The sequence below is a fragment of the Gavia stellata genome, chromosome 24 (assembly GCF_030936135.1).
Source record: "Gavia stellata isolate bGavSte3 chromosome 24, bGavSte3.hap2, whole genome shotgun sequence".
Taxonomy (NCBI): domain Eukaryota; kingdom Metazoa; phylum Chordata; class Aves; order Gaviiformes; family Gaviidae; genus Gavia; species Gavia stellata.
Window position 1 is genome coordinate 2,776,359 of NC_082617.1, and position 68,542 is coordinate 2,844,900.

General features: G+C 48.6%; 4 protein-coding genes across 8 annotated transcripts; 2 read left to right on the plus strand and 2 right to left on the minus strand.

Moving 5' to 3' along the window:
• Window positions 1-953: 953 nt before the first annotated feature.
• CIMIP2A (ciliary microtubule inner protein 2A) lies at window positions 954-16,008 on the plus strand. The gene is made up of 7 exons (XM_059828851.1): window positions 954-1,009; window positions 4,650-4,843; window positions 8,404-8,717; window positions 9,706-9,823; window positions 10,988-11,082; window positions 13,213-13,327; window positions 15,907-16,008. Exons 1-7 carry the CDS (start codon window positions 954-956, stop codon window positions 15,993-15,995), a joined length of 981 nt encoding a protein of 326 aa, XP_059684834.1. The 3' UTR covers window positions 15,996-16,008.
• Window positions 16,009-16,127: 119 nt separating this feature from the next.
• Window positions 16,128-18,170, minus strand: TUBB4B (tubulin beta 4B class IVb). Of its 5 annotated transcripts, XM_059828850.1 has the most exons (5): window positions 18,077-18,170; window positions 17,874-17,982; window positions 17,686-17,796; window positions 17,104-17,195; window positions 16,128-16,497 (listed from the first exon to the last, which is right to left on the minus strand). In XM_059828850.1, exons 1-5 carry the CDS (start codon window positions 18,131-18,133, stop codon window positions 16,135-16,137), a joined length of 732 nt encoding a protein of 243 aa, XP_059684833.1. In that variant the 5' UTR covers window positions 18,134-18,170; the 3' UTR covers window positions 16,128-16,134. The 5 variants fall into 5 exon arrangements, with proteins under 5 accessions (XP_059684833.1, XP_059684829.1, XP_059684830.1 ...); XM_059828846.1 differs by having other exon boundaries at window positions 16,128-17,195; XM_059828847.1 differs by having other exon boundaries at window positions 16,128-17,195; window positions 17,686-17,801; window positions 17,870-17,982.
• A 10,145-nt stretch (window positions 18,171-28,315) lies between these two features.
• Window positions 28,316-39,757, minus strand: LOC104257834 (ectonucleoside triphosphate diphosphohydrolase 2). Its single transcript, XM_009812742.2, has 9 exons — window positions 39,644-39,757; window positions 37,278-37,395; window positions 35,424-35,574; window positions 34,529-34,688; window positions 32,982-33,209; window positions 31,611-31,883; window positions 30,678-30,773; window positions 29,600-29,734; window positions 28,316-28,546 (listed from the first exon to the last, which is right to left on the minus strand). Exons 1-9 carry the CDS (start codon window positions 39,755-39,757, stop codon window positions 28,316-28,318), a joined length of 1,506 nt encoding a protein of 501 aa, XP_009811044.2.
• Window positions 39,758-44,265: 4,508 nt separating this feature from the next.
• On the plus strand, window positions 44,266-57,047 carry NELFB (negative elongation factor complex member B). The gene is made up of 13 exons (XM_059828852.1): window positions 44,266-44,368; window positions 44,607-44,770; window positions 44,963-45,062; window positions 45,842-46,072; window positions 48,156-48,341; window positions 49,757-49,869; window positions 50,548-50,650; window positions 51,634-51,729; window positions 53,094-53,236; window positions 54,230-54,336; window positions 55,291-55,432; window positions 56,251-56,359; window positions 56,615-57,047. The coding sequence occupies exons 1-13, from the start codon at window positions 44,267-44,269 to the stop codon at window positions 56,750-56,752; spliced, it is 1,734 nt and encodes a 577-aa protein (XP_059684835.1). The 5' UTR covers window position 44,266; the 3' UTR covers window positions 56,753-57,047.
• Window positions 57,048-68,542: the final 11,495 nt, after the last annotated feature.

Consider the following 68,542-nt stretch of genomic DNA (forward strand, 5'->3'; position numbering starts at 1 on the left):
AAATTCCAGATCTCCCAAAGTGTTTAGGTACCAAGGGCAAGAGTCAAAGCAGCATTTTTATCTCCTCAGATAGAATTTTGGGTGCAGTATAGGCACCTAAACAGATGAGAACAACCCTCAAATACTCTATGATTTTTGGTTAGTAGCTTTGAAACCTTAAAAAGATTCTGCCAGTCACGTGGCCGAGCTCTTCAACGCCATAGAGGGGCTTTGGCAGTGAAGCAAGCTTGCTGCTGGTATTGTAGTTGGTGGAAATGATGCTGGTCCTAACAGGCGTAGTGGTCCTTGACTTGAGGACCTACTGGCCACAGTGGCTGTTCAGCAAACAGGAGACCCGTGTCCTGGGCCTGCCTTCAGCTGGAGGGGGGTGAAACCCACCGCACACAAAACAACGCGTGTGAAGCAAGGTGGCGAAGTATTGCATCCTCAAACAGCCAGACTGGGAGGGCAACGAGGAGCAGGGAGAGGAGGGTTGAGCCTTCAACCGCAGCGCAGTGAGTCCCCGAACCTCTGCCTTGGGGTTTCCTCAACAGAAAGGTGTGCACGTGGCCCGGTGTGTGCAGACAGCGCTGGCCTGGCCTTGCGTGTGCTGCACCGGTGACTGGGGCATGCGCAGCCAGGCTCTCCCGCATTGCACGTGTTGGACGTGAACCACACCGTGAACAGGTATTTGTGCTAGAGCCGCTTATGGGGAACCGGTGGCGCTACTGTCCCAAGGGCTATGAGCCATCAGGAAACCTGACAAATGCTGTAAAATCTCAGTGCTCATCCAAAATTTCCAGGTGGGGGAAAAAAAGATGCATCCAGAAAAACCTGACGAGCTGTATGCTGCAGCTGGAAGCACTGTCGGGTACTGACATCACTCCCGGCAGCATCACAGAGGTTTCCCAGGCGACCGCATCGCGCTGCATCTCCTTCCTCCCACGCCCACCACCGAGAGCTGCCGCATTGCCATGGCAGCCCCGAAGGAAAATAGCCTCTTGCCTCCCAATCCTTACTATATCCCCGGGTAAGTTCTGAAGTTCATCCAAAATGTCTGTTCATTTCCAATGCAGATAGCTCCAGTTGGGATCACGTAGTATTTATGATTCGTGACACTTTGGTTTTTTTAAAGACACTACTAAATATTTTCTGTAACAGTGCATTGAAGGAGACAGGGCTCCAGGATAAGAAGCACCACCTTATAGCAGGGTATAATTAAAGACCACACCATAGCGCACTGAGGGTAGAGTCAAAATTGTTCTTTTTGCCCCCTTTTTTTCATTTGTGTTGAGCTGCCAAATGTTACCAGGGCTGCTGTGCAGGGTTTGGCTTCCAAACTGTCGTAACTTTTTGCATCAAGGATGTTTGAAGATCTCCTTTGAAAAATATTTGCATAGACATCATACGCTCTTGTCAAATTGGTTGGAGTGCAGTCCTGCCGCCAGATCTGAGCTCCTTGAAGTCGGTAATTCTGTGGATGTTGGTGGTCTAGTTGATACGTAGTTAGGGGTTTTTTTCCAAAGCTTTTTGCAACATCCTCCTCTAAAGGCTTGCAAAGAAGAAACCAAGCTGTCATGGGTAAGAGGTAATGAATTATTGGTTAAAAGGTAAGACATCAACAGCAGAAATAAGTGGATAGGCTTTGTGGTGAAGTAGAGAAGTTGTGCGTGGGGTCCCCTGGTGACCTGTGCTGGAAGACGTGGTCCATGACACATGTAAACGGGCTGGGAAGGGCTGGACGGCCACTGAGGGAAAACTCTTGGTCCAAAATCACTGGGATTAGTCCAGCCTGAGGGTAAATCCGCAGGGCATCAGGATGACCTCCCAGGGTGGAGGGGCTGGTGACAGCCCAGGCCGCAAACCTCAGCGCAGAGAAATCCAGCTGCATCCCGCACGGCCGCGGGTGCAGCACAGGTCCGGGCAGGAGACAGGCAGATCCCAAGCTGCAAATAAAGGGTGGAGCGTGCTTCCTTCCTTAACGATGCTCCTGTGGTGACGATCACATCGGTCCTTCCCATTAAAGCAGCGTGCAGGATTTTTCCATTACTGATCTCTGTATCTTCCAAACTTACATAAGCTCTGGGGTTGGGGCTTTTTAACATGCTTTTGCATTGCTGCGGTTGTCCGAACGATGTGATGTGTTATTCCGTGCGTGCTGTCACCCTGTCAAAGCTGTGCGCTGACAGCGGCTTGGGAAAGACAAGTAGCAGCAAGGAGGGAGCTGCGGCTGGGCTTGCACCTCCAGAAGCCTCAAACCCTTCCCTTGCTCGCTCCTGCCTGCAGACACCCCCCCCAGAAGCAGCTTCGAGCCCTAATACCGACACAGCAGCCAGGGCTGCTCCTCGCCGGGCTGGTGCTTCAGCCCCTGAAGGCAGGAGGGGGAGGAACCACGTTCTGCCACTGCTTTCGGCAGCGCCGTGCAGGCTTGTAGCGTCACCCCAAGCCCGAGAGGAAGCCCCCATGGGTGGTGAGGGTGCTGCTTTGGGTGGCTGAGCGCAAGGAGGAGCTGCCTGAAGGGCATTGTTGGAGCCTGGGTTCTGCTGCTGGCAGATGGTGCACCCTGTGCCGGGGTGCCGGCAGGAGGAAGAGGAAGGTGCTGCGTCGCAGCGTATCACCAGTTGTTCCATGTGCCGTACCCGGCCCTCCCGGTGAACCCGCATACACAACGAGGCCATCAAAACAGGTTGCTGCCACTCAGGTCGGGCAATGGTCACAGTCAGGGCTTTAATAAATGCCACCACAGTGCTCAAGAGCATTGAGAAGCCAAACCCAACGTAAGGGGTGGTTTGGGAAGGACTTGGCGCTCAGAGAAGGGGTAAATCCATGAATCCCAGGTACCGGGCACAGCCCTGCCCACCCTGTCCCAGCTCTGCGGAGCTGGTGAAGGGCGCGGAGCCGGGTGAGGATGGGCCCAGGGCCAAGGCTCTTCCCTGGCGATCCAGAAGGCAGAGCAGGTTTAGGTGACGCAGTCTGGGGAGTGGCGATCGAAGAGATAAGGCTGAGTAAGAGAAAAGTGAAATAGGGCTCAGCCTTGGGAAAGCAGGTTACTCGCTGCTCGCCAACGAGGTTTGAGATCAGCGGCTGCAGCGCTTCAGTGTGGACTGTGGAAACCGGGGATCTCTCTGGTTTCTTAATCAAAATACCAAGCAGGAGAAGGACAAACAGCCCTGCTGAGACCAGTCTCTTCCCCAAGCGCCACGGCTTTTATCAGCAGCACTTGTAATTCACTCTGTGGCAGATCCCTTTCCCATAAACCCAGACTGACTCGCCTGAGCTGTTTGGATTACCTCGCTTTCAATTGCTTATGAATTGAATCCTTTCTCAGCCCTACCATTATTTTGTTCATGATCAAAATCCCTCTGGCCTTCCTGTAATTATTCAGGCTACGCCATTTGTGCTCTTGCTCATCTTTATCGTCCTGGCGTAGCTTCCCCGTGTTGCAAGACTCATTGAAAATCAATGGGGACGAGCCACCGAGCTCCTCCGGCAGCTGCTGGTGAGAGATCCTGCATGCAAAGTGGGAAAACCTGCCAAGTGTAAATGCACAGCTCTGCTCGCTGTTGTTCAAAGTATTTGGAAGAGGAAGTACTTACTCATCATCTTATGATGCTCATGCATCATCCGGCTTTATCCCCAGATACGCAGCAGGCTCATTGATTGAATATTTCTGTCTGTACATTGCGACTAGCAGCTCTACCTTTCTTCTTCAGTGATGGAATAACATCACTATTAGGAAATTAGATACTGGGAACAGCTAAAGTTTCTGATCCGTACTGGTAGACTTGGGAGCGGAGCCAGAGCTCCAGCACCTGCCCTACCCTGAGCCACCAAAAAGTCAAACTGCCCGTCCCAGGCCCCGGGGAGCGGAGAAGCAGCGTGTCGCTACACACCCCGTGCAAAGGTCCCAAAAACATCGAGCGATGTTTGTCACTGGGGCTGAGCAGCCGCCTGCCCGCCCGCGCCTCTTCCATGGAATGCAGTGCCTGGGTGGGTTTGTGAGCGCAGTCCCGCTCCTCGCTACAAGGGTACGGAGCTGAGAGGTTTGGAGAGTACAAGCAAGCAATTTTTCTGATGTTTGAGTTTCAATAGTGACCAAGGGAGAATGAGAAATTCCCAGTAACTCACTGTGTTTTAGAGCAGAGGGAGGGATTGCAAAATTGAAAACTGAAGCATGTTTAACTGGAAATAATATTTTAACTGGGGAGCTGTCAATGTCAATGCTGTCAAAGAGCCCACAGCCTGTGCTGTGCTCCCACTGTAAGTTTTGCCATCTGCAGGTGTTGCTTCAGCCTCGCTCCCTGCCCTCGTCCTGTCTTCCTCAGTGAACCGAAGCACAAGCCTGTGCCTATACACACTTGTAAACCTGTGAGCCGGTTTTCATGCTCATGTGTAAAACCATGCATGTGCACGTACACCCGCCCAGCTTCATGCGTAACCACACGCATCATCTCTGTCTCCCCTTGCGCTGCTGCTCCAGCGGCATAAACGCATTCATGCTCGCAGGCACATCCCCGTGCAATCACCTTCCCTGCACTTGTGTTCTCCCAGCCACGTGCGCTCCTGGCCGTGGCCTTCCCAGTGTACAAACGCTCTAAAGGCGGTTATCCTACCCGTGCGCACCTTCCAATGCCGTCTTGGTGACTGCTCTTCTTTGGTTTCCCCCTCAGCTACGAGGGGTTTGTCCCTCAGTACAACTATCGGTTTGGAGAAACCTTTGGCAAAACCACGTACCGCCTGCTGACGGATCCTGGGGTTCGGAAGAGCCCTCGCCCCTTGCTGGCGCCGCTGCACAAGCAGAAGTTCATCGAAGACTTCAGTGGGACGAAGCCCGGTGTCCAGGGTTATCTCCCTGGGCGTCCAGGTGAGCAGACCCCGGATCTTGTCCCTTCACCAGAATGGGCTCTGCTTACGAGCACAGGGTCAATCACGAGCAGCAGGCTCTGTGCCCATCCTCTGTGCTCCTGGGGGGAAATGGGATATTTTCCATGGAGCAACCATTGCTCTGGTGTAGGAGCACGGACACCCGGAGAGCAGTACCGGTGTGGAGTTGGAGCACTTGGCCTCAGCTGATGAGCACGGGGCTTCTCACATTGGCGTCTGGTGGAGCGGAGAGGAGAATTTTAGTTCCCAGGTTGTCTTCAGTTAGATAAAGATAAATTATTTTATGGCATGTCGCTCGCTTACTGCCCCCCCCAGGGGGATGGGGGAGAGAATCGGAACGGTAAAAGTGAGAAAACTCGTGGGTTGAGATAAAGACAGTTTAATAGTTGAAATAACATAAAATAATAATAATAGTAATAAATAGTAATGAAAAGGAGAATAACAAAAAGAAAGAAATAAAACCCAAGAAAGATAAGTGATGCAAATGCAGTAACCAACCGATGCTCAGTCAGTCCCTGGGCAGTGACCCCCCCCCCGCCAGCCTCCCCCCCGGTTTTATTGCTGTGTGACATCATACGGTCTGGAATATCCCTTCCATCACTTGGGGTCGGCTGTCCCGGCTGTGTCCCCTCCCAACCTCTTGTGCACCCCCAGCCTACTCGCTGGCGGGGCGGTGTGGGGAGCAGCGAAGGCCTTGGTGCTGTGTGAGAGATAATACAGTAATCCCTGTGTTATCAACACTGTTTTCAGCACAAATCTGAAACCTGGCCCCATACTAGCTACTGTGAAGAAAATGAACTCCGTTCCAGTCAAACCCCAGGCTAAAATCCATCTCTCTGGAGAAGGTCGGCTCTGCCACCTCCGACCCTTTCCCGGCTGAGCTGCCGGTGCAGAGCTCGTTCAGCTCAGAGCTCTTTCCTGCAGCTTGGGGTTTATTTTGCACCTTGCTGCTCTTCCCTCAGCTCAGCAGAAGGGCTCGTGTGCCCTTCCCTTCCCACCTTCCCCACTTCTCCTAACGGGCCCCATCTCTCCATCAGACACTGAGATATGCTCGTGTAGATTCCCAACGCTGGGAATTTGCAGGAGTCTCCTACCAAGTCCCAGCCCTTCTGGGCAAAGTGCCTGCTCCCCGTTGAGCAGACCCAAATCAGGCCACAGCGGCAGTTGCACCATGATCCCGATCAGCCCCTCTCGGGGACGTGCCATCCTTTGGAGCCACATTTGCCATGTACCATATCACGTGTCTAAGCCGTAGCTGTTGTGGATGCCCTGTTCAGTGGGAGCGAGTCCTCTCCCGGCTGAACGCAGGGGTTATGTGCCTGAGCTGGATCTGGGTCTTCATTTTCCTGGGGATGGCCACACCAAAGTGATGCTTTCCCATTTCACACTGGGAATTCGTGCTGTGTAGCTTTTTGCAAACTTCTGGCATTTCTCTCTTCCTAGCTGTGTTTTCCAGGCTCCAGGTCTCCACTACACGGGTGGTGTTTACCAGCTTCATTCCTGGACATTTAAATTTGCATTTCCTTGGACTAAAATGTAGTTTGGATGGACCCAACTAACCAGTTGACCTAGTTGCGCTCTCTCATTATCCTGTCCTCATTCTTGTTCTCTCCTCACCAACCTTTACGTCACCCACCAACGTTTGCAGCTGGGAGCTCACGTTTGCTGCTCGTTGGTGAAATGCCGAAGGACGTGGGCACAGGGAGCACCTTGCTGTGCTGGTAACTCTTCATCGACAGCTCCTGCTGTCAGCGAGCGATCCCTTAAACGCTTCACTGCAAACTGTATTAGTAGTGCCCGGCATCCGTCTGGGTATTTTACATGCTGGAGATCAAAGAGCTCCCGGCAATGTTGGAACTGTGTGGTTGCCTTTAGCAAACTCAGTCTGAAGAATGTTCTCAAGGTCTGTTTTTGATGAAGCCTTGGTGATGGGCACTGAGTATTTTGCTGGTTTCTATCAGTTGAATCCCATGTCGTTTCCTTGCTGGAAGTGAGGTCAGGCTGTGTTGGTTGGGGATATCGGCCAGGGTTATGCTGGATCTCCAGGGGTGACCATGTTGGCATTGAGGCATTATGGCACAGGCCAAGCGTGCAGGCACCCTCTCCCCAGGAACCTGGACCAAAAACATATGGATATTCACTCAGATCAAACACACAGTGCTCTCCGGGCTTTTAATTTAGTGCCTTACTGTGCAAACTTTCTGAATCAATAAGTGGAAAACCCAGGGTCATAAAAAAGAGCTAATATGCATTTCTCAAGTACAAAACAACTTCATTTTTCCTTTTCCTTGGGTTTGTGGGCTAAAAAGAAAAGAGTAGATGCAATATTTTAATTAATAATGAGGGAAATAAATACTAAAGACAAACCAGCTTTAAAATTTACACATGGGATTGAAAAATCGCTTTCATCAAGGATTCATCTTAATTTATTGCTGGCCTGGACAATGCTTGATAATACAGTTATATAGAATATATACACTTTACAAAGTTTTATACAGTATATATACTTTATAATACAATTATAAGCAGGTTACAAACCTAAATGCCCATCAGAAGTCTTACACTCTTGCAGAAAGGGGTAAATTTTGCTCCATGCTCTTTGAGCCAGTTCCCTGGGACTCTCTGCAGATGAAGCCTTTGCTGGAAGATGATGTCTCGTCCGTGGGGCTTTGTGCTGGGATACAGATGTCCGTGAAACATGAGGAGGTTGGGGAAAGGCAGTAATGACCAGAGGGCTGAAAAAAAAATGACCTATGAGAACAAAAATGGAAGGAATTTGGTTTGTTTAAAAAAAGACAAGACTGACATAGTAACAGTTTTCCAATAAAGAAAAGGTTGTTGCGGGGTGTAAGAGCGATCGTCCTCCGTAACCACCGAGGAGGGAGAAATTGGCTTCAGTCCTGGCACAGAGCACGAGGAAGCACCCGGGCTGGAGGTGTCGTACGGGGCCGGGGCAGCCTGGGGAGCCACATCACAGGATATTTCTAAGGCAAAGTCAGACAGAAGTTGCCAAGCTTGGCTGTCTCTGCGGAGTCTCAAGCCGCAGGGCTCCGTCCCTGGTTCACAGTGGAGATAGTTAGCATACATTGCAAGTAAGATAGTTTTTTTTCCAGCCAGCGTTGCAGCAGACCCTTTCCCCGATAAGCAGCAATGAAGCAGTGCAAGGATTCCTCATTGGATGCAGGGGGGTGTCCGTGTTTGGGGTGTGCTGACGCAGCCACATGGAGAAAGGGATATGGGGTGGGTTTTTTCCCCCTTAATCTTTATAGCTTGGCTGATGATATTTTACATTTTAGGCATCGCTTAGAATAAATTTTAAGTTACCGAACTTACATTGTGCAGTTTTTCTGTGCAGGCCAGTTTATTGGATGGGGCTGATGGCACTTGCGGGATGCGTTCCCAGCCCGTGGGATGCTGTTGACCTGCAGGTTCCTTTCCTTCATTCCGGAGGAGCGTGTGGGGGGCTGCGGTCCAGCGCGATGGGAATCCCTCGTCCTTGTTGAGCCACTCCTTTCCCTTACCTCAGTGTCTGTCCCACAGGGTACTTTCCCTATGAGAAACCTGGGGCTGCAACAAGCTTTCCTGAACCAGCCCTTGGGCCAAAACTTCCCCCGCTGGGGCCAGGGCCAGCAGAGGAAGAGATGATGATGATGCACGCGGACCCCGTGCCCCGGCACTACCCCAGCGAGTACGTCCCAAGGACACGACTGCCACATGAGTACCCACGGAGGATTTCACACCATCCTGCCTCTGAGGGACAAGAGTGGCAATTGCCCGAGCTAACCCCAGCCTGTGGACAGGGAAAAAGGTGCGGACCCAGCCGGCTCAGCGGTGCCTTGGCTGGAAGCAAACCGGTAAGTGGTTTTGGGCGGAAGAGGCATGTGGTATGGGATGCTGCTGCAGAGGGATGGGCGTTTTGGGGACTGTGGGGTGTGGAAGGGCTCTCCTCGGTCCATGGGTGCGAAGAGGGAATTTCATACAGGTGTGGATGGCAAGAGCGAAGTTTAGAGGGTCGCGTAGAGAAATACCAAACTCACAGAAACGTTTCTAGTGGTCATTAATCCACCACATCTTCAGGAAACTGTTGTAATGATTAATTGCTCTTAATCAAAAAGATTTAACGTCTTATTTGGTTGAATTCTAGCTTCAAATCCTAGTCATTAGGTCTTGTGTTACACTGTGATATGCAACTGGGCTTGTGTTTCCTTCGTATCAACTGAGAGTCCTGCTGCTGTCCTCCTCCCGAGAACAGAGCAGTCCTGGCACTTTTGGTTACGTGCCGGGTTTGTGACCCCTTAACTGCTCCCACCTGAATTTCCCACCATCGTTATCCCTTGTTGAAACACAGGCATTGGGATTTGCCTATGGAGTTGGATGCTGTTTGGCACGGCACAGCCCTTATCACTTGGGACCAACGTGTTTGAGCCCCTTATTTCTTCCGGAGCCGGAGACAGCGTTTGTCACGTTCCAGCCAGCCGGGACTCTGCAAATCCCCTGAAGGCAGAGATTAGAGATTTGATGTATCGAGTCAAAAGCTGGCTTGGACATAAATCCCAAGAAGGGGCATTCCTGCTCCTTGCTCTGAGAAACAGATTTGCGAAGGAGCTCAGCGCCCAAAGCTCCCCTTGTTCTCCCTGGGGGTTTTGCAAATCCTCTGCCTACAGAGAGCTTGTCTAGTAATTTGACTTTACCAGAAGTTCTTGGAGTAGCTCTTAGTGTAAAGCTGGGAAGAAATGGAAATGGCAGTTGCCATTCACAGGTTCTGGCAGTGATTTAAGCAATGCGGCCAAAAGAGGAAGTAGGTTTTACTGGAGTTGAGTTTATTTCTGCTTTTATTTTGAGCCCGTAAAAACTGAAGGTGTGACTCTGCCAGGAGCGGCTGAAACCGCAGATGTGGAGCAAGACAATCGGTTACCAAAACTGGATGTACCAAATGCGATCCAACAGAAAGTCATTCCAGGTAAAAAAGAGGGAGGTCATGCGCAGCACGAGTCCACCTCAGAAGAAATCCTGTCACCCTTCTCCCCTGGGGAAACCTCAGAGACGTTGGCCGGTCGCTCGTTCGAACACTTTGCGATGGAAAATGCCCCTGCTCCTCTCCATGTAGGGGTATTTCCTTGGGATGCTGCCACCCCCGTGGATCTCACGCTGAGGGACACGTGCCCACGGGCAGGTGGAAGGGATGCAGGAGCCACCTCAGTTCCCAAAGCTGCGGGGCCAGGCTAGAAAATGCTCCAGAGAGTACGGGGAGATGGGTCATGGGCTCTGCACCAACTCCAGCAGCTTGATGAGTATCTGTTCCCGCTGAGGTTGTTACTGCTCTCCTAGAAATAAGATGCTTTTCTGAATCATCAAATCACCAGGCAGTGGTGTAGTGTACCATCATCAATGTATAAAACTCTGTCTTACAAGAAGTTACACTCTGTAACTTCTCCCCTTGCACTGGAAGAGTGTTCCTCTGCGAGCAGCAGAACTACGAAGGCCGATGCGCTGGACTCCCCCCTAAAGGGTAGGATGCCAGCGGGAGGGATACTGCGCTCTGTGGCGGACCACAGAGAATACGGGGGTACCATGTCAAGGTATTTCGGACTCAGTGAAAGAGCATCGATGTTTTAGGATGCAGAAAACAAATTTTGCTCTCTCCGAAGCACCGCTTTGGGAAGAGGGAGTTCCGGCTGCTTTTGGGTTGTACCTCTCTCTCTATTCTATGTAGTTTTAGACTTTATGTAGTTTCTGTCCTATAATTAGTGAAAAATTGTTGGATGGACAGCGCAAATGAGAAAGAAAGATTGGACAGCCTGTTGTTAGCCCCCGAATGTGTATTAAACTGAGAGAGAACATGACAGAGCTGTTGGCTTAAAGACTGTAAGAAAATGAAATATTTCTTCCGTACCTCATGGAAACCAACAAAGATCAATTCAACCCAATGAGTTTTCCTTGAGAATCATAAAAAAGGTTCTCTCAGAAAAGATACTTCACATCTAAGAGTTAATTTTACAATTTAAATGGATGAATTTTTCCTTCCTGTGCTCTGCCAAGGTTTTATATTTATCCCAGCCTCTTCCACTTCCAGACTGGTTGATCCTTACACGATATGTATGTTCTCTCTTGTCCTCATCCAAAGGGTACACTGGATTCATCCCCCGCCTCACCTGGATTAATGGTGTGAACTACATCCAGGGTGTGAAGGAAGCCATGAACGAATTTGACCGACATCAGGTAGATTATATCCACAAATCTCATTTCAAGAATATAATGTTGGTATTGATTCATCTGCAACACCAAAAGCGGTTTCATTTACAGTAATAGTATTAGAACCGGGGTCATAAGTACAAGCAAAATAAAATGCTATTAGGTAACATGTTGAAAAAATCATGAGCAATTAAATTCTGTAACTTGTTTCCTTGGGACATTAAGGGAGGATAAATGAGTTCATAAAAGGATTAAGCAAATCAATTGAGGGTTGGTTCAAGGGTGGCTATTAAAAATGTTGCTCTGAGTGCAGAAGCGCAGGATGCAACCATCTGCGCTTCCCTTACGCAATGTATCTTCTCTACCTGGATGGCAGTGCTGGATGGCTTCCTGGGCTGCTTGGGTGGATACTTCTCCCTTTTAACTGGTTGTAAGGCTTTTTCCTTTAACATAATTTGTCTTAAAGGGATCTAAATCTTCTTTCTCCTTCTTTTGGGAAGGATGCAGAAATATCCCTGCTGAAAAACTATTTTGTCCCCTTGCTCTAAGACCTCCCCTACAATGCCGTGTAATCCTCCTGCACGGGGCAATGAGATCCCTCCCACGGTAGTTAAGAGTGTGCAAAGCTACACCTTTCTTCCTGCTACCGGGATGGAGGGAGATCCCGGGGATGCAGCAGCCTCACCGGCCCAGTGCCCCCGAGGGCTGATCAGCTCCGTGAAAGCGGGTTACAACGTTTTCCAGCCCTTTCTGGTCACTGGGATTCCGTGCGGTGCCTTCGTCCCAGAGCGTACGGGTCTGATGGAGAAAGACCCCGGGACTGAGGATCCCCAGCTCCGAGGAACTCGGCTGGGAAGAAATGACTCGGCAGGGACAGCAGCAGAGCTGACAGCGCTCCTCGCAGTTCTATGCTTTGGCTGAAACATATTTCCCTGTGCCGCCTTCCTTATCCTTTCCTTCTGCCGTTAATAGGAATTGAAATGAAGCAAACAGAACAAAAGCCAGGCATTATCAAAACTAAATGTGCTCTTTGCAAAGCCTTTCTGCCCCTGATTTCTTACTGCCATGCAGTAAATCGGCGAGGGAGGTGTTTCTCCACCGCGGGATTCGGCAGAACCCGGGCTCGCAGGGGTTAGCTGCAGCACGCCAGGCACTGAAGGGCTATAAGCATGCTAAAAAAAAAAAAAAACAAGCGTACCACATTTCTAAGATGGCTTCTGACTTCAAGCCACTAATCTTCTGCCCTAAATCTCTGTTGCCCTGGGTTACATACTGGGATGTGCCGTGGATCATTGCTTACTGCCTGCATCAGGCAAAATAACGCAATCCTCTCCCTTCAGTGCTGCGCTCCAGGAATTGCAGCGATCGCTCCATCATCAGGCACAAAAGGGTTCGATGGCCCCACGGTTTGCTCGGCTCCATGAACCCGGTCCCTTCACCACGGAGCAGGGTGTGCGCCGAGGAGGGCGGCGCAGTTTTAGTGACACCTTTAGGGGTTTTGCCGCTGCAGTGGCGCAGAGCTGCAATATCCCTCCTCCAGCGCAGCCCCTTATCTGGGCCTGACCTCGGAGCGCAGGGACAGAGCCGGGAGATGATTTACACTCTCCCTTCAGTTAACGCTCCCTAAGCCTTCCTGTTCCGCCTAGCCTGGGAATTACTGGCTAATCACTGTCGGTGGGACTCGTGGGAAAACAAAACCACTTGAAGGGGTCAAACCAAAACACAGATGTGCAGAGTCATAGCGCAGGAGCAGCCGCGGCACGGACCCAGCTCCAGCAGACACTGCTGGCTCACAGTGCATCAAGTGTAGGAGCACGAGGCGTTTGGGACTTGCGGATGATGCCTGAAGGTGATGAACGCAGTCCAGTCCGTAGAGATCCTGGTGATGACGCCTCGGCTGGGAGCTGCTCTGTGTACCTCGGGGTACGAGCTAGCAGAGGCAGCGCTGCTGCCACGAGAAAAACTTAGAGTGGAAAAAGGGGAAGATGCAATGTAGCTCCTAATTAAAAGAAAACAGAACTGGGAAGAGATGTGCTGTACATTAGCTTAACTATTTTCTCTAATATGGAGTCAAAGCACACGACCTGGGTAACAACAATATGGTTTAAAATTAACCGTACTGTGGTGTTGGGGTTTTTTTGTTTGTTTGTTTTCCAGTTTTTGCTGAGAAACCCAGCTTGCAGCTTTGGCAAGAGATTTCCCCAAACATACTGGCCTAACAGAATTTACACCAGTGCTGGACTGATACCTTCCTACACGGGCTTCGTACCAGGTAAGTTTATCAGCTGAGTGAAAATGAAAGTCACTAATACTAATTACTGTCATTAAGTAGTGCTGTTCCTAGCTGTAGTGTGGTAGTCGTGAACAATTACTGAAATGTTCCACATGGGTAGTAGATTTTCTTCCAGCCTGTGCCAAGGTGCTGGAGCTGTGCCATCCCCTGCCTTTCTGCAGGAACAGAAAAGGAGCAGCCCATGGTCCTCGCTGCCAGCCGGGACTTGTGCAGAACGTTCCTCTGGTCTCCAGCCACCAACCCCCTGCTAAAGCAGAGGAGGATTGGTAACAGCGCACCGGTTACATGGGTGCGTTACCGTTTCTTTGTCAGGAAAGTGATTCTGTTCTAAAAAGCTTAAAGGCTGATAAAAAGCGAAAGGTAGATGATAAAAGCGGGTGAGAAAGCACAAAAAAAGCCGTGAAAGGGTATTAGCCATCAAGACAGGTGGTGGCTACCCCGTAGTGCCTGCCTGATCCTTGTCAGATAATGGCATTGCTTGAAGAAAGAGGTCTAAAGAAAGTACTTTTGTGTGCGTTAAGGGGAAGCTCTGCTCATGCAGAGCGTTAAGGTATCAGGCTAAAATTTCAACAAATCAGCAATTAATATTGCTACCTCTGGCCACAGCAAAGTCAAGAGCCCACAGATCAGTAAAATGGGAAATCATGGAGATAGATAAGCTAGAAACAAACAAATAGCTTGTACTTAATGCAATAGAGGAGGAAAATGGTAGAAGCCACAAAATATGGCAGAAATGAAAGCAAAGAGTGGGAAAATATCTTGGCAGTGTTGGACTGTAGCTGGTATCGAGACTGTATCTGTTGAGCTCCAAGGGGAGACGGTTGAGGCAGTGAATGTGGCTCTAACAAGACTTGTACCAGGGGTGGGGGAAAGCCATGCAGAAAAAGCAATGGTTAACACACGGCCAGACAGCAGGAGCTTGAGGGATGGCCTAGGGGAAAGGGTGGAACCATCTTACAGGCTGATGGAGAAAGGTGAGGCCGGATGGGCCTTCTGATGAAGAGAAATAGGTTCGTTTCGGCCTCTGTCACCACACTGCTGCTCGGGGAGAGGACAAGCGCAGCAGCTGCCGCCCCCAGCACAGGACACTCACCTGTGCCCTTCCTTGGTGCGGCAGCTCTGGGGCGTCTCACAGCAAAGCCCTGACTGCGCCGGGTGCCCGTTTCCTCCGGGAGGGCTTTGGCTGTCCCCCGCCAGCTCAAGCCCCCCCAAGAAAGGCTGTAGGCTGTTACGAACCTAAGGGTAAACTGGACTCTGGTGTTAATACTTACCCAGGTGTTTTGTCCTCGCTCCACAAGCCTGCAGAAAGCAGGGGGAGAGCAGCCGGGAGAGCTCTTCAGGGGAGGGTGACTAACGTCGTTCTCCCCAAAAGGGTGCTGGGGGGGGGAAACATCACCATCCTGCCCTCGGTGATGGGCAAGCTAGGGAACACACCAGCTTCAGCGTAATGAAAAGAAGGAAGAAAAACCCCACCCCTAAAATCAAGGAGAAAAATCAACTGCTTAAAGCGTTACCTCAAGCTTTAAAAAGCTGTTGCCATCTTTTCACCTACAGAAGTATTCTCTGGTGCAGGTTTGAGACCGGCCCCGTTTCTGTAGACGGCCTGATTGCCCCTGCCCCACAGGCCACCACAGCCCGTGCACTTCTAGCTACTCCAACCAGTTCAACTCTGGAAGGAGAAACTGACTTTTAAGACAAAAACTTAACAGAAGATCAGATTAAGAACACTGAATAGAATTTCTTCAGCAGGAAAGCAGCCTGTTATCTCCTGTCCAGCTATGCAGAGTGACAGGTTTGTCATTTCAGGTAGCACTGAACATAGTAACTTTTTCCACAGTAAAAATCTGCTTTGCTGATGTGGGGTTTTCATGAGACAAAACCGTGTCATGCGGTAGCAGGTGTTGAGCTCGCTTCAAGAGCAGAGGCTGCAGTAACACCTGCTTGATTTAGCTTTAAAACCCCTACACACCAATTTTAAAGAAGTGACTCCAGCAAGGCTGCATACATGGGAGCGCTTCAGTGTCACTTGTCCCAGCTGTCCCCAACGCTCTTGTGACAGGCCACAGCTCCCTGCTGGGGTCAGACGGCCGGGTAGCTGTGGAGGGTCAGCCCCACTCACCTTCTGCCACCCACCTACCTCTATCAGAGAGGCAACTTGCCCACACCATTTTGTTGCCCAGGCAGCTGGGGTAAGCTGTAGCTTATGGCTGCCTGCACTTGACCCTACACTTCCATTACAGTCAGGATAGCTGCCCAGCTCCCCCCCCTCCCCGAGAGCAAAGCCTGTAACAGGAGTCCCTATGCAGGTACCTAAATTTAGACACAGCTTGGAGCAGAATTCCATCCTCCTTGTGAAGTGTATCCCCTCCACCAGTATCCTTGATTATAAAGGAATACCAGCGAATTCGATTCCCACACCACCAGGAGCAAGTAGGACCGCCACTGCATCCAGTGACACAAGCAACAGGCATCCACCTCGTCACAAGGCAGGGCGAGAAGCGTGGTTGCCTTGGGCGAGGTGGCAGGGCTCACGCCATGTCCGTATTTTTCCTTTCCAGACCTCCGCCACACCTACGCGCTTACTTTTGGAAACGGCACCCGAAAAGCTTACCAAAAGGAACAAAGGAGACGAGCTTGTGCACTGTGAAAAATGCTTTAATGGTGCCTGTACAGCATTTGAAGTGACTTTGAGACAGGAAGAGGAACACAACACAGACAGAGAAGTTTTGAATGAAAGAGTTCATACAGCTTTAAACAAAATTTACAGGTGTTCATCTGCATAGCTCTTACTCTGCCTCTTCCTCAGCCTCCTCCTCAAACTCCCCCTCCTCCTCAGCTGTAGCATCCTGGTACTGCTGATACTCAGACACCAGGTCATTCATGTTGCTCTCAGCTTCTGTGAACTCCATCTCGTCCATGCCCTCGCCCGTGTACCAGTGCAGGAAAGCCTTTCGGCGGAACATGGCCGTGAACTGCTCAGAAATGCGTTTGAACAGCTCCTGGATGGCTGTGCTGTTCCCAATGAAGGTGGCAGACATTTTCAGGCCACGAGGTGGAATGTCACAGACCGCTGTTTTAACGTTATTAGGAATCCACTCAACAAAATAGCTGCTATTTTTGTTCTGAACGTTCAGCATTTGCTCATCGACCTCTTTCATTGACATACGGCCTCTAAAAACAGCCGCTACGGTCAGATAGCGGCCGTGACGTGGGTCACACGCAGCCATCATGTTCTTTGCATCAAACATCTGCTGCGTTAGCTCTGGCACAGTTAAAGCACGATACTGCTGGCTCCCACGGCTCGTGAGCGGGGCAAAACCAGGCATGAAAAAGTGCAAACGGGGGAAGGGAACCATGTTCACTGCCAGCTTCCGCAGGTCAGCATTAAGCTGGCCTGGGAATCGCAGGCAGGTGGTAACACCGCTCATGGTTGCCGACACTAAATGGTTCAGATCACCGTATGTCGGAGTAGTTAACTTCAGTGTTCTGAAGCATATGTCGTAGAGGGCTTCGTTATCAATACAGTATGTTTCATCTGTGTTCTCCACAAGCTGGTGCACCGAGAGCGTGGCATTGTAGGGCTCTACTACAGTATCTGATACTTTAGGGGAAGGTACAACACTGAAAGTATTCATAATTCGGTCTGGGTACTCTTCACGAATTTTGCTGATGAGGAGGGTACCCATGCCAGAGCCTGTACCACCACCGAGTGAGTGAGTAAGCTGAAAGCCCTGGAGACAATCACAGCTTTCTGCCTCCTTTCTTACAACATCTAACACGGAATCAACTAATTCAGCACCTTCCGTATAATGGCCCTTTGCCCAGTTGTTTCCTGCTCCGCTCTGACCTGGAAGAGAGCCATTTTCATATTAGATTACGGTCACTGCTTCCTGCTTATTGCTTGCAAGCAAAGCTTAGGAGCATCGGGCTGCAGAGAAACCCCACAAAAGCTTTCATTTGATCCAGCCTAAGTGCTGTGGTTTCACACAAGCACCTCTGAAATGGCTCAGTAGATACATGGAAAACATTCATTATCAATGATACAGCAGCCATTTAGCTTCTCCTGGTATTATGGAGGAGGTAATGAGAATCGGAAGAGCAACGACCTCCTGCGCCTTCTCGGACCTGCTCTCCCAGCAGCTGCCATCACGCACCATCCGCAGATCCCCGGTATTTCGTGCCCGTCAGGAAGCGCCAGGATTAACCCCCCTCCCGGGGCCGCGCTCGCCTCAGGAGCATGTGCGGCGGGGAAGCCCGCAGTGCAGCGTCCCTGCCCTGCCCACCCCACCCCGAGCCGGTTCCCCGACAGGTCCCTCCCCCGCTCCCGGCGCACTCACCGAACACGAAGTTGTCCGGCCTGAATATCTGCCCGAAGGGCCCGGAGCGCACCGAGTCCATGGTGCCGGGCTCCAGGTCCACCAGCACGGCGCGGGGCACGTACTTGCCACCTGCAAAACAGGGAGAAGCCGTGACTGCGGCGCCGGGGGCGGCCCGGGGAGGGGGCGGGCGGGGCGCCGGGCCCTACCTGTGGCCTCGTTGTAGTAGACGTTAATGCGCTCCAGCTGCAGGTCGCTGTCTCCATGGTAGGTACCGGTTGGGTCGATGCCGTGTTCGTCGCTGATCACCTCCCAAAACTGCCGGAGATAAATCGCGTCAGGGGCGGCTGGGCCGGGCGTGCCCCCGGCCCTCCCATCTCCCCCCCCGCCGCCCCCTGCCCACCGCCCGGACCTTGGCCCCGATCTGGTTTCCGCACTGCCCGGCCTGCAGGTGCACGATCTCCCTCATGATGGCGGCGGCACAGCACACTCCCAGCCAACGCCACTCTTCCCCCAACCGACTCTGGCTTCGTGAGGCGACCGCCAAGCTTTATATAGCAGCGGAATGCGCGCGCAGCCTTCTTTTCCCCTCCCAGGCGACCATCCATAGCAGGTACTGGCTACTCATAACGAGGCTCTACAAATGAGGAAATCTGGTTGGTTGCAACGCTGTCATTCAACTCATTGGCTCCTATTTGCTCCGCCTGTCTGTCTGTTGATTTTACTGTTAGGCAACCGGGGCCCACGAATGCCCGCCCTCCTCGCTCAGGACACTCCCGATTGGCTTAATTGAATGATTGATGTCGAGCATGATTGGCTGTCGGCCTCCGGGATGAGCTAACGTCATTTGATTGGATGAAAACAAAGTGTCCTAGTAACCGTCGCAATGACTCCGCAGCAGGCTCTGGGCGGTGGCTCGCGCAGCCGCCTATTCCCGAAGCGGTGTGCGCACTTTGCGCAGCGTAGGCGGCAGCTCCTCCTTACTGCGGGAGAGGGGGTGGGAGGTTTCCGGGGAAACCTGGCCGGGCCGTTTCCCCCGCGGGTCCCGAGCAGCCCCCCTGCCTCCTGCCTCTCGCCTCCGCTCCTCCGGCAGGGCCTCCGTCGCCCGTCCCCGCTGCCACCCCCTTCCCCCGCCCTCCGTTGGCCCCGGGGCGCTGCAGCGGCGCCGTGGGGGCAGGGAGCCCATCTGCGCAGGCGCGGGCTGCGGCGCCTTTCTAGCACTTTCTGGCGCGCAGCCGCCTGAGGCAGCGGGGCCGGGCGGCCGTTGTTATGGCAACCGCGCGCTGGGTGGCGGGAAGGGGCTAGGCCATGGCGCGGCCTGCGGCAGCAGCGAGCAGTGGGGCTGGCCTGTCCTCTGCTTCGGGCTGCGGGGAGCCTGCGTGGGCTCTGGGGGGCTGGCAGCCGGGGAGGGCCGCTTAGTGGCAGGCCGTTTGCGGGAAGGCCCTGGGCTGCGAGGGGAGCGTTTGCGTGAGGTGGTGTCTGCCTGGAAGCGAGCCTGTGTGAGGTGGCGTCCTCTCACAGGCCTCGCGGTGGGCGGCTGGCTCGCCGAGTCTTTCCTAGGGTGGGCAGAGCAGCACTATACTACATGGCACCTCTGCCCTGGGCTGGGTGTGCGTGTTGCAGCCCTTTCATGAGGCAACCGAGCATCCCATGCTGGCTAAATGTCTCCCTCACTTACCTTTTCTCTGCCTCTTACTCTGCTGTACTGTTCACTTTCTACCATCCAACTTTGTTAGCACATTCTTGCGTAGATAGTTCATCTGTTGGTCACAGCTTCTACTGAGCATACTCTGATTGCTGTTTTAGCAGAGCCTTTTTATGATTGTATTCATTAGGATGCCACCAAGGTCTACAAGTCCTAGCATCTCTTCTTGTTTCATACTGTAGCTAAAACTTGAAAGAGGCTTCTAATTGGGTTCTCCAAACCTAGCTAGCCTCAAACTGCTGCCTTGATGTGGGGGTGGACTGAGGCAAAAGCAGCAGGTGACCTCAATTCTTTCTACACAAACAGAGCACATCTGGCTGGTGCTCTGTGTCATTCAGGCATTCATATGAGGCAGAGGTACATTATAGCTTATATACACATGACCTATGCTTGGATAACAATAATCCAACTGTTTCTGTGACTGGGTCAGGGGAGGAGGTAGGCAGGAGAATAATAGCACTGTGAAGACTTTTGCTGGAGATCAAATAGCCTCTGGTAGTTGGCTTAATACAAGGGTTATAGTGATTGATACTTCTGGCATGTAAACAACATATTCCCCCAGAGATGCTGGAATGAGCCCACGAGCACTCAGAGCAGCCCCAGAGCATCTGGAAGTGACCTGAGAGGATCCTGGGCAGCTCTAGGAGGCCCTGGGAGAGACCTTCATCAGCCCCAGAAGTGCCCAGACAGGACTAGGAAGACACACATATGGTTGGTTCATCCTCCACATTCGATGCCAGAATGCAGGAGGTTTATGCAGTTTACTTTGAGACAGCTGAGTAATGCAAAGGCATTAGGGTCTAGATTTATCCCACGTAATTATAGACGATGATTTGAATAGCTAACTCGGCTGCGTTCACACCAGAGTTGGTGGAAGGGGATGGCTCGGCCCACTCCAGCTCTGAATAGCCCTCTGACGACACATTTCTGTTCTCTGTAAAGGTGTTTGAGGTGACCAAATCGAAAATCTCAGTATCATTTAAGTATCAAAGGCAGCCAGGATGAAGCCGAATCAGACTTGCTCAAGATTTCATACAAAGCTGTAATAATCAGTAAAGACAGCTTTTCCTCCAGGATGTGATGCCATCTCTTCAGAGCAACATAAAAAAGGAATATTGTCATCTTTCTGATTAAAAAGAGAGAATGTAGAATGTCTTGCCTATGTTCCGCTGTCCAGGAAAGTACCTTCAGCATAAATTCTCATCGAGACATACTCAGAACAGCATTAGCAAGCTTCTGCGCTCATGAAGCCGTAGAAAACTATCCCTAAAATGGAGCAGGAGGAGCCACTGCAGGGCTAGTAGGAGGTTTGCTGGTACAAGTGCTGCTGTATTTAAAGCAGATACGGGGTTTTTTTCAGCCAGGGCCAGAAGCGAAGGACTGCGCATTAGTGACAAGGATCAATTTCCTCGCTTTGTTAGCCTTTGTAGCCAGTGCTTCTCGCAGCTTGTGCTTATGCTTCAGCCTGCGCTGCCTTTAATGTTTGGGAAGCTGTTCTGCAATGTGTAGAGTGAGAAATGGTTGCCACCCCCAGCGTTCCCAGGGGTAGCAAAAAAGTGGAAATACTCTGCTGAGTTAAGACTTCCAATATCTATCTCCAAAATGCTAGTGGGGTTGCTCTCAGCAGAGCAGGGGATAGTACCCTATGGGGTAGCTAAAACTTTGCTCCTGTGATTGAGCGTCCAGAGGTTTCCCTGGGTGATTCAGCCACCTAAAGATCTATGGGTTAGGAGGCCTTTCAAATTATTCATGCAACATTTATTTTGCTAATTCTATCCCAGTCAGCCAGTACTTCTGTTCTTAGCTACATGCAGATCCACAGGAAATGACAATTCTATTTTAAATATTTTTGCATTTTTTTAAAATTAAAGTAAAATGTCAGTATTTCTAAGCTCTCTGTGAGGAGGAACACAGCCAAGCTGCCAGGAATCTCCATGGAGAGCTGCTGGAGCTGCCGACCATCTTAGCCCTGCGACTTCTAATGCTGTGGCAGCCCAGCAAGCTAATTAACACGTATACCAGAAGGTGAGCTGGCAAGTAACGAGGCAGGTTTCTGCCAGAACCTTGTCTCACACGAAGCATTCCTTCAAAGGCAAACCATCTGTACGGAACACTGCCAATTGGGCAAATTCTGGGAGAAAAAAATTGCCCATTCTGTGGTCCTGCCTGAGCAAAATGCTTAAGCGCGTTTTTAAATGTCGTTGGTTTAGTGGACAGCCTGCGCAGAGATGCTGCTGCAGATTCCCGGGGCAGGGGAGCGGGGCGCAGTTGGAAAGCAACTGGGATAGCAGAGAAGGGAACAGCTCGAGCAAGGTGGGGAGGAACGTGGCTCCCACATCATGCTTTCACTGAAGACATCTGTTTTATCTGGTATTTGATTTCTTTGAAAGCTCTCCTCGAACCCTGCTGCAAGTGACAAGCAGGGAGGTTTCACCTCATTTAGGTGCTTCTAAATTTCCCATCTGTAAGTTTGCTGTATCAAATAATGGCTGTAACAGGGATACTAGAAAACATTAGGGACTGCTATTAGCAGGCCAAAGTCCCTGGGTATAATCCAAAGAAAGACATGGTGGTAAAGTTAGAACTAAGTTGTAAATTGCATTTCTGTTTTGTTGAACTAAATATTAGTTATTTTTTAACTTTTTATTTTAATTGTTTTGTGGTTTTTTTAACTATCTGTACTGCTTTCAGCATGGGAATAGATTTTACTGTGAATACAATTGGTTTGAGCAGAGTGGGGAGATACTTTCTTTAACTTTTGAGTATCGCATTCCCCTTTTACAGGGTTCTTTGTGTGCTGTGGGGTATATGGAGACAATCCCTCCCCTTGGCAGGCAGGCAGACAGCGGCTATAATTCTTCTCTTGATACTTAACCAGCAAGATAGCAGTCTGTGTCTCTGAAATAGCATCCTAGTCTAAACTGAGCCTAGTACCTGGGGCTGGGATGATGTTGGGGCTGGCAGGAGCCCAAACAGAAATCGCAGAACTAATTCTGTTTATATAGGTAAAAATCTGAAGCCCTGAGTTCAAGAGAGGGACACTGCAGAACGAATGTGGGTGGAAGCCTGCTTCCAGAACTGAAAAGCTTTTGCTGTTGGGGTCGTTCCGGGGTTAGGGTAACACTGAAGTATGACGTGGGTATGTGCAGACCTTTTGTCATTCCAGTCTTTCTGATTGTTACTTCTAAGGATAAACAATACTTTGTTTTCTAGAAATTATTGCTCCTGAGAGATGGAAGTTATTGAAGGTGAGGGGCTGCTTCCAGAGACTGGTGAATGAGAGGTGCAGTTGTGGGATTCCTGTTTGAGAGGAATAGGAGCAGCTGAATGGGATCAAGCCACAGGTCCATCCAGTATCTCGTCTCTAATGATCAGCAGCAGTTGCCAAAGAAGAACAGGGCAATACACGGATGTAGCAGGTGGTTCAGGCAATTCTTTAGCCACAAGCAAGAAACTTTTTGTTTAATAGCCCCAATGGATTATTTTGAATTTATCTAATCACCTTTTGCAGCCATGTAAACTTTTGGCATAAACAACATCCTGTCATGATGAGTCCCAGGGTTTAACCACAAGCTGTGTGGAAGAAGAGCTCCTTCCATTTGGTTTGATGATTTCCACTAAGCTCCTCAGTTCAGAAGGCAGCCGTGAGCCTGTCACTTCAAAGCTTGCACTCAAGAGAGCCTTAAACATTGTCGGTGATCACAATGAAATGGAAGGTAATGCTAAACGAGCTTTTACTTGACCTAAGGTTCAGCATTAACTGGCAGTTTACATCTCCCTCATGTTTAAAACCAGTGAACTTCGAACACTGTTCCTGTAAAGTTTCCCTCATTCAGTTCCACAGCTCCACTGCTGTACATTGTCCAGCGATAGGCCCTATAGCTATCGCCTTCTTTCACTCAGGAGATCTGCTTCTCTGGAGAATTTCCACCAAGAAGTGGTGACTAATTCGATCATGAGGTGTGCATATGGTGACACCCCCTGCTGTGAACAAAAATAAGCTTTCCTTCACACAAAAGTTGATTTTATCATTTCTCTGTCTCACTCAACCTCCTCGTCTTAATTTCCCATGCAGCCCTCTTCCTATTAGGGATTATTCTTTCTCCTTGTTTCCAAAAAAGCCTTCATCCATATTCTGTGCTAGTGCCCGTCTCCCTGCGTAGAGGCCTTCTTCCACTAATGCCACGGCTTCTTAAATCACTGATTAGAGCTGCTTTCACATCCCACACATAGAGAGCTTCCATACTGCAGTGTGACTTTCATCTGTGTCCACATCAGGAGTCTCCTTGACAAGTTTCCAGACAAGCCTGCTTGCTAATTTATTGGATTTGTCGTGGGACCAGCTACTAGCCGTTGGAGATTTCCTAAGGCTTAAGGCGCTGTCCTGCCAGCCTCCCTCTTGTGACTAATCCCTGTCATTGCACACTCAGGGGAGCAACAGCGCACGTTCTGTGTTTATCTGACTTGAACAGGGGATCTGAAAGCACCCCACTGCCAGAAGGCTCTGAATGTCTCATATGGAGGGTATGGTGGAAACCAGGTCACCGGCACCTCTTCTGCCTGGTCTCCACTGTGTAAGAGTACACAGTGATGTCTGCACTTGCAAAACATCGAAACACTTTGACTTGCCTGGGTTTGATGGCATTGTGAAAAGACTTTTATATGAAGAGAGCTGTGGTAAAAATTGGGGTTTTACTGATCCCAGTATTCATTTGGGCTTGTCCTTCTGATAGCATTTCCATCTACTTCAGTGTGTTCTGAATTAGCTCTTGAAGTAGGAGTGACTAGCATATAAACATCATATGGCTTCCTACTTCTCTGGAAAATATTCAGATACATGATCATAGGCATGGTGTAAGAACAAAATAAAAACATACTAATTGGTCTCTAAGTCCAGCCATCCTAAAAGGCATTCCTCTAATGTTCTGCTGGATTTGCTCCACCAGTGGCTGTGGATTTTAAGTTATTTCATTATAGTTTATTGTAACAGCCCCAAACAACTGAAATGACTGCAAGTACTGCAGTGCCTGGTGCTGTACATTGTTTCTACACTTGCTGTTCCAGAGGTCTTCCCTTAACCAGCGAACTGGGTATCTCCACAGGCAGGACAGTATCTCAAGGAGAGGAGGAGTTACAATCGCTGCATTACCAATGGGGAGCTGCTCAGCCATCACAAAAAGTTTTGCAAAGTCCTTGAAGCACACATGACCTTCTCACGACTTGCCAAGTGCAAGGAAATCTGTGACAGCACCCGATAGAGAGTCCAGCTCTGTGAAATCCCAGTGAACTAATTCATCCATAAGCGTCCTGTGAAATACCTGTATCTGAAAAAGCAGCAGTTCTCTACAGCCCTGCCTCAGGTACAGCCAGGTACCGAAAGGGAGGTTGGGACTCAGCTTAGGTCTCTCTCTTACAACCGCAGGGAGCTTGGGTGCATCAGAACGGGAAGAAGGAAACAACTGTCGTCCTGTCGTGGTGAACTTTGTACTGCAGAATGGGACTGTAGGCAATAAACCGTTATTTCTCTCAATTTTTGCAGGAATTCATTGGTACAACCCAGATGGGATGTACTGGTTGGGAATCATGATGCTTTGGAAATGGTATGTACTGGAAGAAAGACAGGAGCCAATATACTCCTGCTGAAATGAAATTTAGGCCACTCTAGCCAGCTGCAGGTCAGCTAACCTATTGTGTTTCTGGTGCTAAAATAAAGAAAGTACATTTTGGTGTCAATTTTTATATCTAATGCTTTTGATTTCCTTCTTACTGATACTTGCTGACAGCAGCAGAACTGCAATTACATGTGAGCAGACATTATCTGCCAGCAGAGCTCTGTCATGGTTCAGCCCGAGTGAGAAGCAAGGGAGCTATGCATAAACATAAAGAATTTATGGACAGGTAGAAAATCCTCATATTAATCATTTCCACAATTGCATTGTAACCAAAGGGCTGCAAGTGTCTTCGTTTCAAAGTGAGTGAGTTAATCTAGAATCTCCTTTTAAGTAGATTTCTGCTGTCCAGGTAATCTGGGGGTTAATTCTGCAAATTTATGTAGTGCTGACATGAAGGAGCTGCTTCTATAGAGAGCTGAGAGAAAGGAATATGTTACTTTTATTAGTTTCCATTCTTCTCAGAGGTTCCCAATTTTGTTATTTTTTGCCTTTTTTATGACTAAAAACACACTTCAGGGCTTTTAAAATACCAATCTAGCTCATCATCTAGTAAATACATCTATAAGTGGGGGTGTTTTTTCTGCCAGACAGAAAGAGAAAGACGCGCACTGTCAATGCTGCCCGTTCCAAGCCCAGCTCGCCTGGTCACCCTAGCTGCTGGGGGCTGCAGCTGGGGATGGGCAGCACAGTTGTATGAGAACAAATACGCCTGCCCCTGCCTTTCCCCGCGACCCGCCTGCAGGAGAAGATGGCAGTGGCAGTCTTTGGAAGGAGTGATGGGAAAGGAGGGAGCGGAGGAGCTGCCTGCAGTGTGTGGACTGCTGGGGAAAGAACTTCAGCCATCGAAATGTCTCACTGTGCCTTTGATGAGAATGGCAGCTTTTCGCTCAAGAGTTTAGGATCTGCTTTAAATCAAGTGGTTGTGGGTTGCCTTCCCATAGCAGAGGGGTGGCTTGATGTTAAACGGTGGTTCAAGTGTCATGGATTTAATGGGGCAAGTTAGGGCATCTGTACGTGCCATCACTCACTACAGCTCAGTGGCATGTGTGAGGCAAAAGTAAAGTGTCAGGAGGACGTGCTGAGCTTCTTGCCCAATTGCTCACTTATCTGCATGGAAGCCCCAAAGCTTCTAAACAAGAGCTTGGGGAAGTTGCAGCCAACGGCCTTTTCTCTTGGACCTTGTGATCTAGTATTCAAAACCAAGGAGGTGTAATGACTGAGCAGGCCAGAACACCTGGAGTCCTGGGGCTCCTGGCATCTCACTGGCTTATTTCCATTTCTGACAGCGGTAGGATTCTTCTTGGGCAGTTTGCAAATCTCATCCAGGAATCCTACAGATCTTCTATGTGCTGACAGGTCACAGTGCCAGAGCTCTGTTTAATGATTGCATTTCCAGATGCAGGAGGAATGAAGTCTCAGGAATTTCCCCGATATCGCTGGCTCCCTGATAACCTCTTTTTTTTTTTTTTTTTCCTATGCAGGCTTGCCTGAATCCCTCCTACCTTCTTCAGATGGTTTGAGCAAAGAACACATCAAAGATGTAGACACGTCTCTCATCAACTAAATACCAGCAGCCAGGTTATCTGAAGTAATTTTCTGCTTGCCTGCCACTGGGAAGAAAGTGCCTTCAGGGGTTCTCATTGTGTACCCCGAAAGTACAGAGCATAATAGCTCTTGAGCAAACAGAGGCAAAATCAGCATCCCCCATCCTCCTCGCTGAAACACTCTGTATTCACAATAAAACCCCCGCTTTGATCTCTTGCCAAGAATAACACAGACAGTCTATTAAAACACCTTTATTAACATGATATAATTAAAAATATCTAATGTGCAACTCAAAGAAATTAATATGAAGCTTGTTTAAATCTGTTTCCACACCCCTCCAAACTTGACTGACAGGTTCCAAACCTTCATTAATTGGTCTGAAAGTTGATGAATACCCCAATATTACGGGGGAGAGGGGTGTCCTATATATGAGTTGGGAGCACAAGGGATTAATAATCAGATTTGAAAGGATTTGGGTGCCATGGTAGCTTTAAAAATCCTGCAAGGCACATCACTGCATCTGTGAGCATTTAAATTTCTGTTTAAAGTGGTCTGAAATGAGTTGGAGACACTCCTCCCTTAGGCTTTTAACAGCCTGTGTGTTTAAGCCTCTGAAGTGAACTCTAAATGCTTTAGTCAAAGGACAGCATTAGTCTGAATCCATCCCTTTTCTTCACAGGGAATTTGTACAGCACCTCACCTTTTAGACGAGCAGAACAGACCAGACCAGAGGAGCTCGAACGACTGCCAAGTCCAGGAGGAATCCTGAGTATTGGATTATGAAGTAACTCTGGTCACAGTCTAATATGAAAGTCATTGGACTGACAATCAGGAAAGCTTCTGTTCCTGGGTCTGCTCTATTGTCCTGTCTAATGGACAATATTAAATGAGATACTCCATTTTCAGAGTCAGTGAGACAAGCAGTTCAGTGCAAATGAATGAACTGGTGAACTTCAGCACAGCGTGCACCTGATTTTAGTAGATGTGAAATGAAATGTGTTAATTTAGGTCCTGGTTAAAGAGTTTAAATTGGCAATTTTAACCCTGTGTTGCCATGACTCAGCTGCGAGACAGGAACTCAGCTGCGTGTCTGTGCCCTTTGTTTTGCCTTTGATGCTCTGCACATTTTGTAGAGACCAAGACCAAAAACTGTTGCTTTTGAAAGATTCTTGGTCAGCAGGAGCATTCGCTGGATGGGATGCATGGATACCATCGCTGAGGTGGAAGAACAGACAGGTCAGTAGTAGAAGGCAGAAAATACTTGCTTTCTTCCCCAGAACATGGAAGCAAGTTGGCTGTTATATTATGATTAATTTTTAATCCTTCCAGAAGGGGACAGAGCACCTTTTTCAGACACCACCTCTCCTGATTAGGCAGGATTATTCAATATTAACTTTACAATAGCTCAGGGCCTGCCTGCTCAGAGGCATCGTTTCATTAGGTTGGCACTAGTAAACTCAGCTGCAGCCCAAGCAAGATCTGTGCAGGCTGCTCTCATTTGGAGAACGAATAGCTTGCTATCCACCGGGAATCACAGGCTTCCTGTAGAGCAGGATCAGTTTTCTCAAAGTACAGTAGTGCAAGTGCTAGAAAGTTGAAATAAGTCACTGAGGCTCTGGGAGTCCTGCAGGAAAATCACTTGCATCCTTCAGTGACTTACACCTGTGTGATTTCTGTATGTACCCTGTTAGCTGCCTTCTGCCAAGAGTATCGAGTTGCAGGATAACTGTCAGTTGTCATCAAAAACACTGCTGTTCCTGTTACTGAAGCTGTTTTCCTTGACCATCACTCGGTATGAGATGCGCATGAAGGAGCCAGTGAGCAGCACGACAAAGAGGATAAGGAGCAAAGACCAGACCCCCGGTTCAATCCCCTTGAGGAAGCCTGGGCTGTCCTGGGGGATGGTGTTGGTCAGACTCAGCAGGTACCCAAGACTCCAGCCAGATGATGTATCACCCATCTATTGAAATAAAAAAGAGGAGAGGTCAGAAGAGAAGGAGACAGTCTGGACCCCAGCTGTGTTTCTGTGCACAGGCCCAAGGCCTTGCATACTTTATTTGAGACTGATCCAAGGATTAGGCTTGAAATGAGCTCTCCCACCCTCAGTGCCCCAAGTGCGCTAATAGGCCTTAATTGCCCTGACTAGCCTCACCCGGGGCTTCCACCCACCCCCTCTGCCCGTGGGCCTGGGACCTCCATTTAAGCTCTGGCCTGGGCAGCCGCCTCTCTTCTGAGCTCTGGTGTAGGTGTGTGCTGTTCTTTCTCCTGCTTACTGACTGGTTTTCCCAGGTGGACCTTAGGTCTACATTGTGAGTAGTTCTGTCTCTGGCCCTGCTGCCTGGCTGAACCTTAGCCCTTTGTTGTTGGTAGCTTGTCTCTGGCTTTCCGGGCTGGGCTCCCTGGATGGACCCTCGACCTACCTTGTTACCTTGCCTTGGTCTGATGATCACCATGTGGCTGACTGAACCGCTGTTGCTGATGTGGCTCTGCTCGGCAGGACTATGCCTTTGCTGGTGGGTTGAGAAGAGGTCTGGGAATAGGCTTTCTTTTTTTTTGTGAAGGGGAGGACCTGAATTAAATCCTTCTTTCCTTAGGGGCTCCAGATCCTGAAGCAATTTCAGACCTTACAAGCCAGTTATAAACCCTCACTAGCATAAAGGTGATTGCAAAGAGGTAGGGCAGCATCTTTTGGCTCAGGAAATATTACCAGCAGTTTGTCCTTAGCATTAAGTGGTGTTCAAGTCATACTTCCTTCCCTGTTGGGCATAGACTCTTAAAGATGGTATTGCTCCAGATGAGGTTTTGACCCATGTGTTTTTCAGTGGGAACAAGTGTAATCTCTAGCTCTCTGACAGAGTCAGTTTTCTTGCTTATCACACTTGTGAATTTATTTTGCAAAAACTTCTTGCTGGAGAAACCTACCTGGTTAGGGCTTGTTGGAGTGGGGACAGGCTGACTTTGCTGAAACAAACCCTCCCTTGTAATTGGAAATGCCACTCTGTAGGTAACTGACCTTCTTCTGGAACGCAGTCCAAACAGGCACGTCAAAGTCAAACGTGTATCCCTTTGTACTGAGATGAAAGATGAAGGCAGACACAGCGCAGTAATCAGCAAGTGTATCCAGGCTTGTCTGGGACTCCTTGACCAACTGGTGTCATTTCCAAAAGAAGATGGGGGGAAAAAAATAAAAGAAGTAAATATTCAGTAGCTGAATTTCAGGCCTGCTATAACCTCTCCTTTCCTGCTCTGGGACTGACTGTGGGACTGGAGAAGAGGTTTGTGTCCTGTGCAGACTGAAACCGTGCTTCCTGCACCCACTGGGCTGTGGCCTGGGAACCAGTGTCATCTCTTGGTGCCTTTGTTCCCATCTTATTAAAGACAAGGCAGTTCCAAGAGCAGCAGGACTGGCAGCCAGGTCTTCTACACCTTGCAGGTGAACTGCTTTGTATGATTCTCTGCTCTCTAATTAGGTTAGGCTAATGCTGCAGCCTTTCACTCAATAGGAGCATTAATAGGATCTTTCTCGTCTATCCAGAAGAGACAGCTTTAGGGAACTGCTTAGGGGCTTTGCTACCCCATTAGCAAACCCTGTAGAAATTGTCCAATTTGAATGTTACTGTGGATGCTCGGTCAGTGTAGGTGCAAATGAGGGTGACCTCATAAGCTACCAACTGAGGGAAAGAATGTACAGGTTCCCCCCTGGCTTGGTCTCCATGGGCCCCGGTGAAGTGGGAAAGTCCCTGGAGTCTGAGCAGATGTGTTCCTTGCACTTAAGGAGAGGAGGGTAACAGGAAGACCAAGGTGATGTACAGGAGTGAGTAGACAGCCTTCCTGTTTACTCCTTAATACGCAGTAAAAGGTACTTGCGGCTTTTCATTTAAGTCCAGCAGCAGCTGGGATTTGAGAGGAAAGAAAATAAGTGGAGCATGTTTCCTCAAAGTAAAAAAAACCCAACAAAACAAGGAGAATCCAAGTTCTTCCCTGAGGGAGACAGTAGCTTATGGCTCTGTCGGTCTGAGCCACATGGGCTTTTGCAACAGACTGTTCCTTACTTCCCGCTCTCCCTGCACACTAAGTTATTCCATAGTTACCTCTTTGACGGACATTCCACAAAGCCTGTTGACTGCCTGACCCAAGTCAGGAGAGGGTACAGTTTCTCTCATGAAATCCATGGCCTTAGAAATCACCTACAACAGGAGCAGAAAAAATCATCAGGTTGGACCTCGCTCTGCATCCTTGCATATGGTGCCTATAGGAAAGTGGCAGTAGCTGTGGGGCGCATTGCCAGGGTGCCCTTCCTGTGTGCTTGTGTTGGTGGTTAGAGGGCCTCCGATGGGTGCAAGGAAGACAAGCAGGATCTGTTACTGTCTGGAGATGGAAACAGGACTGTTTCTAGTTTGCACGCAGCAGCCTTTCTGGCCCTGTCTGGAGAAGTAGGCAGGGCCTTATGCTCCTTGGCACCATGTCCATGGGAGGCTCTCGGGAGCAGGGGAGATTTCTGTAATTCCTCCCTCTAAAATGCACTCGGTTTGTCCTAGGGTCTTGAGCTGGTCCTGGCTTAACAACCCAATGACTTTGGGCACTAGATTCAGGGTCTCAGATATAAGCACGCTTGGGGTGCAGCATGCCCAGATGTTTGCTGAGGGAGTGGCAGGGGATCTTCAGCTTCACCACCGACTTCGTGTGGGAAGATCTGCTCAGCGTGCAACTCCTGGCTGTCCTGTCCCAGCTGGCTCTGTGGAGCCCCAGAGTTTGTCTCACTAGCAGACGTTGCTGAGACATGGATGAAGAAAGCCCTACCACAGTCCTTGGTGGGAAGCCTGTGCTCCGTATTTGAACAGCTGTGCGCCAATGAGGGGGAGAGGGCAAGCGTGCATGTGTACAGCGTTAGCCAGAGCACTGGCTGTCTTGGCTAGCAGAGGGCACAGCATGGCTATTCCCACTGTATTTATTAACGATCAAACTGGTCCCGTTTCATGGGTTCTCCATACCAGTTGCTTACCCCAGTGTAAATGAGAACCCACCAGAAACCTGGTCCGGAGGGGCTTGAAATCACTGCTGAGGGAATGCTCGAAGAAGGTGCAGGAAGAGGAAGAGTTGAGCAGGCTTTGCACAAGTCTCATGCAGGCGGTGGGATTGCTGGAGCCGGTGATGTTGAAGACCTCCTCAGGGCCAGGGATGTCCGATACGTCATCACTGACGGCGCAAGGCCCAGCATGCACAGATTGCCACTGCGCTTCCCGGGAGTAGGTGAGGGGCCAGCAGGGATTAGACACAGTTTTAGCACTTCTCTGATCCTAGAGGCAAAATAAAACAGCGACACAGGCAGCAAGAGAGGAGGTTGGCATCCCAGGGCTTCACAAAGAAGACAAAATGTAACACAGTGAAGAACAGTTTTCCTCTGGCACCACAATGTTGTAACCGAGCAGGCAGGCTGCAAAGGTTTGCCAAACTTTATCTCAGCTAGTCAACTGCAAGACCCAGACTGATGCAGCAGGCTCCAGCTCCTGCGGAGTTCAGGGCAAGCTGCAGTGACTGGACCTGCTGTGGGAGGCTGAGGGGTCGCAGCCCCACCTGCTTTCCCTTAGACCAGAAATAAAATTTCAATGAATCCTGTACGCTTTCTAGTTGCAAGAAAGAGGCTGTTCTAGTCTGCCTTCCAAATGGCTCAACCTCTTAAGAATCGGTGTTTCTTATCTCTGGGAATTCCCCAAGATAACTGTGGGGACGTTCAGGCCTCAAATAAGGGGAGGTGTGGTTTATAGGGAGGCAAGTGGATGGGTAGTGAGTAGTTTATTGCTGAAAAAATAATTTTTGGTGGAGGCAAATGATTCCTGAGTTTGCATCTGAACATGCCACCCCGCCTCAAGTGAAACAAAGTTTGGAAGAACCAAAACACCTGCATGTTTTCAAAATGAAATATTGCTCTTTCAAAGATTGCTTCAGGGTTAAAGTCAGCAAAGGACAGAAATACCCCAAATGGAAGGTCCTGGTTGGTTCCTGGGTGCTGTTGTTTAGGCTCCCCTGCTAGGGTGGAGGCGCAGTTCAGAGAAGACAAGGGAAGTCTTTGCCTCCCTCCACCCTGAAGGTGATCTTAGCACCTCTGGGGAGCAATTTTGTGCTTATGTGTATTAAGTAAGGAGCCAAATAGAGCCTGCAAGGAGGAAAGTCTGGAATGGGTGCCTGTGTGTCTGCTTGGAGGGCATCGATTTGGGCATAGAGAGCATGTTTGACAAAAGCACTGGGGTTTTTTAGATATATGCAAAGGCCTTCTATTAAACACAGTGATTGACATTTTGCACATTAGCAGCTATGCCTTATGCAACTGTTACTCAGTGCAGAGGGTTGATATTGTATCCAGGAACCTTGCAAATGCCCTTCTGGGAGATACTCACTTGAATGAGCATAGAGAGCAGCCTGCTGCGGAGCTGGTCCGTGCCGTGGCAGGGGCAGTGTCGAGTGTACACATTGTGCGTCTGCCCATACAGCTGCAGCCTCACTCCCTCTTTTGGTGCCTGGTTCCCTTCTTCCACCTTGGAAGTGAGCTGTGCTGAGGTTTCTCCCATGGACAGGACTCCTGCCATCCCCTTTCCGGAGGGGACCAACTGTCCTCGCCAGTCGTACTGACCCAAAACAACCAGAGAGGTCAGTTCTTAAGACTTCTACATCTGAGTTGTGGTCAGATGCAAGCATTAGTGCACACAGAGAGAAAGCGGCTTTCTGCTACAGTACAGCCCAACTTTTTTTTCCCCACAGGACATAAGGATGCTGAACCGGTGGCTCTGGAAGGAACAGAGGGGCCATTGTACAAGCACTGCCATCTGCACAGCCAGCTCCGCACAGCCAGCAAGAGCAAACATCCCGAATGGCTGTTCAAGGCAGTGGTCTCAGCAGGTAGGAGCAGGGGAGAGAGGAGAGGATGGTGCTGGTGGGGAATGGGAAGGAAGTTTCCGGGTGGGCAGATATGGGCTTCAAGTGCTGCCTTGATGCTAAAGTGATCCTCCTGTCAGAAGAACCCTGTGGTTTCATTTCCTGCTGTCTTGCAGAACTGATTTTTGGCAGTGCTGAAGATAGCAGTACAGGCAGGGAATTTTACGCTGACTGCGGGTGTAAGCACTCTGTCCCTGGCCAGGGGAGGCTGGGTTGCTGCCAGCAGGGCTAGCAATTCCCTAACCAGCTATCTGCTGGCTACCAGAACTGCTTTTTACTTCCCTGCTCTGAAATAACTCAGCCTCTGCTCTCTGATCCACCTTTCTCTTGCACTTGGAGTTCTTCTTGAGACCTTTTGGCTTGAGAAGCCCTGGGCAGAGTAAGAAAACTTAAATGCATTCTTTTTGTAATGAGTGCCTTCTGAATACAGACCAGACCCCTGTGCTGCGGACACCCAGCTATACTCTTGCTAGTGTCTCAATGAGAGGAAATTTGATGGGCTTTTGCTTTGGTGGCAAAAGACTCTGCTTCTCTGTCCATCATCCACAGGATGTCCCATGGGACAGCTGGACTCAATGACAATCCCACAGCACCCCACAGACGTAGCAGCAACGCCTGTTTGACAGTGGTGCTGAGTTAGAGCTGCAGGGACTCAGGGCAGTGGAGTTCTTGTTGACACCCAGGGCCAGGGTATGTAAGGTTATCTTTGTGAGCATCCTGGATGTGGTGTGCAGAAAACCTCACATCTGTTACAGCAACTGCATGAGCATGTCCATGGATGGCTGTATTAGAGGTTTGATCCTTCAATCCAGTTTTAACCATCTCACATTATGTACCCCAACCAGCTGGTGTTGGATATAGCCTGCCTCCTCCAAAAGGCAGTGCAAGCTGGACTTTTAAGCATTGTTTAAAGTACAGGGCTTTAATCATCTCTCCATATGTTTCTTTGGCTATTTGCTAATGGGAATTGCTCAGCTCAGTTCTGTACTCCCCAGCCAGGATCATCCTTTACCTTGAAGAAGTTCTCCAGGACATAATTAACAGCAACCCAATTGAATGCTTCCTTGTCTGGACTGGACAGGATTTGTGCCCCCTGAAAGTCAAAGGGGGATGACCTCAGGGCCACAGTCAGGGCTGCAAGGAGACCGTCAGAGAGGATGGGATGGGTGAGGCTAAACAGAAAAGAAAAAGAAGGCACATTTGTTGTTACAGGACCCTGCAAGGAGCAGCCTGCAGGGCTTGCTGCTGTGCTCCCCGCTTTGGGTAGTAGCACAAAGACACAATGACAATCCCAATCCTGATGCTACTTCCCTCTCCCCTCACACGACACTGGGGGCAAGGACAGCAGAGGGATGATTTGCGCAGTTGTGCCACCATTCGAGAATTTGGGAGTTTAGTACCCTCTGCCACTGAGGGATCCTGTGGCCTTGCCCCATTGACCTGGCCCCCTCCAGACCTTACTTTTCCCCAGTGCCTACAAGGAGATAAAGGTCCCAGTAATGAGGGGACTGAGAACAGGGTCCACAAAAGTGTGTATGATAAGGTGGATCTTCACACCACCACTCCCAACCTGCTGACAAGAAGCACCCCTGCACACCCATGTGGGTTGTCACATAAACTTCAGCTTCCAGACTGACAGATGTCTTCCCAAGGACTTATTGCGAAGGAGACTTTACACAGACTGGTAGCAGTAGCAAGACTGTCATCTTCCTGGCTGCTTGGGTGGACAGTACGGAGACACAGCCATGCTGTACTCCCCTTGAGTGCGTGGGGACCTGAAGAAGGTTTACCTGACTAGCAGATTAGGGATGAAACACATTGCAGAGCAGACAAGGTGAGATGCATTTACAGAATGATCCGCATGACGTGTGCTGATCTCTGGGTGTGGGTTTGCAACATTCACTCACTTCGGCTGCCTCATGCTGGTGGTTGCTCCCAAGTAGAGGGGGGTTTGGCTGTGCTGCTCTGCCGGGATCTCCTTCTGGGCCCAGTTCAAACATGGCTCCAAGCTCTTCCTTACTTTCTGAGGAGAATCTGAGTAGTTGGAGACTCCCAGACCTGAGGACCAGAGGAAAGAATGAAATTTTCTAAGGAAAGATATGGGAGAAGTGAGACAGCTGTTGCCCAAGAGGTTGCTGTCCTAGGGCATGGTTAAAGACAGGACCTGTCACAGGCAGAAGGAAGGAGTTCCTCCAGGTAGCCATCCTGCTAAAATATGATACAGGGAGCAAAACAGCACATGCATAGAAATCCCAAATCACACAAAGAGAACCCTAGCTCTGCTGCTGAGACATCCCATAAATGACCACTTATGAGCCCCAAGACTGCTGCAACAGCTGAGGCTGTCTCAGCCCAGAGGAAGAAATGTGGATTTAGCCGCTATAAAAGATAAGCAAAAGGACACACTGCCATGCAGGCAGAGCTGAGTCATGTGCCACCTCTCTCCTCCAGCCACTTCCTCTTGTGTTGGCGGAGGTGGCTTCCGAGTCCCACGCCTGCAAGCAAGACACCTCTGCTCTAGAGGAAGCTGGTGCTGTGTGGAGAGAAGCTGTGTGCAAGTCTCGACTCATCTTTCCAGCAAGATTCAATGAGGTCTTAAATGCTGGTTTTGAACTACTACCCAGAAAGAGCCTCGCTTCCCCATCCTCTGGCCCACTCATCTTCCTGCCTGTGTGACTCCCTCACCATGTGCTTTGCTCTCCTGGCCCCTGTATAGGGCTGAGCTGCAGCCTGCCTATGGCCACTCAAAGGCTGTGACCATCCTGCCATGCAGACCAAGGATGACTACTCACATCTGGGAGAGACCCCTGCCTGGATCTCTTGCTGCTGCTGACGCACTCTTCCAGCAGTAGGTTCAAATAAGTCTTCAAGTACTGAGCTACAGTCGCTGTTTTTAACCCAGCCAGTGAACATGGCAGCAGTCAAGGGACACATGCAAGGTTTCAGGGAGCCCTTATTGCATCTTCTGTATGTGGTTTGTATTGTTTACAGTCTGCAAGGGCACAAACCTTCTTCCCTGCTTGTTGTGCAGCTGCCCTCCCACAGCACACTGCTACTGAGAGTTCAGGGTTTCCCAGCATCCTGCTATAATCAGGCTTCAACATCAAAGTGAGATTGAGAGATAGGGAAGGAAAACCCCAAGCATTAATGCATGAAACCCTTTCAGCTGGCTTTGGCAGGGCCAAACCGATTCAAACTAGTGAGGAAGACCCCAATATTCTCTAAAACGTGACACCTAAAACCAAACTGAACTCATGCTTGTGCTGTCAAACCTCGCATAGGGTGTCAGAGTCTTCAGACCTCTGTTGTCCTGGAGCTACACCGCTTACTGCCCAGAGTGCAGTCAGGAGGAGGCAGAAGATACCAGGAGTCACCCTGCAGCCAGATTTGTCTCTGTTGCTGTTCACTGCCTCGCCTGGGTGAGAAGCTCCGCAACCTTGGCTCTGCCACTGATCCACGTGGACATCAGGACCAGCCCCAGCCCCTCTGTGTGCTTCCCTGCCTGCAGCAGGCCAAAAAACCTGTCCCCTGCTACTGCTGAGTGCTCTGATGTCCAGCTGTGTATGACTAAATTTGCCCATATCAAGAAGACCCATGCTGAAAATAAGCAGCCTGTGCTTCACTGTCATCACTCTTTCAGTGTACAGCTAGATGATACAGGAGGCAAGGAAATTGCAGCGATGGTCCATGCACAGTTCTCTAGGTTTCCATCCATCCCATGCTAGTGCCACAGACCATCGAGCATGAATCAGGCATCTTACCTTGTACGGGACAGGAACTACAATCCCTGATCACCCCGGTCTTGTTTGCCTTGGTGGTGGTCCACTGGTAGATGAACAGGATGGTGCGGGATGGGCCAGCATCCAGAACAATGCCATACTGGAAAAACCCCAAAACATTCTAGATAAACACCACTGAATGCATGCTGCTTTGCTATTGCGGGCTTACTCAGTGTTACGTAGGTATTCTGGGTAACCCATGGGCCTGCACTGCAGTATTTGAGTTAGCTTTTTACATTCAAAGAAAGGGTGAAGCCAGAAGATGATGTGGATTTGCAGGGAACCATCTGCATTTCTGAATATACATGAAGAGCAGCAGGAGTGGAGAAACACCCAGAAATACATCAGACCTACAGTGGCATGCTCTGTAGCTGTTCCTGAAATCAGGTAGAGGGCTTCCGCTGAGAGCTGAGCCATGTGGAGCTCAGGAAAAAACAGGTCCTAAAGCAATGGGAGATGGCACTATACAGGCTCTCGGCTGATTCTGGGACTCAAACTGCTGCCGGATTGGTTTGCTAAAGAGATAAGGGTTTCATGCAGGAATTGGAGGACTGCGGCTTGTTCCTGCTTCTGAGGAACCCAAGACTGCCACATCTGTTTGATGCCCCACTGCGGAGGTGGTGTGACATGGGCTGGGTTTGCCCCAATGCATGCCAGACCTGCGGGAGCTGCAGCGCACTGGGACCAACCAGCACATACACTGTCCAACACAACACAGCAGCCCTGCGGAGACCGAGATAATGTCTTGGCAGAAACAGCAGTAACGAACATGAGATTTCTCAACACCTTGTCCACTGACAGTTCTCCTGTTGCCTAGAAGTGAGGCTGAGGGCTTTCTTAGTCTCTTTGCAGCCCAACATCTGGTCTATTTGCTGCTGACTGAGCTTTGCTGAGCTGCACCTCACATGTGAGGTTAGGAAATGAGAGGCCACTGGGGTACCCTGCAGCACAGCCCTGTGGCTGTTTTGGATGTCCCCACACTAAAAATAGCCCTGGTGCTAGCCTAGGGTCTCCTCCTCTCCCCGCTATTACATGACTTCAAACTGGGACATCTCCTACACAGACAGGAAAGAAACTCATGAGATCTGGGAGGTATGTGGTAGTGCATGGTCTAAGCTGTATCTTGCACAGAAATAGTTGTAGCTGTGACTGAGTGGGAGGAGAAGCCTCTTGAGAGGTTGATGTTAACGCTGTCAGAAGGGTTTTAGCACAGGACAGAGACTGGCTGCAGCCTCTGAGCAAACCTGGCTGTCTGCTGCCTTCCTGGGAGCTCCCAGCTGCACCAGACCCAGCGCCCGGGCCAGGAGCTGGTGGGACTGGAGCTGGAGCAGAAATGCGGAAGGAGGATGGCGCTCCCTGCCCAAGCCTGCTGGCATCCTCCCACATGAGTGACAGCTCCTATTTCTCGCAGGGACATGTCAGCTGCCGCAGAAGAGGAAGAAACGAATGGTATTGGCGGAGAAACACGGATTTTTTTCCTCCTTCACAAAATGAGAGGCTGCTGCTGGGAGTGCAAGGGAGGAGAAGGAATCGCTGCGTTTCTGCCCCAGCTCAACAGCGGGGAAGGGCAGAGCACTCGCTGGGCAGAGCATGGAGCAGTAAGGAGGTTTTTTAGTCCAATTTTTTTTCTGAGAGGAGCGTGGAGGAGGGGTAGTATCCCTAAACACACAGGTTAACCTACTTCTGTTTGAGTAAACCATAGCGTGCCTCTGATCTCACCTCAGCAGTGGTGCATCAAGATGCAGAGCGGATGGGCGTTAACCCCCGGTCACTGGGCAGATCTGACCCCCCTGTACAGAGCAGGTTGGCTCTTCGGTTAAAATCAAGAGAGGACAGAAGAGGCATGGAAGATACTATTTTTTTTTTTAAAGGCAGAGCAGCAGTTCAGGGCCAAATTCCTACTGACTTTCAAGAGGGACCTAGGTCTTTCCCTCCACTGACACCACTGGTCCCTTGCCGTGCTGGGGTGGCTCCTGACATGGGCTGCCTCTCCTCAGCCTGTGGTGAGCACCTCTTCTGGATGATATCCAGCCTGTATTTCCCTGACCAGCCAAGGGGTTTGGCTTGTTTTCAGTTTGAAAAGCTACAGCATGTTGAAGGATGCAAACCCATCCTCTCAGTCTTGTTCTAGTCCCCTCCTGTTGCTGTTTTGGGCTAGTAACTAAGTCAGTAGTGCAATGAATGTAAAAAGCAACAAAACACACCAGGTTTTAGTTTAAATGCCCGGCTTGCACAAGGAAACAGGCAGGTTCTCCTTAAGAAGCAGTCCCACAGACAAGAAGGTCCTCTGCTTACTGCCCCTCTTGACCCCCGGCTTGGCCACCCCTCGGGCAGGCGGACGCCCTTACCTTGGTCCTGAGAGGGGAGACGGGCACATCTTTAGTGGAGATGCAAAGCAGCACGATGCCCGTCAGTCCCGCTACGATCACCAGCCAGGGGGGAAGGAGTTCACGCCAAGACATGAAGCGGTTTTTCCTTTCGCAAAGAGTCAAAAGAGGAAGCAGTGGAGAAGCAAACTGACAGCAGCTGCTTTTTACAACCTTTAAAAAGAGGAGAAAGGCGGGGCCGGGGCCAGGCTCTGACTTCAGCCCAGCCCCAAGCCACAGGGACCACAAGGAGCGCGTGGGCCAGGCTGCGATGCGTCAGGCAGTTCTCCCTTCCATCGCTCCATGCAATAAATAAAATGACGCTTCATGCCCGTTCCAGTGCTAGCTTTGCAAAGGCATCGGTGCAACCTCGAAACTGCCCCAGGCGACGGGGTTGAGGTAAACAGAAATGTGGGGTTAACTCAGCTGTGTAATAAGCAGAAAGCAGGCGAAACTCATCCGTTTGGTATTCTGTGCCTGGCAGTGCTAGCTGCCAAAATTAGAAATGGGGAAACTCCTTGTTGCTGAGTTTACTTTATATCTGAGGACCTGGGTGCTCAGGGTGGACCTGGGGTGCTTCCCTGCAAGCACGTGTCATCAGGTTGGGGCGGAACGCGGGCACTCTGCCCGGTTCCTTCAGACTGCTCCTTCCTCCTTGTTCACTCTCAGGTGGCACCTGGGACAGGAAAACATCTGCAAGTTTGGGTTTCCACCTGCAGGAGACACTGGCTGGTTTGGTCTTTGCTGTGGTGGGGAGACGGCGGGAGCTGCTCGGGTCTTTTGCCCCCAGACGGCCAGTGTCAGCATAGGTGCCTGTACACCCCTTCCTGACAGCCTCCCCACGAAAGATAACCAACCCCCAGGCTTTACAAAACACGCGCCTGCTTTCTCCTTTCCGGTGCCACAAAGACATGTCCCTGAAACCAGAATTTCTGAAGCAAAATGTGTTAGTCTCAGGAGAGGTGCTTCCTTCAGACTGTCCCCATCCATTTCCCAGAGACTGGGTATAGGAATAAAAGTGCAACTCCTTTAAAGAAATGTTTTGGTTTGTGTGAGCTGGAGCATTTATTGGCAAGGCCATCTCGTCCACACCAGAGGTCTTCACCAGCCAGGCCTCTGTCTGCAGAGCTAAAGGAATGACACCTTCTTGGTCTTGCAGGGATATTTAGAGATGCATCTCTCCATCTTAGAGTTGTTTTAGGCAAAGTGCCAGAAAGGCCTCATCTTCCTGCAGAGTTTAGACTCCAGTTCAGATTTTGCTGGTCAGCCACTAGAATGCATCTGCAGATGTCCTTTAGTGACAGGACGAGGGGCGGCAGTTTTAAACTGAAAGAGGGTAGGTTTAGATTGTGCATAAAGAAGAAATGTTTTCTGATGAGGGTGGTGAGACACTGAAACGGGTTGCCCAGGGAAGCTGTGAATGCCCCATCATTGGAAGTGTTCAAGGTCAGGTTGGACGGGGCTTGGAGCAACCTGATCTAGTGAAAGAGGTCCCTGCCCACGGCAGGGGGATTGGACTGGGTGATCTTCAAAGGTCCCTTCCAACCCAAACCATTGGGATGGCAACGCTCTACTTTGCAACGGGGACATGGATTAAATTGCCAGAGTGCTGGCAGTCCTCCCCCCTCTGCTCTCACGTCTGCCCAGGAGGACAAGCAGGCTTCCACGCACTTCGCTGGTGCGGATTCGTGCAGCAGTTCAGCTTGCTGCAGTGCCGCAAAGAAAACAGGTGCCTCGGGCGTCCTCCCGTCTCGAAGAAATGCTGCACGTGGGATGCGTGGAGCAGCTGCTGGCGCTGTGGTGGCTGGCTGATTGCTCACGCCCATGGGCTGGTCACGGTAGTTTATACCAATATCGCGATATATCAGCAGCACCTAAGGATATCCAGCAGCTACTGAGGAGCTGCCAGATCCTGCCGTGGTCAGGCCAGTCCTGCTTCGCTCCCACAAAAAGCACCCACTGGCAGAGCAGCGTGCACCTCAAACCGTGCAGGGGTTGCTTTTGCAGCGGCGACACGGAGCGGGGAAATGCGGGACATAAGGGCGTTGCAGCAGCTCGTGGCTGGGAATAGCAGAGCACATCCGTTCTCTTGGGGTTCACAGGGGTCTGTGTGCTGGTTTTGGCTGGGGTAGAGTTAATTTTCTTCATAGTAGCTAGTATGGAGCTGTGTTTTGGATTTGTGCTGGAAACAGTGTTGATACACAGGGATGTTTTAGTTACTGCTGAGCAGTGCTTACACAGGGTCAAGGCCTTTTCTGTTTCTCACACCGCCCCGCCAGCGAGGAGGCTGGGGGTGCACGAGGAGTTGGGAGGGGACACAGCCGGGACAGCTGACCCCATATGACCAAAGGGATATCCCATACCATATGATGTCATGCTCAGCATGTAAAGCTGGGGGAGGAAGAAGGAAGGGGGGGGCGACATTCGGAGTGATGGCGTTTGCCTTCCCAAGTAAGCGTTACGCGTGATGGAGCCCTGCTTTCCTGGACTACCTGGACTTCAGCAAAGCCTTTGACACTGTTCCCCACAGTATTCTCCTAGAGAAGCTGGCGGCCCGTGGTTTAGACAGGTACACTCTTCGCTGGGTAAAAAACTGGCTGGATGGCCGAGCCCAGAGGGTTGTGGTGAATGGGGTGAAATCCAGCTGGCGGCCGGTCACAAGCGGAGTCCCCCAGGGCTCGGTTTTGGGACCGGTCTTGTTTAATGTCTTCATTGATGATCTGGATGAGGGGATAGAGTGCTCCCTCAGCAAGTTTGCAGACGACACCAAGTTGGGAGGGAGTGTTGATCTGCTTGAGGGTAGGAAGGCTCTGCAGAGGGATCTGGACAGGCTGGATCGATGGGCTGAGGCCAACCGGATGAAGTTCAATAAGGCCAAGTGCCGGGTTCTACACTTCGGCCACAACAACCCCAGGCAACGCTACAGGCTTGGGGATGAGTGGCTGGAAAGTTCCCCCGCAGAAAAGGACCTGGGGGTGTTGATCGACAGCCGGCTGAATATGAGCCAGCAGTGTGCCCAGGTGGCCAAGAAGGCCAACGGCATCCTGGCTTGTATCAGAAATGGTGTGGCCAGCAGGAGCAGGGAGGTGATCATGCCTCTGTACTCGGCTCTGGTGAGGCCGCACCTCGAATACTGTGTTCAGTTTTGGGCCCCTCACTACCAGAAGGACACTGAGGTGCTGGAGCGTGTCCAGAGAAGGGCGACGAAGCTGGTGAGGGGTCTGGAACACAAGTCTTATGAGGAGCGGCTGAGGGAGCTGGGGTTGTTTAGCCTGGAGAAGAGGAGGCTGAGGGGAGACCTTATCGCTCTCTACAACTACCTGAAAGGGGGTTGCAGAGAGGTGGGTGTTGGTCTCTTCTCCCAAGTGACTAGTGACAGGACTAGAGGAAATGGCCTCAAGTTGCGCCAGGGGAGGTTCAGGCTAGACATTAGGAAAAAGTTCTTCACTGAGAGAGTGGTGAAACATTGGAATAGGCTGCCCAGGGAGGTGGTAGAGTCACCCTCCCTGGAGGTATTCAAGGAGCGTGTGGATGTGGCATTGTGGGATGTAGCTTGATGGACATGGTGCTGTGTGGTGTTGGGTGGGTTGTGGCTTGTTATTGTTGTTGTATGGCGTGGGTTTTGTGGGTTTTTTTTGTTGGTGTTTTTTTTTTTTTTTTTTTTTTTTTTTTTTTTTTTTTCCCAGGTTGGACTCGATGATCTTACAGGTCTTTTCCAACCGTACTGATTCTGTGATTCTGTGATTCTGTGGGATGGCTGAACACCTGCCTGCCGATGGGAAGGGGTGAATGAATTCCTTGTTTTGCTTTGCTTGCCTGCGCGGCTTTTGCTTTACCTATTAAACTGTCTTTATCTCAACCCATGAGTTTTCTCACTTTTACTCTTCCGATTCTCTCCCCCATCCCACCTGGGGGGAGTGAGCGAGCGGCTGTGTGGGGCTTAGTTGCCGGCTGGGCTTAAACCATGACAGTCTGTCAACAACAGCCCGACCTTCACATGGTTTGGGGGGCTCTAAATCACTTAGGTTTTGCCTCGATAGTTATAGTAACGGGTGGGCAGACGCCAAAGGGGTTTCTGCCATGGGTTGGACTGACGCAGCTTTATACAGTCCTGGCGCCTGGCCGCAGAGCTCACGAAGGACAAATCAGGATTAGTTTCCCCCGCTCTGCAGCAGCTATCCTGAAAGTACGGGCCTGCGAAGGTCAAACCATGAACGGGGAAAGGCCGCTTCTCCTCGGTGAGGCTGTTTTCGGTTGCTTTTCTCATTTTATTGCCTGCCAGGGATCAGGCGAGCAGCCGTGGCCGCCCCGCAGGGAGGGCCGCCTCACGCGCCCACAGGAACCCCGCCATTAGCTGCCTGGACCTGCCCGCCTTCCCCAGCGCTCAGCCGCAGCCAGCCCCCCGGCGCGGCGGGCGCTGTGGGTGCCGGCGGAGGTGCGGGGAGCCCGGGCACCCCACGGCAGCAGCGGCGGAACCTTTGTGCGAGGGAGCGGGTTCCGCGGGGCGGGGAAGAGCGCCGGAGCGCGCGGGGCTGGGGGAGCCGAGAGCGGGGCGGGCGGCGGAGCGGGGCGGGAGCGGGCCCGGCGGGGCCCGGCCAGGCCGCCATGTACGCGGGGCTGCAGGAGCTGGGGGTGGCCAACGGCGAGGACCTGAAGGAGACGCTGACCAACTGCACGGAGCCGCTGAAGGCCATCGAGCAGTTCCAGGTGGGGCGGGTCGGCCCGGAGAAGCCCGGGCGGCGGGGCCCTCGGCAGGGGCCGCCCCTGAGGGGCCGGGGCTGCGGGGTGGTAGGGAGCACGAGAGGCCCGAAGTGGGCTCTCTGTTTTGTGGGGTTTTCCCCTCTTTTTATTTTTTAATCAGCATGTTACTAGCCGTTCCTGCTGTCGTTTGCTGGCTAGCAGAGCTGGCTAATCCCCCGCCCCTGTCCGGTGGTTGTGTTGGCAGACAGAAAATGGAGTGCTCCTGCCCTCGCTGCAGTCGGCCCTGCCCTTCCTGGACCTCCACGGCACCCCCCGGCTGGAGTTCCACCAGTCGGTTTTCGACGAGCTGAGGGAGAAGCTGCTGGAGAGGGTCTCAGCCATCGCTTTGGAAGGGAAGGTTGAGGAGAGGTTTGTCGGCAGTCTTGTTGGTTATTCGGAGCGAGCTGGGAATTTTGTGTGAAAATTAGTTACAGTGCATGAGTGACTTCTGCAAAGGAAAGTTAGGTTCCTAGGGAATCAAGTTCCAGGGGCTTTGAGATGAGCCACTTTGGTCCTCTACTATTACGTGGTACTTAGTCTCTTGCTCTTACCTGTTTTCAGATACAAGAAGCTGGAAGATCTCCTAGAGAAGAGCTTTTCCCTGGTCAAGATGCCTTCCATACAGCCTGTGGTAATGTGTGTCATGAAGCACTTGCCCAAGGTAAAACCACCATTCCGTTACATCTCCGTTGTGTAGCTTCTCTCAGCCGTGCTCTCGGGTGGGCCGCATGCTCCATCTGCAGACCTTCTGCAAGTTTGTTGTTAGGTTTTAGGAACTGACTGAAGATATGCTACATTCTTGTATCTGGTAACAACTTAGTAGACTAATTCAAAAAGCATTTTACATTTTCGTAATCAGATGAGACTATTTCCCTATTTTATTCAATACATGCAGCTTCCTAAAAGTAGTCAAGCTCATTGATAGGTGAGTTTTTCCACAGCTGATTTAAAAATCTGTGACAAGTGGAAAATACGATTTGAAGAATGCAACTAGAAGTAGACAGGAGTGAGATTCGGATCTGTGAAACAAAAATCTCTAGGAGTAGCCTTATTAAAAGCATCATCTTGTACCTAAGGTAATGGATTCAAAACTGTTACTAGAACTTTTTTAAGTTAATGAGTTTTGAAACATCACCCTAAATCTCAGCATCATAGGTTTAAAGGAAGTGGCTTTTCCTCTTCGGAAGAAATAAGGAAAAGCTTGGTGTGCTATTTGGTTGTTGAAGAAGTTAAGTGTCTTAGGACTGGCTTACTGTTACAGGAGTAGGTAAGGCAAAAGATGAATCTGCGGTACTGCCTGTTGTTTAATTGCATTGTTGTGTAGATTACCAGACTGCCTGAGATTATGATTTAGATGTTTTCTGTAGTCAGTTACTTATTACTTGGACAGTCAGGCAGCTGAGCTACTCTACCCTTTGGTAACTGCTCTGTTGATCATAGGTCCCTGAAAAGAAGCTGAAGTTAGTAATGGCCGATAAGGATTTGTACAAAGCATGTGCAGTGGAGGTGAAGCGCCAGATTTGGCAGGATAACCAGGCGCTGTTTGGTGATGAGGTATCTCCACTGCTGAAGCAATATATCCTGGAGAAAGAAAATATTCTCTTCAGCAATGACATTTCTGTCTTGCACAATTTCTTCAGTCCGTCTCCCAAAACAAGACGTCAAGGAGAGGTAAGGACAAGGAAACATCTTACAACGTGCTTGTGAATGGAATTCATTAGCTTTCAGTCAACCTCATCAAATAACAGAGTGTCCATTTCACCCACCCAACTTCACTACTAAAGTTGTTTGTCTAGCCAAAGTATTTGCAAGAAATACCAGCCTGTTTTCTCCAACCTATCTTGATCAAAGCAGCAAGAATTATTTTAATAGTTACTCAGTGCTATTTAATAATTGATTAATGTTCCAAACTGTTTCTGAACTTTTAAAAAAATAGCAAGGCCAATTTTTTTCCTCTGTTGCTCAGTCTGGCTTTAATACCCCTCAGCTGTTCTGAAGGATGAGCATCTCTATCAAATCAGTTTGACTATCTTAAATTTCTTTTCTTGGCACTTTTTTTTTGAGCAGGACATAGCCCAAGAAAAACTTTTTTTGTTGTTTTTTCTTTTTGGTAAAAATGGAAAGGGACATTGAAAGTTGTAGCTAAGCTGGCATTCAGAAAAGTTGCTCTTTGAATGAAATTACATGAGGTGGCTCAGCTGATCCAACACTCAGCCACAGGAAGGGCAGGTGCTGCTCCTCCCCTCTCTCCCTGTAGCTCTGGTGATTATCAGACCCTTCCATGAGCTGATTCAGCTCAGTAATTGCTACACAAACTCTAGCAAATAAAACCAGTAAGTAGTTTTCCAAGACAGTGAGTTGGATCTGCTCAAAGCGGAGATCAGCTGGCACCAAAGCCATAGCAAGGAGATGGACTGGATCACACAGGCAGGCTTGATGTGTGAGGCAGCAGTGGTGTAGGCGTTAGGAGGAGTGGGTCTCTCCTCTTCTTTGCAACAGCAAGCCACTACAGTGGTTCAGCTATCATGTGTTGCTTTTGCTCCAAAAGGGAAATACCGGAGTTTCTGTAAGGACCTTGCTATTGAGAATGCTAAGGAATTGCAGTGATAAGGCAGTATAAAGCTTTCATTTCAGAGAGGGTAGCACACCTGTTATATGGGGGGTTTGGTTTGGGTCTGTTTTGCTTTCAAAAGCCCACTTAGTGTAAGTGCTCTGGTGCAATTTACTTCAGGTTTACACTGCAGACTTGTGGTTTAACCCCGGCCAGCAGCTAAGCACCACACATCCGCTTGCTCACTTCCACCTGGTGGGATGGGGCGGGAGAATCGGAAGGGTAAAAGAAAGAAACTCGTGGGTTGAGATAAAAACAGCTTAATAATAAAAAGAAAATAATAAAAAAATTGTAAGGAAAAAACCAACAAAGAGAGAGGAAAATAAAACCCAAGAAAAACAAGCAATGCAAATGAAAACAGTTGCTCACCACCAACCAACTGATGCCTAGCCAGTCGCTGAGCAGCGACACGCCCTGCCAACCTCCCCCCCAGTCTTATTGCCGAGCATGATGTCATGTGGTCTGGAATATCCCTTTGGTCAGTTGGGGTCAGCTGTCCCGGCTGTGTCCCCTCCCAACTCCTTGTGCACCTCCAACCTACTCGCTGGCGGTGCGGTGTGAGGAGCAGAAAAGGCCTTGGTGCTGCGTGAGCACTGCTCAGCAATAACTAAAACATCAGTGTGTTATCAACACTATTTTCCGCACAAATCCAAAACATAGCCCCATACAAACTACTATGAAGAAATTTAACTCTATCCCAGCCAAAACCACTAGAAGCCTTCACCTTCCTTCTCATGCCCGTAGCCTGAAGGTAGATAGAAATACAAAAGGACTTCCAAAGAAAAGTGAGTTTTGTTCATGTTACAATAATTGTAAATTATATTCATCAGTAACAGGTACTGCTTCTTACCTGTTTCACATAGCTGAGCACCTCATTTTACAAATGCTTCAGTTTCCTTTTGCAAGAGAGCCTTTTCTTGATATTATTTGTTCTTTCATTGTGGCTAGGAAAGATTTGGTGAACATGTCTTGAACAAACGCTCTTGGAAATCATGGTGTAAATAGTTCCTTTTCAGGAACCCGTGTCAATGCGGATGTTTCAATCTTGATAAATCATGTAAAAGAATTAATTTACATTCTGTGTGTCTGTGAAATAACAGTATCTCTTGGTACTGAGTGCACATTTTTCCACTGTGAGTTTAGGTGGTTCAGAAGCTGACCCAGATGATTGGGAAGAACGTGAAGCTCTATGATATGGTGTTGCAGTTTCTGAGAACTTTGTTCCTTCGGACAAGGAATGTTCATTACTGCACACTACGGGCAGAGCTCCTGATGTCGCTGCATGATCTGGAAATCAGTGAAATCTGCACCGTTGACCCCTGTCATAAGGTATTAATAATGTGGGACAGATAGGAGTATTACTGGAGAATTTTCTGTTTCGACCACTCCTGTGCATACCTGCTGCTCTGCAGGACTTCAGCCCAGAGAAGATGATTCCTCTCTGTGAAGAGAGTTCAGACCTTGAATCCAAAACTCATCTTGTATTCCTTGGAACTTCAGGTGAAAACTTCATCTTGGTTAACCAGCAGCTTGCTTTCATTTCATAACCCATAAATCATTCAAATTTATGGTATTTGTGCAGTGTTAAAAATGACATCTAATCTGACCTGTGTAGATGCTGCAAAAAATAATCAAAAACATTAGCTAACCCCAGGTTCTTAATCAAATCTTGCTTCCCTCCCTGTTATGCCTGGTGTGATATACTCCATCTGTCCGTAGACTGTGTGTAATACTAAATACTTTGGATCTTGAATTACTTTGGATCTTGAATTATAAGAAAACATTAAACTATTAAAATATTGGGGGGGTGACAGATGTGTTGTTAATGTCACACCAGGATCTTGTTACTGGTCCTTTGTCTGTGGCCAGCATCACTCTGATCGAGAACAAAGCTTTTTCTCTTAAGTAATGTTAAAGTTTTATGTGTATTCAGCTTATAGAGAATATGTCCGGGAGTGGTGATGATACTGCATGTTTTTTAATGTCTTCTGATCATGAGTCCCAAAATCAGTATACAGACAGTGCCTGAATAAAAAAGGACAATTCTTGCTCAAGTTGCAGATCATTTTCAGTGACCTTATTTTGCCACTGCAAAATGCAGTGACTGCTGCAGGGAAAGGAAGCCACTATGAAAGCATTTCAGAAAATTCAGCAAGTTGTTCTTTTTTGACAGCTGAAATGTTGGGGGAAAATATATGTTGTTTTCTGAAAGGGGAAAAAAGCCCTTAATTTTAGGCCAGATAAAACATTTGACTTAACTGCCTTTTTCCATTTTGATAATACAGCTCTAAAGCGGAAGCACCTCCACTGTTAATATCCCCTACTTAGAGGGTGGGAGGGGTATTGCAATGGCTAAAATGCCCCATATTGCTATTGCTAAGTGATGCTGCTTCTGTGTGAGCCTCCTACTTGTGTGGGATCAATCCACATTGATTAGGTGTGCTGGGCAGCGGTATATTTTATACGTACCTCTTCCTTAATTGCCAGGGAATGCCTTTCTTGGGAGGGGAGAAAGTGACACCAGGTTACCTTACACTGGTGTCTCTGACCTCCTTTTGGAATGTTTGTATTTCTGACCTCCTCCGTATTTGACCAGCTTGCTACCATACCTAAGTATATTAATAAAACGTATTAATTCCAGGTATTCAGAGGTCATTCGAGCCTGTTTTCTCTGACATTGTGTATTTTATTGCTGGTTTACCGAGTTGCTGTGGTTCATAAAGCTTTCTCTTTTTTTATAACAGTTCACCTGGTGCCTTGATGCTTGCATTCGGGAGAAGTTTGTGGACAACAAGAGAGCTCGGGAACTGCAAGGGTTTCTGGATGGAGTGAAGAAAGGACAAGAACAAGTGTTGGGGTAAGGCGCTTGGGCTGTTTATTGAGAAACTGGAAATGGATTCCTGGGAGTCACAACATCTGAAAGTTATTGTAGGTGTTAATTGTTCCCTAGAGCCAGCTAACAGCCAGTAGCTCTTCTGTGCAGTCAAATCCAGTACATTCCTGAGCATTAATGCACTAGGGCATAGCCAGGCACGTTCTGGTGACGTGGCTTGTACTGCTTAAGTTACCACCCTTGAGTCTCCCCCGTGGCCTGGTAACTGACTGTGGGAGATCTCCTGCTTGATGTCAGTGCGGAAGACCTTTAGTAATTGTTTCAGATAACATGCTCTTTCAAGTCAAAGAAATAACATTCATGGTGTTTTTACAAGGCAAGATAAGGTTTATCAGGTGGACGCCTGTAGATAACAAAAGACAGAAATTCAGGTTTTACGTTATCATAGTAAGGGTGTTGTTACAGTACTTGCCCCGTGTCTGCCTCTCTTCTTAAACAGAGCAGTGTGTGTGTGCTTATAAAAATATAGTGTAGACACGCACACACTACTTTGATGTTACATCTGATAGATGACAGGATTACAACAAAGAATAGGCTCAAACATCTTGCTCTAGTGAAACACACTGGTGTCCTACAGCTGGATATGAAACTGTACGGTAAGGTTGTTTGTTATGTATGACATGTTTGATTTTTGGTTCTCAGGGACTTATCAATGATCTTGTGTGATCCCTTTGCTATTAACACCTTAGCCTTGAGTACCATACGGCACCTGCAAGACCTGGTTGGGCAGGACACCTTACCCAGGGTGAGTGTTGCAACTTGCGTACATAATCTGGACTATAGTCTTAACTGAATAGCATTCATCAACAAAAGGCTGGCACTGTAGAAGAAGTATGATTAAGTTCTTGAATGCATGTGTAAAATGAAACAAGGGAACCGTGATACTACCTATCCATTTGTAGCACATACCTCAGAGCTCTGCAGGAGAACTGTTTGGAGATGGGCATTTTGGAGCTCTCCAAATTGACAGCAAATTCTTTGCATGGCTCATTCTGTCCTAACAGCTATGCGTATATAGAATCATATATAGAATATGTGCCTCCCTACTTTGTCCTTCCATCGGTTTGCCTAACAGCAGCAGCCTTTTTTCCCTGCCATGGTAAATGTGATGGATTAGTTTACACTGTTCTGGTCTGTTGGCTGCGATATAGTAACAGTTCCTGCAAGCAGTGTCTGCAGGAGGTGCTTAAATGTTAAAGAAGGGTAGCCTTACGGGTGTCTGAACAGTGCGAGGCACTTACTGTTTTTATCGCTGAGTTGTTAAATTTTATTGTTGGATTGAATAACTTCCTCATGACCGTTTAAGACTGAACATTGTCTGGTTTCAGGGCACAATATAAATAAAAAAAATTGTCATTTTTACACATGCTTTCTCTTTCTTACTTCTGCTGAGATGAGTTGATTTGTCCTGTCACCTGTCACACATTACATTTCAGTGTACTAATTTGGCTGGATACGTTTAAAAACAATGCCGTGATCAGATCGGTTTCATATTTCTTGGCACATTATAAAGTTACAAAAACCTACAAACCCTCAGGTGTGTCTGTTACTTGATTCCCATTTGAGGAATCAGTTATCAATTAAATCGGAGAACTGAATGCTTCTAGCAGTCTTTGATAAAGCTGCTACTCCAGGAGAGCTTTGAATGTAAACCACTACTTCCAAATGAATATGTGCAACTTGTGGAAAATCAGAATAGCTGTTTTTCTCCTCCCCTTAAAATTCGAGGAAAGCCCGGATCTGCTGCTGCTCCTTAGGATGCTGTCTTTGGGACAGGGGGCCTGGGACATGATTGACAGTCAAGTCTTCAAGGAACCAAAAATGGTGAGCCATTTTGATGTTTAGAATTTAACACGTTTAATTAAACAAATTTAGACTTGTTTATTATTTGATTGCATCCCTGATTTAACGTTCATTCTGCATACCTCTCATCATAGCTTTCTTAGAAAAAACATGTAAGTGGTCACAGAGCAGCAGCTCAAGTGGACATGCTGTAAGCTTCGTTTACCTGCTTTTTTATTTACATGAATGCCTGGCCCTTACTGTTTTAAAATCAGAGTGTACCTCTATTAATTTCTGCACTGGTTGCTCATTGTTCCTGGGAACTTCTACACAACTGTCGAGTTTGTAAAACACATCTTGTATGAGGAAAGCAGGATTTCAGAGGCTGGTCTGAAACTTTGGTAGCAGTGTAGCAGCTTTTCCTTGACATGAAAATTGTTTTTCTCCCTTCTGGCTATCTGTTGTCGCAATTTTGAGTAGTGCCACGTTCAGCTACAATCTTTCTATGCTCTGGAAATAACTTTCCCCAGTGTTATAGGCAGCCCTAATGTAGTTTGGGAGCAGGTACGTTCAGCTGATGGCAGGAAGGCTAACTGTGGTGTTGCACAGCAAGACTGTTTCTCAAGAGAAATTTGCTGTTGCTGTTCTGAACTGTAAAGCAGCAAATGTCTACCTAGGGGGACATTTGAAGTCTCCAAAGTATATATTACTGGCTGATTGCATGTTTAAATTTACCACAGGAAGTCTGCGCATTAATACTCAGGTTTTAACAGCGAGGGTGACCGAAACTCCAAGAGTAGCACTGTGATTTGACTTGCACAAGTGCTCTCATGAATTTCTTAGAAAGAAACTGTGAACATTTTTCCTAAAGGGAATCTCCAAATCTGTATTTAAAATCTGTTTTATTTGTGATTGCCACAAACTTCATCCTCCTACTCTGTGACTCTGGTACAGCATAGGTTGATCTGCCTTGTGCGAGGAGATGCTCTTTATTGTTGCTATTCTAGCTATGCGTTGATCCCTGTCAGTTTAGGGAATGAACAAAATGATTTGTAATTGTTGATAAAAGCAGTTTGGTACCATCCTTAACATGCAGTGCTTGCAGCAGTATGGGAAAAGGTCTCTCACAAGGTATGCTACATAATGGTCAAAAGAAGGAATTTGGGCAGGAGTATTTCTGTAGATGAGGTGAAGTACAGTTTTCCTAATTGCCGGTGGAACATGTGGAAGTGAATTATTCAGGAATTTTGACTGGAACTGGATGCCTGAAAGCTTGTTTTCCTAGGTGTAGGATGGGGCTCGTAATATTGCCTCAGTATTTGTTACAGCACTCTAGGACCATTAGGTGGCATGAACTGATTGATGAAAGCATTGCTCTTTTCCCTCTATTCTTCCATCCCTCTAAGGAAGCTGAGTTGATCACAAAGTTCTTGCCTATGCTGATGTCCTTTGTGGTGGATGACCACACGTTCAATGTAGATCAGAAACTGCCCTCGGAGGAGAAGGGACCAATTCCCTACCCCAGCACCATTCCTGAAGCTTTCACCAAGTACGTAATCTGCCTTACTGACTTTGTATGTATAGTCTTGTTACCAAAGCAAAATGTCAAGGAGCCAGCCAACGCTGACAGGAAAAAATACTGCGTGTGGTAAAGTGAAGGTTTTCTTGGGGTAAGATTTAGATCCAGTTAAGCCTGAACTTTTCCTTTAGCGGAACAGGTTTCCACCGTGATTCCTCAAATAAAATTTATCTATATAAAATAATATTTCCCGTAATGACCATTTTTTCGGCAGATTGAATATGAAAGTATTTGGTATTATTGCTTTCAAATATGCTGCTTGTGTAGCTTCCCAAGCAGTGAATGATGAGTGTTTGGGTGATATTTGGGTACCTCTGGACAAATGCCCATGCTTGGTTCTGAAAAGTGCTATTGTAAATCGTAAAGTTGGCATTTTTGTCACACAGACACTCATTCTCTGTTGATAACCTATCACTCCAGGGACGTCAAAAAGACAAATAAAACCTCAGTATGCTCTGTTGTATTCAGACCTTGCACTGATTTCCAGCACAATTCTTATCTGCGTGCCACAATCTGGAGTACTGTATCTTGGTAATTGTACTCTCCTCTATGACAGTGTTGATATTTGACCTTTGGGAAAGTAAACCAAAACAGTATTGGACTTTTGAGTATTTGGGCTTCTTCTAAAATCCATTTTGAATAGCACTTTTGTCATTAATATTATTATAAATGTTCACAATCAAATCCAACTGTTTGATTGTGAGACAGTGCAATGTTTGCTGACTGGTAAATTTTTCTGGGCCATGGTAGTGAACATAGTGATGATCATCTACTCACTGAGTAGCTGCTCCCAGATCTAGGGATTATTTCCTTTAATATAATGCTTTAACAGTGTGTTTGAGGTTAGCCACTGCTGTAACAGTTTGATTTCTATCCAACGGTATTTTAAACCCTCTTTAAAAAAAAAAAAAAAAAATCTGTTTTAGCTTTATTGATTAAGAAACTTTGCTTCTGCTGTAACAGATTCTTGCAGGAGAACAGAATAGCTTGTGAGATTGGGCTGTATTACATCCTTCACATCACCAAACAGAGGAACAAGAATGCTTTCCTTAGGCTCCTGCCAGCACTAGGTAAGTTTTTGTCTCATCTTCTATTCTATAGCTGTTTGCCTTGTACCGGACACCCAGGAGGCAAGTAAACCTGGAGTGAAAGTGATTTCAGAGTCAAAGACGTAATGTTCTGCCTTTGGCTCTTCCGGTGGCTTAGTTGTAAGGCCCTGCAGAAGTGTTTGGTTTTGTCTGCAATTAGGATACTTCTCTGGTGATCTGAGAATTTAGGGGTAGTGGCTGAAGGTCAGTAGTTCCTTAGATCAAAGGCTGTATTAACAATGAGATTAGTTGAGAACTGTTCGGAATGAACCTGAAAGATAAAAGAGCAGGTGGCTTAATTCTGCCGCTGCTCATAGGAATTGCAGGTGGCCAGAAATTCTTGGGATTTGGCTTTGTGTGGTGAAAAAAACTGTGATAAAACAGGACCGAACACAGCCTTAAATTCTTCCCTGGGATTACCTTCTTCACTGACTTCTCTGGGGTAAGTTGCATGAGAGCTCTGAAGCAATCATAGGAATTGCAGCTCCCAGTGATGGTGGTGGGGTTCATCTCCCACTCCCTCACCCCAGGTCTGGTGTTTTTTGAACCCTTTGCTGAACTGTCAGCTCATTTACTAGTGGCAAACTCAACCCTGTACGTGATTTGTATCTGCTCACTACGGGTTCTGAGGAGTGCAAGGAGGTGGATGTGGCAATGAACAGAGAATGGTGGAGAAGGATAGTAGGGGACTTTGTGATTTTGGCAGGAGCAAGCTGCTCTGTGACTTCAGCCTTGGTGGAGACATGGGCTTTCCACCTATTCATCTCACCCCTCTGCTCCTAATCTTTTATGTCTAAAAGATCAAAGCCACCTGCCTGGGCTACCTGTTTTAAAAGGAAATCTCACTGCAAAGTTTTCAGCAGGAACATCTTCTGTGTAGTCAGGTTTTGGCACATCCTTGTCAGTCTCAGTCTCTTTCCTTTTCATGTTGTATAGTTGAGACATTCAGTGACTTGGCCTTCAGTGATATTTTTCTGCATCTGCTTACTGGTAACCTCACGCTGCTGGGTGATGAATTTGCACTCGAGGAGTTCTGCACCAGCCTCTTTGATGGCTTCTTTCTCACTGTCTGCTCAAGGTAAATCTGATTTTCCTCAGGGGAGGTGAGTTTACAGGATAGCTGAGGGAGGTTATACTACTTTGAACTATAGTTTAGTAGTTCAGTAAATTCATTGCATATAGTGGAAATATTAGTCTGATGCTGGTTTTCTTTAAGGAAAGGCTTATATTTTGTGATCAAGTTTTATCAGCAAAATTGTTGTGTTGATTATAAATTGTTACCTAAACTGTAATTCATTATTCGTAAGTTGGAGTTGCGAAATACAATATCCTTCATGCTTTGCAGTAGCTGGGAATATGAAGAGTTAACTTCAGCCCTTTGCAGTATCAGCTGCACACAGAAAATCTGTTTGTATCTGTTAATTCTGTCAAGTCAGTGTGGTTCAGCTGGTGGCCTGCAGACCAGATCTAACCTCCGGGAGGCTTCCCCAAAAGTGACTGGAACTGCTATTCAGGCACAGCAGCATGTGCTGCTGCTGCTGCTACCACTTCCTCCACACCTATGGAGGGACAAACATCCTCCTGCATGTGCATGTGGCCTGTCCAACAGAGAGACCAGCTGCTGCCATGTGCTTCAGTCTGTGCTTAAAATCTCCTCTCCCTTCCTCCTGGTCGCTACAGTTAGTCTACTACTGTTGAATAATGACATGAATTGCTTGAAAGTCTAAGGCAGTGGTAGCACTTTGTAGCACGCAGGCTGCAATTCTCAGGTGTTTTGGAAAATTATAACAAAGCTGCCAGTGCGTGAATTATTCTGGTACTGTTGCTATAGCTTTCTTGTTCTCAAGTTGGTGTTTGTTTATATCAGTTACTCTGCTTTAAAATTGCTTTTTGCAGAAAGGAGAATGTACATAGACATGTGCTAAGACTGCTGCTTCATCTGCATCACAAAGTGGCGCCTGCCAAGTTAGAGTCTCTCCAGAAGGCTTTGGAACCCACCAAGCAGGTAAGAAGGGAAGCATGAGAAAGGGAAAATTAATTGCAAATGAAAGCAGCTGCCTTTCCAGACCTTGCTTAATGGAACATGTGCTTTACTTTCCAAGTGTACCAAGTTGTGTCCTAATTACCTTGTAACTTCCTCTTTCTGTGTTGGTTTGTGTTAAAACACGCAGGGTAATTGCATACTTAGTGTTCCAGCTAGTAGCAGCTAGAATGAAGTATGACTCTTCTGTTTTTCCCCTCCCTAATTCTCATTCTGCAGAGTGGGGAAGCTGTGAAGGAGCTTTATAACCAACTCACTGAGAAACTGGAGCTTCGCAAGCCTAGTCCAGCAGAAGTGACTGAGACTCCCTCCATGGAACTGCCCTTGCCTACTGTGCCCACACCAGCCTCACGCTGAGCTATGTCTATAGTGCAGGAGTGAGACAGGAGAACTACTAACCTAGCGCCCTGCAGCGTGAAGGCACTGTACTGCCTTTCAAATGTCTCTGCCTACAGGGTGGAAGCAAAAAAAAGCCCCTGAAGCTCTTTCAGGAAACACTGCAGTTTACCCAACTCACTGGCTCCTGCTGGTTAGAAAACTCTGTATGCAGTGCATTGCAAAGGTTTACTTTTCTTAAAGATAGCTGAGTGTCTTCTTGTAGATCCACTTAAAAATCTGACTGTACATTTTTTTTCAAAAAGAAAATGCATATTTTTAAGCTTGGCATCTTGTATTTTTAACCTCTACTTTAAGAACTGATAAATGAGTATACCCTTATGGTTGAGCAGGTAGTGGGAACTCCTGAAGGCTAACTGTAGCTTTCTTTGGCCATTAGTTTGCTCCTCTGGGACTTTGGAGAAGATGCTCAACAGAAGGAAATGTCAGAGGAGATAAACTCCACTGATACAATTTCCTGTTTGAGGTTCTAGCTCTTTTGGTACGTGGTAAGACATGCGTTAGTCAGATATGTCCACCACTGTCACTAGATCAAGAAGTAGTGAACAGCCATCTTGTCAGCTGGGCTCTTACAAAGAGGACCAGAAATTGAATATTCTCTCTCCTTTTCTCCCCGCTTTTCTCCAAAGGAGTAGCTTGAAATGAGTCCTGGAGCCAGTGAAGAAAACCAAGACTAGCATGTTCCCAAATGACATAGGGTTTGAGCGTATGTGGAGTGCAATTCTGTCTTTGAAAAAACAGCCTGTTCTTCATGGCTTGTTTGTGTCGCTGTCTGTACTGTTACAGTTAATTCCTGTTCTGCTTTTAGTGCTGCCCCAGTGTAAGCCTCAGGTAGAGTGTGCAGGAAGATGGGCATGGGAGAAGAATGAGTTGTGTGAGTTCACAATTGACTCGACTCTGATTTCAGCAGGTACAATATGCCTGAAAAGAATCTCGACAGTCCCCTGTGAGCAGGAAGCTGCCTACATGAATTATTCTGAATTGCAGAATAATTCCGGTAAGAAGGCACCTCTGAGGGTCTGTCCACCCCCTGACTCAGAGCAGGGCCAGCCTAAGTGAGGTTGCTCAGGAGCAGGAATTTGTATTTACCTTTGAGTTTCATGAGGTTTCTGTGGGGCCGTTTCTCCAGCCTGATGATGGAGGGAGGTCCCTTTGAATAGCAGCCCTGCCCGGTGTATCAGCCATGCCCACAACTTGGTATCGTTTGCAGACTTGCTGAGAGTGTGTTCTGTCTTCAGGTTGTAAATAGAGGCATTAAACAATATTAGCCGCATTAATGACCCCTGAGGAATGCCATGAGTAACGGGCTGCCAGTTGGACTTTGTGCTGTAGATCACACCCCTCTGAGCCTGGTGTCCCGACAGTTTTCCGTGCAGCTATCTGAACTGTGTCAAAACGATTTGACTATAAGGATTCTTCAGACAGTAGTGCCAAAAGTCATTTAAAGTCAAGGTAAGCTACCCACTGTGTTCCCCCCATCCACCAAGCCAGGCATCTCTTCCTAGAAGGTTATTGGGTTTGTCAGGCACAATTAAGCCTTGGAATTTACCCATCCATGCTGGCCATGCCCTGCCACTTTCTTGTCCATCATGTTTCTGGATGTGATGGGGTTTTTTTCCCCATTGCCCCTTGTTTCCCGGGACTTGAGCACTCCCAGTGCCAAGTCATGCTGATGAGACTTTTCCATTTCCTGAAGCTGTGTCCACACAGAGAGAGAAAGAAACAGATGCAAGTTAAGTAGAGGTGGAAATCCCTCCCCAAAGCTGCTGACTCCCTCTTTGCGTGGTGTTCTTCCTCCTCAGTTCTCAAGTGCTGCATGAGGAAAGTGTCACCTCTCTTCATCACCTTGGTGCTTTATTTCTCCTTTTATGCAGGGACTTGTCTGTATCTTGCGGGAGACTGGGAAGGCGGGTTAGGTTTGGGTATGAGACAAGGGCATTGTCCTCTAGTCCACACTGCCTTTGTGCACCTTAACTCCCGGGGTCCGTATTGCCTTTGGCAGGCTCTTGGCAGTTCTGGCATCGGACCTGTTGGAAACAGGAACTGGGTATAACAATTGGGTCTTTCTTGCAAAGTTTTGTTTTTCAACCGTTTAAACTGTCATGGTAACTTACACAAAATAACATCCCACGCTGCTGGTGAACCTTTCGCAATGAACCTACTCAGGCCCATGCTCTGCTCAGACTCAGAGGTTATTTTAGGTTTGTGTTGGGGATTCTCTCTGTCACTAAAGGTTTCCCTTATACCGTGTGCTGACTTGGTACTCTCCTGCAGCACAGACTTCTTTTAATCCAGGCTGACTGTGTGATTTACTACTTGGTAGAAAGACCTCTTGTGTTTCAGCCTGTACCCACAGTACTGAGATGCATGCTGGTGGTTTTTTCCGGGTTTTTAGATCCACAAAGAAACTGAATCCCAGAGCAGACACTGACCATTACCTGTGCTGGTGGCTGCTTGGCTGAGGAGGGGAAGCTGGTGGGCAGCGGAGAGTGGGAGTGGCTGCCAGTCCGTGCTCTCCTGGCCTGCCCTCTGCACAAAGATGTGATAAGAGGAGAGACCTTTTTCAGAAGATGTTGCTTTAGTAGACAACGTCTAGGTCTTTTTCCGTTTTTTGATATGAGAATGGTTTCACTCCAGTGCCAGAAATGACAGAGTCCTGTCGTATGCATAAGCCTCCACATAACCTGCGGCAGGAGCTGGCTGCAGCTGGGTGCAGGATGCTCGCTCTCCGCCTGGTCCAGGGCCAGGACATCTCCAGGTTCTGCTTGGTGGTTCCCACTTGGAGGAGCTCGCTCTATTCTACTCCTCCAGACGCTGTTGTATCGGATGGTACTGTCCTGCGGCACAACTACCAGGTGAAGTACAACTGGACTGCGTAAGAGAATTCTTTTTTTTTAAACTTAATCTTTTTTATAGTGCCTCTGTACTGTGTAAATGATACGGGCTGAGATGCTGTGCGGGGTGCAGCAGTGTGCGCTGCTGTGGGTGCACACCAGAGGGTAGTGCAGCCCTGGCTGCCCTGCCTGTCCTGCCCGAAACACGCTGCTGCTGGCAATCCCTACCCATTTGGTATGGCACAGGGAGCTGGAATCGCTCCCTGTTTACGCTTATGTCACAGTTCATCTTTACAACAGGAATATAATACATGTGATATGAAAAAATGTGTATTCTCACCAAACCTGCAGTGCCTGACTGGGGAGTGAGTTTTTACAATGAATTCCAATTAGCTTGAGCAATCTGGTCCTCTCTTTTTTGTGCTTTTCCTGAGAGATCGGAGTAACTAATAGCCCACAGAGGTTCTTCAGGCTTTTTGGATGGTTAACGTTTAACAGAAATCTTACGTTGAGCTGTAAAACAAATTATTTGGATTAAGCTACGTTAGAAGGTTGATAGAGCACTGTAACCGCAATAGTCGATAAAAGTAGCCAGTTACTGAGACCTGTGCTAGCAGAGGAACCAGGTTTTATATAAAATTAGTGGAAAAGACAATTACTATAGTGAAATATGATTTACTGCCAAACTACATGACACACAAAGCACGCCTAGCATCATTTCAAAACACAGCCAGATTCCACCTGACATACTGATTTGATGTAGGATAGCTCTTTGTGGACCAAGATAAAAGGAGACCAAACAAATCAACTTGGCCAGAAAGAACATGAAGACCCCCTGGATACCCATCAGCTGTTGTGAGTCCTCTCTGTTTTGCCAGGAACTGTTTGGTTTTCAGGTGATTCCTGGCCTTCTCTCTATACAACAGTGTAAAGGAAACTTGCCATAGGTTTAACTTTGAAGATAATTGAATTGTAAGAAGTTAATGTGCATGTGCAGTGCTTGCTCCTGAAAGCAGTAGCATGTTTGTTTTCAGAGTCTGGTTTCAGTTCACTTGGGGTCAGGGGTGTCTGTGCTCTGCTCTGTTGGGAGCGTGACACTGGCAACTTTCTTGGTGTGTGAGAAAGTCAGATCCCAAAGGAAGGTGATGGGTTGGGCTGAAATTCCAGCTCCAGGACATTGAGGATTTACTATCTTGACTCTCTTGCAATCACTTAAAGAAAAGAAATGGCTGAAATCCAGAGGAAATAATTTTTTTCCCAATTTCTGTGTGTTTAACTGCCATCCAGAGCAGTGGAATTTCTTTACCAACAGGGCAGAGAAAGGTGTTAGTCCAACCTCAGAAATGGCTATGGCTTAGGTGCTGAATCGGAACAGAGACCAGGTGTGAGGGAGACCTTAGAGGTTTCTCCCCAAAACTGAAAGAGCATTCCAGGAGCGAGTACAGCGCGGGGAGGAACTGTGCAGGATGTGTTCTGCCAAGACCTGTTTGATTCCTTTGCTGAACTGAAGTGGCTGGGTTTGGGAACGTGTATCGCCTCCATGTCTGGCCTGTCTTCTTGCGGAGCTGAATGCAAAGCTTGAGTTGTCCTGAACTTGGAGAACTCCCAAGGAGGCTGGGAGGCCTTGGCATAGCCCTGCGCAGAGGGAACGATGTTTTACAGTCACCTCCCATGCCTTAAACTCAGCTATAAGACTTGGGCCTGTCATGTTTTTAACCTATAATGCAGGTAGTAAATATCAATCCCCTCTTGTTCTTCTCGTTTCATGTCTCGTCCCACTGTGCTGCCTCAAGTTAAGCTCCATTTTTGGCCAAAGCAAGGAGCAGAGCATCAGGCTTACAAGTGACCAGCCCTCCTCTCCTTCCCAACAGGGCTCTGGAGTAGCAGAGGGGGGTTCCTGCAGGGAGGCTCTGTGCCGCCCCAAGCACTGTCCTCAGCATGTTCCTTAGCAGTACCGTGTCAGGGAATGGGTCTGAAAATACATCAAAGTGAGCCCGGTAAGAAAAGTTACTGACAAATACAAAAATCACAGTGCTTCCTTTCTTGAGCATTTAAAGCTTAAAAAAACCCCAATTTATCAGGTTTTCTGATATTAATGATTTCAGCAGCCACAGGACCGCAGAGAAACTTCCATGGTGTTTTCACATGACGTGTCCTTTGCTAGTTCCTCTGCTGTACCAGTTCATCACCAGATAGTGGAGGGAGGACTGCCGGTCCTGAGGGCTTCCCTGGGAAGGGACAGAGGCGGTCAGCCCTGGAGTAAACAGCCTTCCTGATCTTTCTCCTTACTATTGAAGTTCCTGGAGACCCACCAAATTGTTCTTGCTATGGTTTCAAAGGTTCGCTACTGGGGCAGTGTGCGGTGGAAGCAGGTAGATGTGTATTCCTGGCCTGCTGAGACTTCTGCTGTGGAGAAGTGTAAAACTGCATGGTAGGTACTAGTTCCCATGCACCTTTGTCTGGTGTGAGTGGGAGGTCATACCAGGGTATGGCGTGACCATCACCGTGGTTGTCCTGTGCTGTTGGGGGGTCTTGACCATCCTGGCTTTTTCTGGGGTTCAGCAAGTTTGTTCCTGCTTCCCTGGAGCTCCCTGAGGCTGGGGTGACACCTCTGACCTTGGTTTGCTGCTCTTTTTTGGGCAAGGGCATGTCCTTTCACTTGGCAGATGCACAGCCTTTCACTAACCAGCACTAGCTTGCTGCCCCAGTGCATCAGCTCGGATGTGCTATGTAAGATGTGCCTGACCTTGAAAAATCTTCCTACAGCTCACCAGGGGTGTTGCTCAGTGGATTTCTCCCGGAGGAAAGAAAAGAGGAGCTGTGGGGTAGCAGCACATTCCTTGGCTGCAGAGCCACACCACAGCCATGCAGTTGGAAAGAAGACACTGGTGTGGTTCTTGCTGATGCTGTTCCAGTGCCTTGTCAACATCTGCCCAAGTCCTCCTTGGCTGGAATCTGCTCAAAAAGAACATGAGCATTTTACCTTAAAAAATAAAAAGGTATTTTAGTACTTCCCTACTATTTAGGCTCCTGATTTCCCACTGAGATCCATCCAATTTAGACATTTAACCTTGGCCTTTTGACAAGGGGCCATGTGTGTTCACTGTGTGGCCTTTATGAGAAGTCTCAAAAATTCAGGTATTTTATCTCTCATGCTTCCTCTCCTCTGAAGCAGTGGGAGGACAACAAGGAAGCTTGGGGAGCTTGGCAGGTAGGGTATAGCTACTGTTATGACAGTGTATTCAGAAGTCTGTCTTTTGAAGAACCCTTCGGTTGTGCTGTGGCCTCAGTAGGATCATTAGGGGTGCAGTGAGAAACTCCACTGCACCGATTTCCACCCGTAAGAGAAAGCCCCTTCTTCAAAAAGAGGGCTGGATTCTGACAGCCTGCATCTCCTGCGCTTCTCTGGGTTAAACCCATGTTGGTGGAAAAGAATAGCCATGAAATCATCTTCCTGGAGAGCACTGGTTGCCAACTTCTGGTTTCCAACCCATTGACACTATTTCCCAAATAGTCCCACAAAAGCCACAGCTGGGACCCTTGTAAGGGCGGGCTGCATTAGACTGTGACTTAAAGGATAATAGGAGGTGGGGACGCAGCGATTGGAAGGCATTGTCGTCCATCTTCACAAGTCTGAATGCTCAAAAGCATCTGCTTGTTGGCAGAACACCCCGTTCTTCTCAGTGGTGTGGGCAGCGGATCCATTGGAAAAGTGGTCGGGAACAATGGGTTGTGATGCAGATGGCTAGAGGGAAGACGGACGTTTAAAAGGAGTGTCTAACAAAGTCTGGAGCAGATGCTGCACAGCAGAAAACCGAATTATTACTCTCCAAGATACTTTTCTGGCAGACCTGCTGTATGGTTCAGGCTTTACAGTCGCCTTTAGGTTAATTCTGATGAATTGTGCATGGTGTGATATTTGGTATGTGACTTCCTCTCTAAGTAAGGATCGCGTTATCCAGCTTCCTTGGGATGAATGTCTTGCTTTGACTATGAAGAGTTGCATCTAGCCCAGAAAACGCAGTGACATGAAAAATCTTGTAAATTCCTTTTTCAGAAGAGTTCAGCCATTTGAGGGTGGAGAACAGCACATATTTTGCCTGTAGGTGTATATAAAGGTACTTCTGGCTGCTCTACATACTGTTTTAGATCTCTTTATGCTGGAGTTGTGTCTCAGTTGAAGGGAGGTGGTGTTTGGAGGTGACCAGCAGCAGAGGTGTGCCGGGCAGGAGCTGTGCCGTAGCCTGTACCCAAACACTCTGGGTCTCTCCCAGAAGCAGAGAGGAGCCTCAACAACACAAGGCAATTTAGAGAGTTTCTGGCCTTTCTTGCAATTTTAATGGATGATACACAGATGCTGCTTCATGTTTTCTTTTGTACAGTGGAAGGAAGTCTGTCCTGGCATACAAATGCCATTATTAATACAGCTGTCTCGATGGAGCAGCTTTTCAGGAAGAGTAAGTAGTTCTGCACAGTTATCTTTGCAGCCCTGATAGATCCTGCTGTGACCTGCAGAGCTCTCTGCATTCTCCAGCTTGCTTTCTCACCTTTATTTCCCCATCAGGCTGTTATGTTTATACGGGCTGAGCCCAGCAGGGCTCGTGGAGCGGTCCAAGCTCTGTCCCCATGGCTCTGGACCCACACACATGCTCTGGGTATCCTTGCCAGCATTCTCCCTCCACCAGAGCCAGGGTCAGCATTAAAAACAAGGGGCAAATCAGCTTCTTGGAGCTTCAGGTGGGTGTAAAACAGGGATTAAGGGCAGCTCCACCCAAGTTCAGGTCACTTGCAGCGTTGTCAGACAGGGTTTCAGCTCTGGTTGCTCCAGACTTCACCAATCGTGGACATTCTCTGCATTCACTGCTCTTTCCCAGGTCCTCTCTTCTCTACTTCTTGCCCTGCGACACCTGGCACTTATTGCTGTCATCTTCAGCTCCATTGTCCTCTTTGCTGTCTCCTCTCCCTTATCTGATCCCAGCAGACCAGGCAGTGTGGATGGCAGAGATTTTCCCATCTAGGTTTGGGCAGGTGCCGTAACCCTTTCCTCCAGCTGGGTTCCTGAGGGTGGCTGACACTCGGTGCTTTTTTGGCCGGGGTAGCAGGACATTCAGCCGGGCCCGTGTTGGGGGGGTGCTGTGTGTGCTCAAGCCCCAGATCCCTCTGCGTCGCTGCCTTTACAGCTTGGTGGCTTCTGCCTGGGGGCAAAGCACAGCTCAGCTTGGGGCGTTTAGGGACCTGGGGCTCAGACACATTGTGAGCAGCTTGTACTTGCCTATTGTCAATCTTGTGTGTTGGGAATTCACTTACAAGATGACTCTAGCTTTGTGCTGGGTTTATATGTCCGCCCCTAATAATGAGATTTTTCTGGCAAGAGGCACTGATGTTGGAAAGTTTCTCACTTTCTAGGGGAATCAGATTTTAAACCTGGCTAATACCATCCTCTGTAGTGCACGCAGGACCGGCAGTGACCAGAGGAGCATGCATTAGCATGTAGAGACCATACTAAAGACAACGAGGTCAGTCAACTTGAAGGATAACTTCCCAGAAAGCAACTAAGTGACCTGTGTGGGTGGATTTTGGCCTGTGGGACCTGCAAGGGGAGTTTGATGAGAAGGACAAAGCTGAACAACTGGACGCAGTGAAACCAGCTTCCTTTTCTTGCAAAACAATTGCACAAGGATGCAAAGGTATCTCACCTGGGCTTATAGACTGCTATGCCAAGATGAGTCCGTGTCGCTGCTTCTCCTGGTCAGCATGGCCTGTGCTCAGGAAAGAGGAAGAACATCAGTATTAGACCACAGCTTCTGTATCTGCCTGCGCTAAAGGCAGCAGCCCAGAAGTGAGTATCGGTGTCGTTCTCTCCTTGTTCTCCAGGTTCTGTGAATGTCAGTTCTCGGCAAGGAAGGAAGGAGGATAATTCCTGTAACCAGCCATCCAGCTTGAGTCAGACTGAACCCTTGCTGGTTCCTGTGCCGGTGTCATAGAAAAGAAGTCCAGAACTCAGGAGACAATTATTATCAGTACTAGTTTTTAATATTTTTTTTTTCCCCTCAGACTAGCATCAATTTGCTGTGCCACAGCTGTGTTGGCTAATCAGGGTTAACAGAATTAAAAAGTGGTGAAATGTTTATAAAATCCGAGTGATGAGTCATTAGCAATCTGATACAAAGCAATCTGATGATTAAGAGTGCAAGTTTCATATTACCACTTTTTCAAGCACATTTATAGGTAGGAGCAATTAAAAATCCTCAGAAGAAATATTTCTCAGAGCATCTGTTCTTTCTCTTTTATTAACTGTTGACTTGTATGAGGCTATGGAAGGTGCTGACAGATTCTGCAGTACCTCTTTTTAACTCTGAAAATCCATTTTCCTGTCTGCTGTGAAGGCTGAGATCTGCTCTCTTCTGGCTCTGTTGGCAGTTGTATTTCCACTTTTCCCTCTGGTTCCAGATCTGTTTGACTTCTTCTGAGCTTAGGAAGGAGACACTGCATGTGAATGAGAGAGGAAAGAGAGAGGTGTCTGTGCAGGAGAAGTTTATTCCCCTGAACTGCACGTGAAGCCTCGTTCGAGATGTCAGAGTCACTGGGCCAGAGTCATTACTGACTTGTGAAACGAAGCCTCGGTAGCAACAACAAAACACCTCGTCCAGTAGGTCACAGCCAGATTTGTTACAAGCCCACGGCCTACTCCAAATGAGCACCATGGTCTCTGTTTAATCTCTAATGAATAACCATATAATTACAGAGGGCTTTTTACATGCAGGTTCCTTGAAGAGCGGCCAAAGGGCAGAGAAGGGAATCTGTTTTCCATCTCACCTATCCCAGCAGAATGGCATTCACGGGCTTTGGCTGAGGACAAGTGCATATGGAGATGTGGGAAGCAGCCTTGCAACTAACAGGGTCCCGCTTGGGGTATTTGAAGACATCAGACCCAAGGACCTCAGCTCCGCCTTTACTAGCCCTGTATCCAGGTGGAGGTACTTCCACTTGCAGATGCTTGTGGCCTGACTGCTACCTGTGGGCAATCACTGTATCTTCTGGACTCCGCAGGAATTTTGGACCGTGACCCCGTGGCCTGTTTTAAGAGCTGCTTGGCCTGATCTTTCAGTTTGGCCTGTGTGGGTGAGGTCTGATGTTTCCAGTCCTTGACTATCCTGTTAGCTAGAGGAGTCCCTGCGGGCTTTGGGCCCCGTACAAGGGGAATGCAGGTCACTGTCTTTTCAGTGAAGCTCAGAAGTTCCTTCTAAAAAGCCAATAATTGCAAAAAGTCAAGCACACAGTTTAGGTCAACCCAGATTTACTGTAACAAAACAATTATTGCTGCTTTTCTGTGATGCAGATTGGAGACTGTGTGAGTTCTGGGTCAATGGTGAGCCTGAGGAAGGGTGCGTTTGCTGGTTTGTTAGTTATGCCGTCTTTCAAGTGGAAGAATGGAGGGATGGGTGCTTCCAAGGAGCCTGAAGGAAGGTGGTCTTTGGTGTTTCAGTGTGCCCTTGGGGCTGCAATGAATATAAATACTAACTGGCACCTACCACCTCCATTTTTAAAAATCTTTTTAGCAGTAAAGAGGCCTAGATTGTCATCCAGCAAAGAGGGAAATAGGCTCTGAGTAGCAACATGACACAGTTCTGTTCCTCAGTGCCTTTGCTCTAACAATACACAGCCCAGAAGAATGGGAACGCTGCAGCAGTCAGGCTGGTGGAGGTGCTTTGTGCCACTTGCAAGGAATGAAGGGCTCAGTGACTCCTCCAGTAGTCTGGGTTTTTCTTCCAGCCCAACTAGCTGGACTGAGTGCCTTGGACAAAGGAGCCTGGCCTCATTTCCACCCTGGTTTCACAAAGGAATTGCCAACCTGCACATGCTGCTGCTTCCACAGCTTCAGAATGAGATTTTATCAGTGCATCAGTGGCTCAGCTATGTCGCAGTTTCTTTTGTGTCTGCTTGAACTGTGAGCTGAAAGAGTCATCCTCTGCAGGGGTTTCTGCCCCACCAAAACTGGGGCAGACTACTTTGCACCCCAGAGCCTGCTTTTTCTTTTCTTCTGTTCTTTAGAGCCTGCCTGAGTCCCAGGCTCTCTCCTGTCATCTCAGGTCCTGCTCCCTTCTCACTTCAGGCTTGGGGAACTTTTTTCCATGCCACTTACTTCACACAGCCTTCATCCATATTTGACCTACTTGTCATTTTTGTACAGAGTTGTCTGAAAAGAGCAGGAGAGAGATATGATGTATCTGAGGAGTGCTGCTCTTAATTAAAACCATTTGCACAACAATGTACAACTCGAGAAGCAGATCAAGGCTCTGGTCTGCAGGTAAGGTCTGTTTCAGCACTCAGGCGCGCCTATGTTATGTGGTAGTCTTGAATGGATGTTTTATTGGCATATCTGTCTTGTACTGATGACTGTCAAAGTGTGCAACAGCCCAGTTAATATTTGCTCCAAACCCTTAGGAGCCCCCAGTGAGTTTGCTAACTGCTTCTTGTCTCTACTCAGAGGTTATTTGCACAAATTGAAGCGCTCGCGCAGGTTCTTCCACCAAACCTCTCCAGGAGAACCGTGAAGCTGTCCCCTTGGGCTGAATTTATGCACCAGTGTGGACTTGGGGGGCAGAGGGGAAACACCCGCAGCTTTGTGGGGGGTCTTGGGGCACCCCGCTGCTGTGGGGAGGGTCCTGTACCCCCGGTACCCTGTGGCGCTTGGGGGGGGCTCTTCAGCACCACGGCTAGCTCCCGCCCCGCCCTGCCCTCCCAAGTTGGGCTTTAATGACTCTAAAATCAGCCTTTCCAGTTCCTTTTTTGAATCATTTGTCACAGAACTTACAGCTTGTAGTCACCGAGCTGTTTGGAAACCAACTGCCGTATTAAGAGCTGTTGGCTCTGGCAATAACTCACGGGTTATTGGCTTTTCTACTTTACGTAGTAT

Excerpts from the sequence above, each read along its gene's own strand:
- CIMIP2A (XM_059828851.1), top strand. The coding sequence starts at position 954 with ATGGCAGCCCCGAAGGAAAATAGCCTCTTGCCTCCCAATCCTTACTAT. Across the intron at positions 8,718-9,705 it reads CCTTGGCTGGAAGCAAACCG|CCCGTAAAAACTGAAGGTGT; the intron begins GTAAGTGGTTTT and ends TTTTATTTTGAG. Across the intron at positions 11,083-13,212 it reads ACGAATTTGACCGACATCAG|TTTTTGCTGAGAAACCCAGC; the intron begins GTAGATTATATC and ends TTTGTTTTCCAG.
- TUBB4B (XM_059828847.1), bottom strand. The coding sequence starts at position 18,133 with ATGAGGGAGATCGTGCACCTGCAGGCCGGGCAGTGCGGAAACCAGATC. Across the intron at positions 17,983-18,076 it reads GAAACCAGATCGGGGCCAAG|TTTTGGGAGGTGATCAGCGA; the intron begins GTCCGGGCGGTG and ends TATCTCCGGCAG. Across the intron at positions 17,196-17,685 it reads GCCGGACAACTTCGTGTTCG|GTCAGAGCGGAGCAGGAAAC; the intron begins GTGAGTGCGCCG and ends GCTCTCTTCCAG.
- LOC104257834 (XM_009812742.2), bottom strand. The coding sequence starts at position 39,757 with ATGTCTTGGCGTGAACTCCTTCCCCCCTGGCTGGTGATCGTAGCGGGA. Across the intron at positions 34,689-35,423 it reads ACCAGCATGAGGCAGCCGAA|CCTCACCCATCCCATCCTCT; the intron begins GTGAGTGAATGT and ends TTTTCTGTTTAG. Across the intron at positions 31,884-32,981 it reads TGCTCTCTATGCTCATTCAA|GATCAGAGAAGTGCTAAAAC; the intron begins GTGAGTATCTCC and ends TTTTGCCTCTAG.
- NELFB (XM_059828852.1), top strand. The coding sequence starts at position 44,267 with ATGTACGCGGGGCTGCAGGAGCTGGGGGTGGCCAACGGCGAGGACCTG. Across the intron at positions 49,870-50,547 it reads GGACAAGAACAAGTGTTGGG|GGACTTATCAATGATCTTGT; the intron begins GTAAGGCGCTTG and ends TTTGGTTCTCAG. Across the intron at positions 54,337-55,290 it reads TAGGCTCCTGCCAGCACTAG|TTGAGACATTCAGTGACTTG; the intron begins GTAAGTTTTTGT and ends CATGTTGTATAG.